General features: G+C 54.9%; 2 protein-coding genes across 2 annotated transcripts in view; both read left to right on the plus strand.

The window, feature by feature from the left end:
• Positions 1-7,134: 7,134 nt before the first annotated feature.
• LOC103665800 (TBC1 domain family member 16-like) lies at positions 7,135-47,536 on the plus strand. The gene is made up of 4 exons (XM_040640081.1): positions 7,135-7,194; positions 19,442-19,680; positions 22,267-22,855; positions 46,738-47,536. The coding sequence occupies exons 2-4, from the start codon at positions 19,503-19,505 to the stop codon at positions 46,871-46,873; spliced, it is 903 nt and encodes a 300-aa protein (XP_040496015.1). The 5' UTR covers positions 7,135-7,194; positions 19,442-19,502; the 3' UTR covers positions 46,874-47,536.
• An 18,947-nt stretch (positions 47,537-66,483) lies between these two features.
• Positions 66,484-69,767, plus strand: part of LOC103665799 (TBC1 domain family member 16) — a 14,559-nt gene continuing 11,275 nt past the window's right edge. The window contains exons 1-4 of the mRNA XM_040640082.1: positions 66,484-66,624; positions 67,609-67,756; positions 68,721-68,885; positions 69,335-69,483. Coding sequence (XP_040496016.1) covers positions 66,599-66,624; positions 67,609-67,756; positions 68,721-68,885; positions 69,335-69,483 — 488 coding nt within the window. The 5' untranslated portion in view covers positions 66,484-66,598. The remainder of the gene's footprint in view (positions 66,625-67,608; positions 67,757-68,720; positions 68,886-69,334; positions 69,484-69,767) is intronic.

Below are 69,767 nucleotides of genomic sequence, written 5' to 3' on the forward strand. Positions count from 1 at the left end.
TACTTCTCTTTTTCAACAGATTCCAATTCAGGGATGTTTTAGGCTTTTGTTGTTGCTGTTGTTCTGTTTTTAAGTAGACTCCACACCCGATTGTGGAGCAGCTTGGGGCCTGAACTCACGACTGAGAACAAGACCTGAGCCGAGATCAAGAGTCGACGCTTCCGAGCTGAGTCATCCAGGCGCCCCTACTTTAGGGACATTTTCATAAGGACATATCTTCTCTTGTTAAAAATGCTGGCTCTGTTTTAGCTTTAAAAGAGACTTTGCAATAGTTGCAGTGTATTACCCACAAGGCACTGTTGACAACAATCTGGCGCGTGTTGCTAACCAGGCCCTACGCAACACTCTGCGCAGGTGGTCTACCTCCGCCCTCTGAGGGCCTCCCGGAGGCTGAGGGCCTTGCCTGAGGTCAAGGGCAGGCTCAGGTCAGATGCCTCAGCCCCCAGCTCGTGCTCTTCCTAACCTTCCTCAGAGGATGCTGATTCTAGAAAGCATCTCCAGTGACCAAGAACCATAGTGAGGTAATGGCGGCCCAGAGTCCAAGCCCACCTCGGGGTGTCCGGAAAGAGCTTCTCCTAAGCAGTCATGAAGCACCCACAGCCGAGACAGAAAGCAGCTCCGTCTGCAGTTCCTGCTCGTTCTACAGACTGAGCACCGGCCGGGGAGGAGCAAGTAGGGCTCTCTCCCAGGTTTGTCTCTGCGGTCCTGGAGGATCACACTTACCGTTTTCCCGTGAGTTTTCTCGAAATGAGACCCCAGCACAGAAACTGGGTTTATAGCTGAATCCGTAGGCTCGCGAAGCTCCTGGACGTCTTACAAGGCGAGGACAGTCGTTTTTACGCTAGTTAGCAAGCGTCAAATCGTGTTACTCTCCAAAGTTATCAGCTCTTTAGAGGTCACCAGATGGGGGCGGGATCGTGGCTTTGTGGCTCAGAATGGTGGCTTTGGAGCAAGAGCAACCACCAGAGCGGCCTGACTCTGGGCGGGAAGTCCGCCTACTGTGTCCTCGTCTGCACAGTGGGGTAATAATGTTCCCACCCGAGGGGTTGTTGTCAGAGTCACTGAGATGGACCGTCAAGGCCTAGGCACGTCAGACCAGAGTGGAAGATGCAGGAATGTAACTCTGCTCCTCACTTCCTGGCAGGAACAACTCAAACCCGCAGCCAGCAGGGGGCGCTGGCCTAACGGGGGTGAGGGCACGAGCTTCAGAGGCTGTCCCGGGGGAGTCCTCACAGCACAGGTGACAGGCCTGGCCCTGGTGACAAGTCCCCACAGAGGACAGCCTGGCACAGAGTCGGAACCCAAATATTTGGGGGCTGGCGTGGGTGGGGTTGGCCCACAGTGACGAGTGACCAGGGCAGCCCGATGTGGGGCGTCCGGGTTCAGGTGGGGTGAGGAGAGTCCACTGGGGTGGAGAAATGCAGTGACGGTTACATCCGGGGGACTGATCAATAATAAACACGTTAGGAGAATCGGGACTAGCCTTCTCATTGCTGGAAGAAGGACTTGGGAATATGGAAGGGGAGGACACTGAGAGGAACCCACTCAGTGGTGAGCTGTGTTAGAGAGGGGTTGGTATGAGCTGTGTCTGTGTGTGTATGATACTGAGAGAGCCTGGGGACAGTGACATCCTAGTGGCGGTGAGATTACCTAGTGTCCAAATCATGACTTCTACATTTTATTTTCCATGAGGAAGAAACCAGGCTCCTGGAGAAATGTCGGATTCTAGGGCCGGGCAGTTTGTGCCAGAGAACAAGAATGTGCTCCAAGAAGAGGGATGGTAAAACACAGAATGACCCGGGGCGTCAGAAGGACACAAAGGCCAATTTGAATGGGCCCTCACTGGCCAAACTGGGGACAATGTCTGTTCACGTTGTACTGGAGTTCTAGCCAGTGTAAGAAGTCAAGGAAAGATATAAAGGAGCATCTGGATTGGAAAGGAAGAAGTTAACCACCTTTATTCACGGAGAACATGATCTTTTCTTTATGAAAATCCTATGATTCTAAAAAAAAAAAAAGAGCTACTAGAACAAGGGTGTTTAGCAGTGTTGCTGAATATAAGACCAATATACAAAAATCAGTTGTATTTCTGTATACAGTACGGCTCTGTATACAATAGAGCAGCAGACATTTGGAAGCCGTTTCCAATAGCATCAAGAAGGTAAAGTGGTTAGGGATAAATCTGACAAAAATTGGGCCTAAACACCCTGCTGAAGAAAGATGAACTCCTAACAATATGGTGGTAATCTGCTGTGATTTCTTTTCTTCATTTGAAATACTCACTTTTCCTATCGTAAACAAAAGAGCACCTTCCCACACCATTTTTCTTGAATGCAAAGGGGTGAAGGGTAACTTCCCAGTGGAGAAGCCTGGAGCGTTTTCATCAAGGGGCCAACACCACTGGTAATGGGACGAAGTACAATTAATGTGCCACCTCATAGGACATAAGAAGAACCAGCCTCGCTCTGTGACCCCTTTCCAAGGGATCATAACAGATCGCATCAAGAGGAAAACCAGGCATGCGTCTGCCTTCGGCTCAGGGCGTGATCCGGCGTTGTGGGATCGAGCCCCACATCAGGCTCCTCCGCTGTGGCTGCCGCTCCTCTCCCACTCCCCTGCTTGTGTTCCCTCTCTCGCTGGCTGTCTATCTCTGTGGAATAAATAAATAAAATCTTTTAAAAAAAAAAGGAAAACCAGGCAAATCCAATCTGAAGGCATTTTAAGGGTGGCTGGCTGGTGATTTTTAGCGTGCCAAGGTCTTAAAGTCAAGGAAGGATTAAGACCAGAGATGGGACAGCCAAAGGCAACATGTGATTTGGAACCGTACCTCCGCTATAAGGTGTCATTGAGACACTTGGTGAATGAGTCCTGAGGATTATTTGGTAATGTAGTGAAATTTCGGTTTTGATATTACGTTTCGGTTGTTTGTGGAAAACACGCACAGAAGCATTTGGAGGCAATGGCCCATCCGATCATTGACTTACTCTCCAAGGCTTAAAAAATAACAAGTTCTTCTAATCATACTCCAACTTTTCATAAGCCCATGCTTGTTTAAAAGTAAAAAAATAAAATTGTAAGATCATAACTATTGTCGTTATAATCATTATTATCTTGAATTGTGTTGTCCTGTATGGTAACCACTAGCAACAGGTGGTTACATTAATTTAATTTAATTTAATTTAATTTAATTTAATTTAATTTAATTAATATCTTCATTAAAAATTCAGTTCCTCCTCTCCCAGGCCACATTTCAAGTCTCTGTAGCCCCTTGTACTGATGGCTACCATGTTGGACATTTCCTTCACCAGGGAAGGTTCACTGGATGGTGCAGTTCCAGAGCCGGAAACCTGGATGCCCTTACATTGAATGTTCCCAACCTTGGGTTTGGGAACACCAAGAAGGATCCAGAAACTCTCGGCATTCAAAAGTGGGTCCTGAGTTTGCTAAGAAATTTCTAACAAGGATTGCAGTTTGTTTTTATAATGTGCCCTGGTTGCTCACATAGGGCGAGCAACCACATCAGCAGTCAAACACTTTCATCCGGTAGACACCCCAGGGCCACTTACCGTCCGCTAACCCTGGGTCCAGAAACATCCTGGCCTATTTGCCCCGAAGAGTCTACTACTTGCTGGGATGGCTGAGTGGAGATGTCCCCAAATCTCTGGATTCCGATGGACGGGGGGCTTCTCTGTCTTCGGGAACACCTTCCCTCCTCACATGCTCACGCGGGTCCGTGGGGCCCACTTCCTCTGGGTACCTCCCAGCACCGGCTTCTGAATAAGCCAGATCTATGGAACTGACATTCCCTTCAGGGGATGCAGCTTCCATTCTCATTCCAACTCCCCTTCAAATTCAAATTCGACTTCCTCCCCTTCAAATTCAAAATCCTCTTCTGTTTCCACTTCTTCCTCATTTCCACTTCTCCCTCGGTTTCCACATCTCCCTCAATTTCCACTTCTTCATCACTTTCCACTTCCCCATCATTTTCGACTTCCCCTCAATTTCGATTTCTCCTTCGGTTATGACTTCCCCAGACGCTGCAACTCCCTCTTCAGAAAACTCTGTAGCACCAACAGCCTCGTCAGTGTTTTGGTCACTGGTCTTCCCTGTGGGGGACACCTGCAGATTTGCGGCAGGAAAAAAAAATCAGGAACACAGTCAAAGCCCCGTGGAGTTCTGCTCTTACTTGTGTAATTACATTGATGGGAAAACTGCCTCCACGCACCCTACACGTCCCTGAGAGAGTATGCCCCAAGTTCTACCTGTTCTCTCCAGTGTTTATAAGTTTTGGGTCCTTTGTTACAGAACCTGTGTTCTGAAAACCTCAGGGTGATCTGAGGAGGACGCAGGGCATCCCAACTAGCCGCCAGCCGTAAGAATGGGGAGAAAGGAAAATGAGTTTCTCTGCGACGGGACTGAGTCTGTTCTAGTGCCAGGTGTGGATTGCCCAACAGTTCTCTTGAGCAGCTCCCAACTCTTCAATTCCTAGTAAAGACAAGCCGGGCACAGCCCACCCCACAGGGAGCTTTACCGTGTCGCCTTCATTACTCTGGGCCTCTTCTCCTTCAGAAGTTGATTCGCCTTCCAGCTGAGACCTTGTAGAAATACGGTTTAACAGTTTCAAAGAACAGCGTTCTTTTTCTTGGCGTTGTCACCTCCTGCGTCTGTTTATCTTCTTATTTACTTGTTGATTGCCTCCCAGGCTGTTGGCCATGACTTTGTCATGTGTGTCACCAACCAGCACGAGATCGCGCCTGTCACGAGGAGGGAGGGAAGCCACAGAAGAGTGTTCATGAATGAATGGAAATAATTATGGAAACATCCAGGGAACACCATAAATGCGTTACAACAGAAAAGTCACCTTAAATATACTTGTATCTGGGGCAAAACTGGGGAAAATACAGCGTAAGAAAGCTGCACAAAAGGGACAGGTACTCTAGATTTGTGGTTGGTTTCTCCAGGATTTAGATCGTCGAATGTCCGATTTACAGTCTTAAATTTTTCTAATTAAAAATACAGGCTCGGGCGCCTGGGTGGCACAGCGGTTAAGCATCTGCCTTTGGCTCAGGGCGTGATCCCAGCGTTCTGGGATCGAGCCTCACATCAGGCTCCTCTGCTATGAGCCTGCTTCTTCCTCTCCCACTCCCCCTGCTTGTGTTCCCTCTCTGGCTGGCTATCTCTATCTCTGTCAAATAAATAAATAAAATCTTTAAAAAAAAATACAGGCTCATTAAAAAAAAAAGTCAAACTAATACAGAAATGTGTGACACAGGCAATGAAAATCCTCTGTGACTTTCCCTCCCGTTCTCAAGATAACTACCAGTAATAAAAAGAGATTTAAGGGTATACTCTTGCAAATATTTTTCTATGCATTTAAACACACACACGATTAGAGTACACCTCTACACACTGTTTTCTGTTTAGTCTTTTCGTTTAATGTAACCTGGACTTCTTTCCATGTCATTATATATAACCCATCTTTAAAAAAAAAAAAGGAAACACTACTGAAGCGTCTAAGGTAAAGGTCCAATTCTTTAAATATAGTTTCTGTCCCAGCCCCGCCCCCTCCTGGAGGCCTGGGGGTGGCAGGGGAAGGGTCGGGGTCCCCGCGGTCAGGAAGCCCCTCGGTGGTACTCCGCACACAGAGATGGCAGCGGGTAAAATCCTGCCACCAGCCTCCGCTCTCCTGCTTTATTTACAAGGATGGTAACTAGCCGCTGCGCGCAAGGCCAAGCATAGTGGTTGCCGTGGTTACTGCGGGCAGAGCGAGCCCCGGGGTTTCGGGAGCCGAGCGGCCGGAGCGAGGGGAGAGAGGGAGGAGGCGGGAGCTGACAAAGGGACGGGAGAGGAGAAGGGGCGCGCAGGGCTGGGGGTGGCCGGGGAAGCGGGAAAGGCCAGGAGGACGGGGATGGACGGGGCAGAGGCTCGGGGCGGGGGGGGGAGGACGTGCGGGCAAGGGGGAGACGTGGGGACCGCTTCGAGACTCGCGACCCTCGCCCGGCTTACCCGCCGTCCTGGCCACCCTGCTCCGCCATCTCCCGTTGCTAGGCGACGCCGTCAACATCCGGCGGGCGGGGACCACGCGCGGGGCTGGCGCGGGCGGCGCGGCGGCGCGGCCTTTGTGCCACCGGTGTGCGCTGGAAACGCAGAGCACCTACATATGTAAATACATTAAACATAAACATAGTTTCTCCGTCTCGAAGTCCCAGCTCTGTCCCGCCCGGCTCAGGTTCTGTAAAGCGACAACCGTGTCCATGAGCGTCCAGCCGGGCAACTCCGATGCCCCAGGGACTGCACCGGGCACCCCGGGACGCGCGACCGCTCCGGGCCCCGAAGGCGGCAGGCGGAGGTGGGGGTGCGAGGGGCTCCGGAGCGCACTGCACCTTGGTGGGGCCGGGGGCCCCAGCCTGGTGCCCGCCCACCCATCTCCAGACCTGGGAGGGCTCGGCGGCCCCTCCGCGGGGGTGCCGCGAAGAATCCTTGGCGGAGAAGGTTGCTCAGTGGCTTTTTGGTGGATGAAGATCCCTTCTTACCCCCAAATAGGAAAAATAAAAATGGAGAGGGCAGGACAAATAGGGCGAGCGAGCGCTCACGTGGAGCGTGCGGGGTCCTGCCTTCCCTCGGGGAGGGAGGACAGGGCTGGCATCGGGGGCAGAGTCCTGGGACCCGGAATTAGGACGGCCCGGGGCAGGGGATTTGGGTCCCCAGGGCGAAAGGTGACTGGAGCAGTGTTGGGGCGAACCCAGGGGTGGGGGAGGTGGGTTCGGCGGGGAGCCGGGTTGGGCCCGGGACCGCGTTGGGGTCCGGGCTGGGCGGGGTTGGGGGGAAGGCGGGGTCTGGGTTGGGGTCTGGGTTGAGCCGGATTGGGCAGTGCCGGGTCCGGGTCCAGGACCGGGTCCAGGACCGGGTCCAGGTCCGGGTTGAGGTCCCGGTTGGACCAGAGGCCGGGTTAGGCCCGAGACCGGCTTGGGGTCCGGGCTGGGCCCGCGGCCGGGTTGGCCCGGGGACGGGGTTTGGGACCGGGGCTGGCCGGGGCGGGCCCGGTTGGGCCGGGGGCGGGCCGGGGGCCGGGCCTCGTCGCGCGTCCCCGCCCCGCCGCGCCTCAGTGGCGGCGGCGGCGGCTGCGGCGGCAGCGGCTGCGGCGGCGGAGGCTCCGGGAGCCGGCGCGAATCCGGCCCCGGCTGCGGGACCCGGGTGGGTATCGGGGCCCGGGCGGGGGCCGCGGGGGCGGGGTCCAAGGGGGCCGCTGGGGAGTGGGCGGCGCCCCCTCAGCGGGGACGGGGTGGCGGCGCGCGCGGGGCGCTGGGCCTGCAGCGGCGGGGCCCGGGAGGGGCCGGGGTCCGGCCGCAGCCCCAAGAGGCGCGGGGCCGGGGCAGGAGCGGGGCGGCGTGGGAGCACTCCGGACCACGCAGAAGCCCCCAGGGGACCCCCTCCGCGGCGGGTGCAGGCGCCCCGGGCCGGGAGTGGACCTAATTCGGGGAGACTCCGTCCCCGCCTGTGTGGAGCCATGGACCGGAGAACTTGCGGTCTTTGTCTGGCTGGATCGTCAGAGCACGCGAAGGAGAACTTGGAGGGGGCCGCCGTTTGCAGACACAGCCCCCCGAAGTGTGCTGCCCGGCCCAACCGCGCGCGCGCTCTCAGCGTTGCTGGGCCTTAGGGTCGGTGGTCTGGCTTTAAGAACCGCATGTCAGGAAACTCACTTCCTTTAGGCCCGGGCTCTTCCCCCTTGTTCTTTACTTAAAAAAAGAAAGAAAGGGAGGAAGAAAAAAGAGTAGAAAAAAGGAGAAAGAACAAAAAAATAGGCAATTTAAGATTGCTAAATATAACCTCAGGAACCCTGGCAGAAGCCGGTGAATCTTGAAATCCTGTTATTCCCACACTCGGAAGTTGGTGTCATATGTTGGCCACAATCTAGTTCAGATTCTATTCGGAGATGGAAAACGACATAATACGTTCTCGCTCCCCTACTCTGAAGTTTGTTTTCCTGCCCCACCAAGTTCCTAGGAGAAGCTGGGTATCTGGAAGGAAGCGAGAGGCACAGTTCTCCAAAACGGCCATGCGAGGAAGCCTGTTATCAAGGGGTGGGTGAAGAAAGGCCAGATCCCAGAAGTCTGTTCCCAGTCTGCCATCAATTGATTAGAGAACTTTTAAAAATCTGTGTTGTGAGGTTTAGAAATTCCCTGGTAGAAATATTAACATTAATTGATTAGTGACTACTGAAGGCTTTGAAGAACCGTGAGAACTTTTGCAAAGGAAGGATATTGAAGTAGGGTTGCCTTGCCGTGGTAACTGGGGAATTCGTGAACAGCTGCCCATTGTTGGGCCTGGGGGGCAAGTGTGTGCTGAACGCGGTTACGTTTTCTGTGGCACTTGTTGGCTTGCGGAGTGTTGATGGTGAGCAGAATCTCAGAATACGGCTGAAGAAAGTTCTTACCAGTGGAATTTTTAAGTTCTCCAGCGATGATGGTTGCTCTGTACCTACTTTCTGATTATTACGCATGAATTCACTTAACCCTAAAATCAAGCCCATGAAGTCAGGACCGAAGTTATCCCCATTTTACAGATGGGCACCCTGAGCCGTAGAGAAGTAAATTCCCCCAAGTTCATGCACCTAGGATGGAACCGGAGTTCTCGGGCTCCAGCCCCAGGAACGGCTGTGCCCCAGCCTCCTACCTTGTAAGGGGGCGCCTGCCATTCACAAATGCACCACTCTTCCTGACCCCTCTTCTTGCAGACAAGATAACAGGGTTCCGCCTGATGACTCTTAAAACAGTAAGGGAGTGGGGACTAATCCCATGTCACCACCGGCTGCTAATATCCGTTCTCTTTAGTCCAGAACGAGCCTCCCGGGCCTCGTATAAAGGCATTTGAGAAGGTAGCCACTGGGTTTCTGGAGCCTACCTGCTTGCACACGGCTCTCTGCCCTGGCTTGGGGTGGCTCCGTGCAGTGGTTAAAAACGAGGCCCCCAAAATAAACTGCCGGTTCAACTCCCAACCCTGGTACACAGCGCCGACCTCGTTCCTCCGTGCCTTAGCTCTCTGTCTGTGCAGTGAAGACCCGTCCCCCTCCCTCAAAGGCAGCGATCGTCCGAAGTGCCCGGTACCTGGCAGGGACCAAGCGGTTTCCTTTTTTAAAAATTTGTTAATGACCATCCATCATTTGGATTTTTCACATTTAGCAAATTGGTGAGAACATTTTGATTTTGCTCCTTAATTCCTTGTGAGTGGGGTCCTCTGGCGGGCCGCTGACCTGGGCGGCAGTGGAATTCGCCGCTAGGTAGTACTGACGCTCTTCGCTTTGTGAATTTTCAGGGCGCTGGGTCCCCGAGGCTGTTCCCGGGCCCGGGGCGACCAGGTTGTCTGGCAGCACAAATCTCAAGTAGAAATTTGTCCACCGCCCCCTCCTCCCCCCGTGAGGGACCCCGACTTTTTCACGGGCCTGAATCTTCTCTCATGTAAGATTAGCCACATAGTTTCATGCTGTGGGACAGCGTGGGGAGGACAGCGTGGGGAGGACAGCGTGGGGAGGACGGGCTTGCAGCTCTACAGTGAAGCAGCTGTAGCAGCTGGGGCCCAGGTGGGTGTTACTGATGTACATTGTGTTTGTACAATACTTATGAACTGAGCCCCGGGCACAGGCTGCAGTCTCCCCACCCCCCAAGTTCAGGGCAATAGTCTAGGAGATCTTTTTCCTCTCACTTCAGTGGCGGTGTGTGTGTGTTTTAAAGGTTTTTATGTATTTATTCATGAGAGACAGAGAGAGAGAGGCAGAGAGAGAAGCAGACTTCCCGCCAAGCAGGGAGCCCGACGCAGGACTCGATCCCAGCACCCTGGGATCGTGAACTGAGCCGAAGGCAGACGCTTCACTGACGGAGCCGCCCAGGCGCCTGGTGGTGGGTTTTCTGCTGTGGACCCCCTGTGCGTCCTTCGGCACTGGGTCTTGCGTCTCTACTGAATCTATGGCGGTGAGCTGTCTGGTGATACTCAATCCAAAGCGTGTCTTTTACTGTGTCCTCTGAGCTAACACAGCCGTCCTCGGGGAGGGGCAAGGTCTGGCCGCTTGAAACGTAGGCATGACGTCCCCAAAGCGTCATCCCGCCGGGACGGCAAGGCCTTCTCTGGCCGAGCCTCGGGTGGCCCATCTGTCCAGGTGCTTAAAGTTGATGTATGTGACGAGTCACCCGTAGGGACCCCTGTCTGCGGGTACACGGGTGTGACCGTGTCTTTTCCCTGCTCTTCCGGGATCGGCCACTGTAGAAACCCCTTAACAGGGTGCAGCCCGAGCCCGTGTCTACACCAGCCTGCACACTTTGTTTTATGTGCTGGTTTGCCACGAGGAGTGGCCCTCAATTCAACAGTCTGATTAATTGGTTATTATGTTCTCTGTCGGTCTGGAATCGGGGCAAAGGGCATACCTAACAGATGTCATTTTACATTCTTTCACTTTTCAATTTCTGTAACTAAAAACCTTCCCCTGAGCAAGATCAACGGTGTTGCTTTTCAGGGATACTGTCAGTATCCCCCCACCCCCGACCCCCCAGGTGATTTTGTTTTGTGGTGCGTTCGCTTCTCCTTTTCCACAGACAGAGAACCGCAGCTCTCTGTATTGAAGTTTACAGGGACGATACAGCAGTCAGGGGCACCGAACCCACTGTTGGGTCGGTTGGTGGCTTCCGGACTGGATTTGCACGTTTCCTTGCTTTTTGGGTCCAGTCCTTCCTTGTTCCTCAGTCCTGGCTCAGCTCTAAGATAGCCTCATCTCCCAGGCCCTACTTCCTCGGCTCTTTGGGGAGAAAATAGTGTTTTGCGTTTGCTGTCGGGGGCACAGACAGCAGATGGTGTCCCGCTTGAGGGGCAGAGGCCTTGGGGTTTTCCAGGGACTAGGTGATAATCGAAGTGACAGCTGGACAGCCGAAAGAGGGAAGTCACAGCGAAGCTGGCCACCAACTCACCCGCATGTTTCCGTGACCGTGTTGTCCTTACGGCCTCTCAAACGTCCTTTCCCGGTGGCCGTTGGTCCAAGCCTCTACACCCGGCTCGTGCCCTACACTTCGTTCCTGCATTTTAAATACAAGTTGATCGTCTTGTCCTCCCTTGTATGCAGAGGCCCTGCCTACAGCGACCCTATTTTTGAGTGACAGTCTTCTGAATGTGATGTATGTGCGGGAAGACCTTTTCCGTCTACAGTCATCCTGTAACGCCAAGGGAAGCCCCGCACAGGGGACGGGTCGTGTCAGTGCACAGCTGTCTTGTCTGCACGATGAGCCTTGGAGGACCAAACTCCCCCAAATCGTGTACCCCAAGGATCGGGTTCCTGAGCCAGTCTACCTGCAGGGCTTCGATCGCCCTTTGAACTGCAAGGCTGGGCCTTCCCGGAAGGACCGTGGCGCATGCGTGGTTCTGGGAAGGTAGAGAGAGCCGGGGTCTCCTCTGAGCAGCAGATGTTGTGTGGGAGGAAAATGATCCTTGTTTTCGTGTGTCTGGCTCCTGTTTAAATAGCGTCTCCTGTTCCGTGCTCTGTGTTGATCCGGCTTGGAGAGCAAAGCAGGGGAACCAGTTTCTGCCAGCCACATGGCAGGTGGCCGGAGCCCCGGGCTTTCTGCTCCTGAGCAGCCTGCCGGTGACGAGGCCAGGGGGACAATCACCTGTGGGCTTCGTCCCACCACACGTTCCCTAACGTGTCCAGTGACCCTCCGCTCCCTCCGCCTCCCCCCACTGCAGTGAGCGGCTGTCAGGATGGCTGTGGGCTCCAGCCTCCGGTCCACGGGATCCGGCAGTCCTGGGACGCGCCAGGACCGCATTTGCCCTGCTGACAGCTGCGTCCCAGCACCCGAGGCAGGTGGGCCCAAGGCAGGTGCACAGCACAGAGCAGCGAGCAGGAAAAGTCAAGCTCCTGCCTCTTAGAGTGGCTCCAGGCTGCCCCATTTCTTTGCTCTTCCTAGGAAGATTCCGGAAGAGAACTTTGTACCTTTGCTCCTATTTGTTTTTCTGTTTGGCAGTTGATGGGGCCCTTTATACCAGGACAGGAAACCAAGGCTCTGGGCAGAGGAAGCCGCCAAGGGCCGGCCCTGGCGTGAGTGTGCACTTTCCTCTGACCCATCTTGCTTCTCCCACGGGGACACACGGGCGCGTGTCCTCCTCTCTCCTGGCTCTAGGCCCAGGTCCCAATCATATTGCCTAAAAGGTGGTCACTCTGCCTGGGAATTTGACAGTCAGTGGGTGAGTTAGAAATCTGTCCTTTCCAGGGTCTTTGCCATGGTGTGGTCAGCAGCAGAATGGTCCCCAAAGATGTCCATGTCTGAATCCTGGGATCCTGGGACTCGGTTAGGTTATGTGGCATTAAGGCTGCTCATCGGCCGCCCTCAAGACAGAGAGATTGTCCTGGATTATCCAGTGGGAGCAGTGTCATCCCAGGGTCCTTAAAAGCAGAAGAAGGGGGCAGAGAGTCAGCGTCAGGGCCACGTGATGGGGGGAGGACCTGAATGGCCAGCAGCGGCTTTGAAGGTGGAGGAAGGGCCACGAGCCAAGGGCTGCAGGTGGATTCTAGAGGCTGGAAAAGGCAGGAAAACAGATTCTCCCCGGAGGCGGCAGAGGGAACGCAGCCCGGCCGACACCTTGGTTTGGGCCCGGTGAGCCCCGGGTCAGACCCCTGGCATCCAGAGCTGTGAGCTGATTTATTTGTGTTGTTTCAGCTGCGGAATGTGTGGTGGTTTGTTACAGGAGCCACGGGAAACCAACACATGTGGACGGAAGTGCTTTCTGAAGGACAGGGGCGGCTTGTGTCTTTTCTAAAGGGAGTCATTTCTTAATCCGTGTTTTGTTCATTTCTGGCTTTTCAGTGACTTAGGCTCTGTCTCTGCCCAGGACCACTTTTCCTCAGGTATAAATCACCGGCGCCTGGGGAACGAATTTTGGGTAATGGATGTGTCCGCTTCACCCCCGTAAATATTAGAGGAGAGCCCCACACCAGCGTGCCTCACTGAGCTACGAGGCCGCCTCGGGCCCGGGCGGGGGCAGGTGCTCCCGTCAAAACAGGGCTGTGAAATAAACACCTGCCCCCTTCCCGGCTCCCCACCCTGCAGCCACCCCCAAACCCCTCTCCTGCGTCCTGTTTCCCTCCCCTGCAGGCCGCAGGTGGCTGAGAACTTGCAGTTCTCAAAGGTGCTGGAGGAGCCGCGGGGAGCAGGGAGGCCCTTCTGCAGAGGGAGCTCCGTGTTCTGAGCATGTGTGTGTTTGGAGGGGAGGCCAAGCTGTTCTGTCCTTTCGAATGACGCAATAGCCTATTTGCAAAAACCTGGCCCGACCTAGCGGTCGCGACAACACCAACCAGCCCGGAGCTGTTAGATGGCTACACGCCAGTACTGGTGTTTTCACTTTATACCTTTTAAAATCTTTAGTTTTTTTTTTATTTTTGCACCCAAACGGATGCTCATTCTAGATCTTGGCTTGACTCCATCTCTGGCTCCTTGTGCCGACTGCCAGGCTGGCACTGCTGTCCTTTCCGTCAGCAAAAGCAAAGCATGTGGAACTTTATCGAAGGTGGCAGTCTGGTAGCACGTCAGTCACGAGGGGCACTTTGCACAGGTGTCCTGGACACAGCTTATCACCTAAAATCCACAAGGCTGACGTGGGCATAACCGTTTTAAAGGAGGAATGTTAAAGGAACGCATCGGAGGAAAATGACGTTTTTATTGTCGTCAAGGATCTACCTTGACCGGCCTCTCTACCCACCTCCCTCTCTCGGGATCTGGGGAGAGGCTCTGGAATATTGGTACAATGTGCTCTGAGCATCTCGGCTGCTATTTTGATTCCAATTAACTCCGAGAACTTGCTAGGGGAAGTCGGAGCTGTTCCTGGCTGCAGGCTCCTCTCGGCTCCCTTTCGAGCGCTAGCTGATTCTGTGTGTCTTAGGGTCTCTGCTGACGGCATTTGAAGGTTGTGCTGGTTGTGCCCCTCCCCCCAACCCTGTCCGAGGTATGAGAATAAGTCATCCGCCCTGAGAAAGACCCCAGACCCACCGAATGGGACCTGGTGTTGTCCTCGCTCAGAGTTCTGTACCCAGGAAGGCTTTCTGGAACACAGCTTTCTGGTCTACCATGAGGGGTGGTTCTCATGGCTCCTCTTGCCCCCATGTGACACCAGGTCCCTAAGGTCATGGCCCTAAACTGCTTTGCAGGTTGTGAGCGAGAAGCATTCAAGGTCGTGCATCTTGCAGACTCAAGGACACTAGGAAGGTGTGTGTCAGGGTGTGCAGTCCTCGCCAGGCCCTGGCATCGCTGTTGGCAGTGGCCCTCGGCCTGGACACCAGAGCTCCCTTTGTCACCCTGCTGTCCCTCGTCCTGCCTCTGGCTCCCTGCCTGTCCCCTGCCTCCATCTGCCTGAGTCCATTCCGCCTGGATTCTTTGGGTGCATGCACTCTGGTCTCCACCCTCTTTTTTTAAATTAATTTCTATTTTGTAGAGGGTTTTAGGTTTACATTAAAAAGAGCAGAAAGTACAGAATGTGTATGCACCCCTCTCCAGGTCCGCTGCTGTTACTGTTTTTCATCACTGTAAAGTATACACAGTGCGGTTCCCGCTCAGGCCATTTTGAAGTGTGCGGTTCCGTGGCATTGGCAGCGTTCACATCCTTGTGCTGCAGGTCCCTGTCCAGCCTGGGGCTTCTGCAACCTCTTTACCCTGCTCTGCTCCTCCCACCCAGCTTCCCTGTGTGCCGCCTGCCCGGCCCCTTCCCTGCGGCCCCTTCCCCTCCTGCCAGCTGCCACCAGCCCTGCAGGTGACAGCCTCCCTCCGTCCCCCTCTCCCTGTTTCACCTCGGCACTGCTCCGTGCCACGATGTTGCCTCTCCCTGGACCTGTGCCCCATTCTGGACACCCTGTCTATCTCCAAATTTCCTCTTTTTTTTTTTTTAAAGATTTTATTTATTTATTTGATAGAGAGAGAGAGAGAGAAAGTAGGCAGAGTAGCGGAGGCAGAGGGAGAAACAGACTCTCTGCTGAGCAGGGAGCCCGATGTGGGGCTCGATCCCAGGACCCTGGGATCATGACCTGAGCCGAAGGCAGACACTTCACCGACTGAGCCATGCAGACGCCTCCAAATTTCCTCTTTTTAAAGGACACCAGCCACATTGGATTCGGGCCGCCCTAATGGCCTAATTCCAATTTAATCACCTCTGTAGCGACCCGTCTCTGAATACAGCCACATTCTGAGGTGCTGGGGGTTTGAGCTTCAACATGGGATTTGGGGGATGTGGGGAAGACGTACACTTTGACTCATTAACACGTGGAAAAATACAGTTATGATACGACTGAAAGCAAGACCCGAGGTCATCCCAGCGGGGAGTCTTGGCTTTTTTTTAAGATAGGCACAGGAGATAGGAGAAAACACAAATGGTTTTGGATCCTGTGATTTAAGGAGCTTGTGTTTTTCTTTGTACTTCTCTGAGCTTGTTGCCTCATTTACACACACACACACACACACACACACACACAAAAGCATTCAAAAATAGGTCAAGGACTGTCTCCGGTGTAGCATGATAGAGAGCAGAGGTCGGGAACCAGGTTTCATTTCAATGAAGTCGGCTCACACTTAGAGTAAGTGGGAAGTGTCCGAAGAGTGAATATTTGGGGGGGTGTTTGATGGACACCCCCAGAGCATGGCCTTCTGCAAGACACTCTGGGCCAGGGCTGGGGGGACTGTCCCCCGCCCGCCCAGGTGGCAGGGGTGGGGTGGGAGCCAAACTCTGAGCACAGAGGGCAAAGGTCTAAGGAGCCAAGTGTTTCTGTTCACTGAGTGACCTGGATGCTCGGAACCCGTCTTCTCATTTGCAAAACCTCGCTTTTAAAAGGACGCATCCGCCAGAGCCCCCGTGACACGGAGCATCCGATCCGCGTCTGGCGTGTGCAAAAATGCTGGATTGTGAGCGCTTGTGTTCTGGGGTCCCCTTCAAATCTTCCAGCACATTCTTTTGATTATCCTCCACGGTGGCAAACGTCTTCAGGGAAAGACGGTTTGGTTTTTAGAATCAGCTGAGAGTTGTTTGCAGCCAGGCCTGGCGGTTGGAAGGATTAACTACGGGACAGCATGAGAGGCCCCGCAGGAGGTGAGGCTCCAGCTCGCCCACGCGGAGGCCCCGAGCCCCTGCCATGTGGCTGGTCCCAGCTGAGGGGCACTCAATGCAAAACAGACACCGACTCCAGAGGCGGGGGGAGCGGAAAGCAGCTCGTCAGTAATTGTTCTCATGTTGATGACATGCCGAAATGATGCTGTCTGGGAAAGAACGAGTGAACTCAAAGTATGTTACCAAAATGAATCTTCCTCATTTTGGTTTACTTTTTTTAAAATGTGGCTAGTGGGAGGTTTGGGATTGCGTCTGTGGTCGAATTACATTTCTACTGGGCAGCGCTGGTCTAGGAAGAAGAGACTCGTTTTCTTGTACGGCTCATTAAGGGACCTTGTCATTCTGGAATGATTCCTGAATCCTAGAAATATTCTGGACAACAGAATCATCATTAGAATAGCAATATCGTTTTTCTAGACCATTAGTTGGACAGAACATGATATGTAGGGGCCGTGTGATTTTTTTAAAGGATTTCGTACCGAGGTTGTCAGGTGCTCCGGCGTGCCTTGAAATTCAACCAGTGGGGGAGACAAGGGGTGGACACCCTCTCAACCTGGAGAGGCCAGGAAGGCTTCCCAGAGAGGCTGGCCTGGAGGGAGGTTGGGTAGAGAGGGGTCAAGTATCCAGAACGTGGTCGGAGCCAGGGGTCACCTCTTTGCAGCCCAAGAGCCAAATCGAGCTTTCTGCTTGTTTTCTAGTCTTCGAGCTCAGGATGGATTTTATATTTTTAAATGGTTGAAAAAAAATTGAAAGGAGAATTTTTTGTGACACATGGAGACTTGTGAGATTCAGGTGAGAGTGTCTGTTAATCACTGGGTCACAGACAGTCCTACTGGTGACAGTCGGCGGTGGCTTACTCACTGCGGGACCGGGTGCCGTGGAGCCGGACTATTACTCTCTGGTCCTCGGAACCAGCTTGCCACCCCCTCCCCGGGCCGAGGGATCATTGAAAGTGTTGACATGGGAGAAGCCTGCGAGCGGTGGGTTGGGAAGAGCTGGTGGTTTCAGGACCCTGGACGCAGCCAAGAGCAGAGGGACGCCCTTGGCTTGTGGCTAAGGAGGTGAGGGTCCCAGAACCGTGGTCTTCAAGGTGATGCCAATACCGGGAATCCCAGTGAATCGGGAGCAGGGAGCGATGGGTCTTTCTAGGTAAAGCTGCAGAAAAGGGAAGGGTGATTTCAGGCTGGCAGGAAGCGTTTAGAAGAATCTTGTGCTTGGGAGAGGTAGTGCCCTTTTCGGGGAGACCCGAGGACAGAGCTGGGGGCACAGGAGGGGCCCTCAGAGAGCCAGGGGGACTGGGGATCCCGCATGGAGCCCCCTGGCCTCGAGACAGTGAAGGACACACTGAGCCCCGGCCCTCCGTCCCATAAGCCCGTGCAAACCCTCAAGCAGGAAGAGCCCCACTCGGGGAACATCCCCAGCCAGCTCTCGATTTGGGGAAAGCGTACAAAACGCAGAAAGTTCAAAGAACAATGTAATATACCCGGTTGATGGTTCAAAAAATTTATTTATTGGGGCGCCTGGGTGGCTCAGTCGTTGGGCGCCTGCCTTCGGCTCAGGGTGTGATCCCGGGGTCCTGGGATCGAGTCCCACATCGGGCTCCTTGGCTGGGAGCCTGCTTCTCCCTCTCCCTCTCCCCTGCTGTGTTCCCTCTCTCGCTGGCTGTCTCTCTGTCACATAAATAAAAAATCTTTAAAAGAAAAGAAAATGTACCCTCTTACTAAATGCAAGGTCAGTGGCATGAAATATATTCACACTGTTGTCGGACCATCACCACCATCCGTGTCCAGAACGTTGTCATTGTCCCAAACTGAAACTCTGGCCCCCAAAACAGTAACGCCCCATCCCCTCCCCCAGCCCCTGGCACCCCCCCCATCCTACCTTCTCTATGAATCTGACGACTCCAGGGGCCTCGTGTATGTGGAATCCTATACTATTCGTCCTTTTGTGACAGCTGACTCCCCTGAGCAGTGTCCTCAAGGTCCACCCACGTGGCCCGCGTCGGGATGTCCTTCCTTCTTAAGGCTGAATAATATTCCGTTGTGTGGCTGGACCACATTTAGTTCATCCATCCGTCCGTCGATGACTTTATCACATTGGCTTCCTGCCTTTTTTCTTCTTTCAAAGAGAGGAAGGTGAAGCCCTCTGTAGACGCCCCCGGCCCCTGAGGCCGGCCGGCACCCTGCCCAGCGAGGTCTGAGTCTCAGGCATGAACTGTCTCCGGCCGGGGGCAGCGAGGCTCTGAGCGCACGTCTTCACCTACGCGGGCTAGCTCACACCGGTGGCTCATTCCACATATGGCTCCGTTTGGTGGTCTGCGTTCGGGGGCTCGACCGATGGGAAGCATCTGGTTGGTTCACAGAGCACGTGATGTTGATTTTGGGCTTTTGGCTCAAATAAAAATTGCTTTCGGCCCGTCTGCTGGGTGTTGGGCTTTCATTTAGACTGAGAATTCGTCCTTTTTATCAGCTCTTCCGTTCACTCGTCTGTGAATCGCCATTCTGCTCCTTTTGGTGAACCTCTAGGAGTCCTGTAGGTATACTGCATTGAATCCTTTTGTTTCTTGTTTATTTTTTAATTTTTACTTATTTATTTTTTAAGTTTTTGTTTATTTCCGTAATCTCAGCACCCCACACGGGGCTCAAACTCACGACCCCGAGATTGGAAGTGACACGCTCCTCCCACTGAGCCGGCCAAGCGCCCCTATCGTTTATTTTTTTAAAGAATGAGTTGTGGGTGAACTTGGGTCGTTCAAATACTGCTTGTGACACTCTTCCCAGCTGAGATGATCCGTCGTGGGTCGGGACATGAGGCCGGGCCTGGGGCTGCCAGGGTGCGGGGGACGGAGGAGGCCGGGAAGGACAGGATGGAGGAAGGAGCACGCGCCCTGGGAAGCCCGGCGGAGGGGTGAGAAATTCAGGAAGGGAGGCCTTGTTGGCACAGACACAGGGTAAAAACTGAGCGAAGAGAAGTCTGGAAGTTTTATGAGATCGCCGTGGGAGAGCAGAGCCCCTGTGACGGGTGGTTTGGCCCCCGGGGGACATTCGCCATGCCCGGAGACATTTCTAGTTGTCGTAGTGGGAAGGGCGCTGCTGGTGGCATGCAGTGGGTGGAGACCAGGGTCGCCTCCAGCACTGGGAACGACCCGGCCCCAGACGTCCATGATGCCACGTGGCCTTGTGCTAGCAGGACCCGTCGCTACAGTTCCTGAACCACCATCCGTCTCAAGCTTACTGCTGTGAGGCAGGACGCAGCACCAAGGACACCTGCCCCAAGCCCATGACCTTGGCCTGACGCCCTCCTCCGTGTCTTTCTCCCCCAGCCACGTCTGGACGAGCCCCGCCTGGGCGAAGCGTGCGGAGGATGGAAACACTCCCCCGGCAATGTCTCTGGGCCGTCTCCTTCGCCGGGCCTCCTCCAAAGCCTCGGACCTCCTGACCCTCACCCCGGGCAGCGGTGGCGGGCCCCCCTCCATCCTGGATGGGGAAATCATCTACTCCAAGAACAATGTCTGCGTGCACCCCCCAGAGGGGCTGCAGGGGCTGGGGGAGCACCATCCAGGTGAGCCAGGAGCTGGGCAGGCCTGGGCGGAGGGGCCCACTTCTCTTTCTAAAGTAACCAAGCCACAGCTTCGGAAAGCTTTTGTGTCTCTTCCCCATTTGTCCTAATTTCCCCATCCTCGAAGGGGCTGGTGACCTTTAACTTACACACGTGGGGTGGGACAGTTGAAGGGGAATCGGCCTCAGAGGAGGACGTTAGGTCACGCCAGGGCTGCTGGGAGCAGGGAGCCTGCAGGCAGGGAAGTGCACAGCCATCCTCTGGGGGTGCTGGCCAGTACCCCAGGCCCCCTCCAGTGGCAGGAGCACACCCCGCAGGCTAGGCCTGGCGGCTGCTTCCCTTCCCGCAGCCCAGAAGGCTGTGATGAGAACCAGGTGGACCGTGGGACAGGCGTGGGACTCTGGAGACGTGGAAGTCACCAGTCCTGTCTCCTGCCATCCTCTAACCCCACTGGGGCAGGAAACTCTCCGCAGGGGTCTGCAGGGACCAGGACACCCCAGCACCAGGGCCTGCCTGCGCCTGGGGTGGGATACTTCCCTGTGGTGACAGCGGCTTTGCTCTCTTGTGCCGAGTCACAAAGACACGGTGGCCAGCTGCCCTGTGCAGGGCGGGGCTGAGGGTCACAGCACCGAGCAAAACATGCGCTTCTCTTCTGGGACGGGTACCTGACCGTGGCTGTGCTCGGCCGGCCGCAGATCCGAGACTGTTAGATCTGGTCGTAGCCCCCGGGCTCTGACTTCCCTCAGCCCTGCTGCCCCCCACCATGGAAGGGACAAAATGATGGGTTAGTGATACCCAAGCCTGTGTGGTCGTTTGTCGTTTGTGCAAACGACTTGCAACAAATACATAGATTGCTTATTTTATCTGCATGTGAACGTCGTGAGAGTGCCCAGAGCCCTGGGCAGGCCTCGTTTTTGGATGAGGAGGCTGGTGGTCAGAGAGACTGGGCCACTCCCAGCGTTAGCCCAGGGTGGAGGTGGGGCAAGGGCAGGCTCTGGGCCCTTCTCATTCTTCCTGCAGCTTCCCCAGGCTGCTGGAGGACGCTCAGGGCCCCCAGGGCACCTGCAGCTGGCTGCCGCCTGTGGACTTGCCCACCCAGCGCACACGGAGGCCCCACACCACATGTCAGAACATCTGAAAGCTATAAATTACAATCAGGCCTGAGCACTTTGCGGTATGCAAATTATGTGTCAACAAAATACTGAATAAATTAATTAAAATACAAAAAGTTTAAATTATGTTCATGAACTATTCCCACCTCGATAAGTCTATCCTCACAGTCACCCAGATGGTCAGGTGCAGATCTGGAGTCATGGGCCCTGCAGGTTCCAAAGCGGGAGATTTCCTACGCTATGAGGGACCTCAGGCGTGCACGTGTGGACACCCCAGCCCGTCCACAGCCCCCACAGACAGCTCAGGAGCAGGCCCTGGACGCCCGTCTGGGCTGTGTAGACAGGGAATCCAGGGTCCTGCGTCCCCCAGGAGTGCTCTAGAAGGGGGTGCAGGCTCTGGGCGGCCCACGGCCGTGGACGCCTGACCACGGGGCCAGCTCTGAGGATTCGAGGAGTCAGAGTTTCTGGGGCCGGGTCTGAGAGTGTTAGCTCTTCTGCTCTAAATTGGAAAGAACAGCACAGCCTTCGGGGAGCGTCCTGGTGATGCTGTTGTGATGGAAGGCCGGGTGGGGGGTGGGGGCGGAGGCCTGGGGCTCCCTTCCCAGTCCCCCGAGGCCCAGGAGCTGAGGGTGTGGAAACGCGAGGCCTCCCCTGCACCTTGCCGATGTCACTGAGTGTCCCCACCTCTTCTGGAAATGGGAGCTCAGCTCAGGAGACGCTGGCGCGGGTTCTCAGAGCCCCGAGGTGTGTGAGGGCCCAGCTCCGGCCCCGGGGGCTTTCCAAAGCAGAGACCAGGAGGCCTGGGCACCTGGCATGATCGGCCCAGAAACCAGGACATCCTGATGTGGCAGGAAATACCGCCTTCCCCCCAGACTGAGTGTCCAGGGGCCCAGAGAGCCCACCCGCTGGCTGCCGCCTCAGAGGGGGACCGCTCTTCTCGGCCCACGTCCGCACCTGGTGCCTGACATCGGGGACGGCCCCTTCTTCCGGAGAGCTGCATTAAAGAAGACACACTGAGATCCGGCTGACCGGAAAATGCCCAAACACCCCTCTTTGGATTTATTTTGTCTGAAATAGAAATAGAGCCCGCAGCTTCCGTTGCTCCCAGCCGCGGTGAAGCAGGGCTCCTGGGCCCCCGGGCTCGCCCAGACCCGGAGGCTGGCTGCGGAGTGAAAGCTCCGGGGCCCCAGACTGTGGCCGGGTGGGGTTCTGAGCTGGAGGAGGGCTCCCCGTGCGTGGAAAAGCAACGACAGACCACTGCCCGGGAGCCCAGTGCCCCCGAATCTGCTAAGTGCCCCCAGCTTTCACTCACCGCAAGCCTGACCGCGCCCCCGGCCGTGCTGTGCTTGGGGCCGGGCTGTGTGTGAAGCCGGCGCCTGCCCAGCCCCACGACCTGACTGACCAGGGCGTGGCCTCTACCAGATTCCAGACAGAGGCACCAGGGTCCCTAACCTGCCTGTCCTCCTGACCCCCCCAGGCTACCTGTGCTTGTACATGGAGAAGGATGAGCTGCTGGGGAGCACCCTTGTCCTCGCATGGGTCCCCAACTCTCGGATCCAGAGGCAGGACGAGGAGGCGCTGCGGTACATCACCCCCGAGAGCTCCCCCGTGCGCAAGGTGCCCCGCCCGCGGGGCCGGCGCGCCCAGAGCTTGGGGACCCCCCACCAGCCCTCCCCTACGGAGCCCAGGCCCGCCCTGATCCCCAGAGACGAGGACACCCTGGTGGTGGCACAGAGCGTCCAGGACGCCGTGCGCGTCAGCCCTTCCCCCCCTTCCGAGGACGGGGAGAAGCCGGCCCAGGGCTTGGGGATGGCCCCTCCACCAGCCCACAGCGACTCCGGGATCCTGTCGGCGGTCAGCTCGCAGGACGGGACCGAGGAGGGGCGGGAGCCGCGGCCCGAGGCCAGCGAGGAGGAGGGCTCCCTGGAGCTGTCGGCGGACGGTGTGAGCAGGGACAGCTCCTTCGACTCGGATTCCGACGCCTTCTCTTCGCCTTTCTGCCTCTCACCCATCAGCGCGGCCCTTGTGGACAGCGGCAGCTCTGTGTTCCTGGACAGCGAGAGCGGGTGAGTCCTGAGTCTGACCCCCGAGGCCTGCCCCGGGGGCCTCGTGGGGGGCAAGTCGTGTGTCGGGCTCTGCTCCCTGAGTGCTGAGGACGGCCTGTGTCTCACCCTGCTGGGATCCAGCTCTCCCCGTGCCGGGACCTTGGAACCCGTGTCCCGTCATTGATGCTGCCCGAGGCGATGGTGAAGGACACGCAGTGCAGGGTTCCATCTTCTCTCCCCCTCCGTTCCCCTCGGCGGCCTCACTTAGGACAAGCCGTCCCTGCCAGCCCTGGGAATCCTGGTGTCCCCATTCTTATCACTGGGGGGACACTAGATTGTCGGCCATCCCACAGACCCCAGGCATGCTTGGAGACTCCTGGCTGGTAGCTTAAGTCTTATGGTGTTGCAGCCAAGCCAGGCACGTGACCCCAGCCCCCTGGCCCCAGGGGGAACCTTAGCCTTTCTGCCCAGACCCTCGAGCTATAAAAGGCTGGAGCACAGTCCTGGGGGGAATGTCAGTGGCTTTCCCTCTATAGCCTGAGAGCCCAGGGGAACCAGATGCCTGGGCACAGCGGCAGCCTCGCTGGCTCCAGCCGCACAGGCAGGGGCCAGGTGGGGCAGGACGTGCCTCGCCCTGGGGTGCACCTGATGGGGGAGGGTGTCGCACCGTGTAGTGGACACCACGCAGCATCATTAGGGGTCCGTGGGGCCTCACAGCGGTGGGCGTGCGCAAGGCTCGTGAACAGTGAGGCTTGCACTAACACGGAGCGGCCAGGGCCTGCACAGGATGGGCCGCCCCGACTTTGGCAGCCCCTTCCTGTGCTCTGGCCGTGGTCCTCACTCTCGTTAGATTTCTGGGTAGACAGTGGAGATCATGCTCCTAGCCGTGGAGGTATTCAGCTGGCACGCGAACGTTGAACTCGAGCCGTGAGCCAGGCGCGGGCCGGGGTGGATGGTCCACGTGTTGCGTGGGCACCGGGTGTATGCCACGGATTGCTTAAGCTCACGCTCACAACCACCCCAAGCCCTGTGAGGCAAGTCCTAACATCACCCCGTACGCGGAAAGGGAAGGCGAGGCTCAGAGAGGTTATTGAACTTGGCGGAGGTCACAAAGCCAGTCAGCTAGCGGAGCTGGATTTGACCCCAGCTGGCTCTGCCCCACCCCTGGAGCACATGAGGTCACACAGGACAGACGTAAGCCCGGGAGCAAAGGAGAAGGAATTTAAGATGGATTTGTCCCTGATTTTATTCCCCCAGTAAGATGTGGTCCGTTAGAGCCTGAGGGTGGACTGACTCCCTCTGTCTCAAGTATTGGAGACGCAAGTGAAGGGGGCGGTCGGCGGTACCCGAGGAGGCTCCCTGAACTGGGTGGTGTTTCCCACCAGGGAACCAGGCTGGGAATGGAACCCAAGCCTGGCTTCCCACCACAGGGCTTGTTCAGAGCTCCCCCTGGTGGTGCCACTGGCCAGCGCGGCGAGACCTGCAGGTGCCCAGCACCCCCAGGGCCCAGGTGGAGGGAGAGGAAGGTGCCCAGCACCCCCAGGGCCCAGGTGGAGGGACAGATTCCGAGCTCCCATCCTTACTGTGACTCAGGTGTGCTGGGCCTGGTCTATGGTCTCATGGCTAAGATCTTAGTGGCAGAACCAGAACTAGGGCCTGGTGTAAGGGGCCCTGCAGGGCCCCCAATCACGTAAGGAGCTTGGATTTGGGAATTCAGGAGACCTGGTTGGCATGAGCCTGGGAAAGTGCTGTGTCTTCTTAGAACTTCCGTCTCCTCATTCATGAGATGAGGACAGTAACATCCGTTGTACGGGGTTAGCCAGTGAATGCATGTTGGCCTCCTCTTCCCCTCCGTCTGCCTTGCTGGTTCTCTACCCCGGCTGCTTGTGAGAATCTCCCAGGCAATTCCAGATGCTTCTAGAGCACTGATTCTCACCTGGGGCCGATTCTGCCCTAGGGGACATGTGGCAGTCTCAGGACAACTGAGGATGGGGATGTGATTGGCCTCTGGTGGGTGGAGGCCAGGGATGCTGCTGAACGCCCCACACTCGCCAGGACAGCCCCCCATGACGGAGTGAGTCTGTCCACGTGTCTCGGCGCCGAGGCTGAGAACCCTTCCCAGACAGACAGGGGCGCCCCAGAGTAGGGAAATTGTTTTTCTAATTGTGGTAACATACACGTAACATTAAGATTTGCCGCCGTAGCCACTTAAAATCGTACAATTCCGTGGCGTGTAGCGCATTCAGTGTTGTACAACAGTGACCGCTGTCTAGTCCCCGAACTTTGTCCTCACCCCAAAAGGAAGCCCCATACCCACTAGGCCACCACTCCCCATGTGCCCTCCCCCAGCCCCGGCAACCACTCACCTACCTTCTGTCTCTGTGGGTTTGCCCGCTGTGGGGGTCTCCTGTAAGTGGAATCGTGCCACACGTGGCTGTTTGTGTCTGGCTTTGACTGAGCACGGTGTCCCCGACGAAGCACGTGTCAGGGCCTCCTGTCCGTGGCTGACTAATATTCCAGGCGGTTCTGACTGCAGCTGGATGCGAGAGCCCCAATCGGCACCGCGTGCAGACTCCCGAGTGAAAGCCGGGGGGCGTCTCTCGGGTGCGGGGGTTCGGCGGTGGTGTTGGGAGGCCTTCGGTGGTAACGATTCCGGAACCTTGTTTGCTTTCCAGACCCCGGCCCCACCCAGTTTCGTGTGGGGTCATGTTTGCTCAGAGCTGCGTCACAGACCACGGGCTGATCTCTGAGTGGGTGCAGAAGACCGTGGTATGGTCGGGGAGGGGCCTCATCCACACAGTCCCGGCAATTCCGGAACACCTGCTCTTCTGGCCCGAGCAGTCCGGTTAGGCTGAGGCTTTGTGCTGCGACAGGACAGAGACGGCCGGGAGCCCTCCCTGCCTCCTGGCGGGAGCCTGTTCTCAGCCGGGGGGGTAGGGTTGATGTACGTCCCAGAGAGGACCCAATGGGTGTTACGTGGAGGCACACTGGTTCCGGGCCCAGCCGCGCATTGACAGGTTGCTGGGGCTTTAAAAAGCAGATGTGGGAAGGCGCTGGGGCGGACCCTGGAATCTGCATTTTTCACAGGCCATTGCAATGAGAGCCAGATTTGGGCGCTGGGCCAGTCCCTGCAGTGCATGTTCGCTCGCTCCTTTACTCTCCGAGCCACCACACCGGAGACCGTGGAAGCAAGGGTGGTGCCCCTCCGCCCCTCCCACCCCCAGAGCCCACCCAGTGATGGGGCTGGAAATCCTGCACTAAAGGGTCAGCCGTACTGGACCCTATAGACAGGCACTCCCCACCCGGCTGCAGGTGAGGTGCCTCGGGCAGCCTTGGAAACGCCTAATGCCCAGGTGGCAGCCAGACCAACTAAGCCAGAGCTGCTGGGAGCGGGGCCCAGGGGCTCCCAAAGTGCCGCCTGGTTGACAGCCGTGGCTCTGAAGGGGACCTCAGGGAGAGAGGCGTGGTCCTGGTGCCTTGGACAGAGGGAGTCTGGGCGAGGTCCAGAGCGCCGGCATTGGCTGGAGCAGACACCCCGCAGCCCGGCTTGGCTTTGAGGACTGGCATGTGCCCATAGCTGCTCCTGGAGCCAAGGCTCCTAAGGTAACTGGGAACTGGGTCCCCGGGAGGGGTGCAGGCAGGCTGGCTCACGGGATCCCTCTAGTGGCAGAACCGAAGAACTACACGTGGAGGCCGACTGCGGGCTGGAGATGGGCGAGGAGGAGTAGCCCCCCACCCCGCCCTGCATCTGAGACTCCTTCCAACGTTTCGTTACGTGATGGCTGGTTCACAGAAGGGCAGTGACCATTCGTGTGCTACCTGTGGGGCATAGCCAGGCAGGACCCGGTTCCTAGATGGCCAAGGCACCTGCTCTAGCCCCCCCCCGCCCCCCTCCCACTGCCCTGCTCCCAGCACAGTGATGGCCGGAAATCCTCTGCCGAATGACTGGTCAAGGCCCACTGGGGAATGGGTGGCCGAGGAGAGCTGCTGCTCTGGCCAAGGTCTGAGTCCCGGAGCAGGGCTGGGTTCCGTGGCTCCCCGAGTGCTGTGCATTGCACAGCATCAGGAATTAGGGCTTGGGATTGGCATGCAGGTGAGCACGACCATCGGGCAAGGTCAGCAGCAAGGTCAGTAGCCAGCCCGTCATTCATCTGTCCTGGAAGCTGTCCGGTCTGGTCTGAAGGGCCGGGGGGTGAGGGTGTGATATAGTAAGACCCCCCTGTGGACCCCCCGGGTGGCCTGCCGATCGCCCCCACCCCAGGAAGTGCATCAGCCATGTGTGTGAAGGGCTGAACACAGCTCCTGTCTCCTATATCGAATGTCTTCTGAACGCATTCTAAGAAATAATGTGAATTACAGAATAAAACACTTGCATGAAGATGTTCATTACAGTACTTTTTATAACGGAGAAAAGGGGGAAAGAGTTTCAGTGTCCAGCAGCCGAGAAGGAGCTAGCTCAGCTCTGGTTCACCCCACCGGACAAGGGAGTTTTATCTGGGGTCAGTGAGCCCCTGAAATCGTAGGCCACTTTTTGTCTGTGTGCTCACGGGCGCGGATTTTTCTGAGGAGCGGGCACCCCCTGATTTCTGCAAGTGTCTGCGACTCCCGAATGTTTAGGTCCTCAGTGCCACCAGAAGGAAGGACACGCAGTGCTCACAAAGGCTGAGCTGTCCCGTGGAGATTCACAGCGTCTCAGCAGCAAATCCCACGCACATTTTGGCTAAAGTCTATGAAAAGGCCCCTGAGCGCGGGTGAGGCCATCCAGAGCAGGGAGGCCCACGAGAACCTCGTGCCACGCCCGACAGACTCCAGCTCTGTGCCTCTGACATCGTAGCCACTGGCCTCCCACGTGCAGCTGGGGATCTCTGGAAATGTGGCCAGTGTGACGTCGGCACTGCATTTTAATTTTAGGTAACGTGGAGGGATCTAAATTTATTTATTTATTTTTAAAGATTTTATTTATTTATTTGACAGAGAGAGAGAGACAGCCAGCGAGAGAGGGAACACAAGCAGGGGGAGTGGGAGAGGAAGAAGCAGGCTCCCAGCGGAGGAGCCTGACGTGGGGCTCGATCCCAGGACCCTGAGATCACGCCCTGAGCCGAAGGCAGATGCTTAACGACTGAGCCACCCGGGCGCCCTGGGAATCTAAATTTAAATGGCGTGTGCAGCCACCTCACAGCACAGGTTGAGAGGACCCCGTGCCAAAACGTTAGGATAGTGTGATTTTGAGTAATGTTTTCCTTTTCTCGATTTTCAAAAATGTTATTCTGTGGTTGTATTCATTTTATGATAAAAACTGAGTTTTAAAACAAGATAGCCAGTTAAAGTGCTGCCCAACTCAGACCGGCTTACCCGGCCCGGCCTGCACACTTGTCTGTGAAAATGCTCCCTCGCGCTCGCCGGTCACTGAGGTCCGGCCGGCAACCCTGACGCCGGTGATCTGCCAGCTAGTCCCCAGAGCTGTGCCCCTGCCCCGGGGAGAGGCTGTTGTTTCCCGTCTCCCTGGGTCCTCTTGTCGTTCCTGGCGCCTGCTCTCAGGGTGGCGTCCCAAGTGAAGGGTGGCGTGCGGAGTTACAGAACTCGCTGGTGGCCTCTCACGGTGGCTTCCTGGGTGCCGTGGCCCAGCCCGCTCAGACACGGGTCTAGCGAGCAGGGCACAGGCCCCAGGGGGATGCGGGCTGGTGACCGCTGGGCCCACCTGCCCTCAGGGTCCTGCTCGGATGCCCACCTGCCTCCAGCCTTTGCTCTCGCGCTTCCCCCACGTGCACTGCCAGCCCTCCCGAGCCGGCCCACTGTTCCACCGTTCCCCAGCCTTGCTGCCTGCAGCTGGAATGTTCCCTGTGCCGAGGAAGCCCAGGCGAGCCCACCAGCCCGCGGGCGGGGAAGACCCTCTTCCAGGCAGCACTGCAGCTCTGCAGAGCCCCTGCTCCCTGGGCACCTTGTCCGAGCTGCGCTTGAAATCCACGGCCTCGCACTGTTGTTCTCTCACAAGCCTTACGGGTCTGTCTTAGCAGCACAGTCCTTCAGGACTTTCTGCAGCAGTGGACGCTGTCCAGGCGTGTGGCTGTCAAGCCCTGGAAATGGACCTGTTGCGACTGAGCAGCTGGGTTTTTAATTTTGTTGGTCCACAGCGAATTTAAATTTCGATAGCCCCACGAGGCCGGAAGGTTCCATGTCGGGCAGTGCTGGTCCCCACGAGACAGTCCCCGTGGGGAGGATGAAGGTGGCACAGGGAGCCCTCCGGATTCTGTTGAAGGAAAAGGGTCACAGAGCCAGTGGCCAGGTGCCCCTCCCCCGTGGCGGGTTTCCCAGGGGTGCCGGAGGGTTCGGGTGGCCTTGAAGCCACAGGCAGAAGCTGGAGAGGAGGGGCATCCCTGCCCGGCTCCAGGCCCCCCCGCCGGACACGAGGCGGAAATAAATGGTATCTTAAGTGCTTTTTGCCTTTAGGAGGAAAAGGCTGCATGACACCAGGCTATCAACCGTAAAGGCTGAATTATTGATATCTATCGTCCCCGTCGGTGTAACTGGCCTGCGTGCCAGGGGACAGAAATGAAGCGAGAACTCCAGCCTCTCAGAAGGATCTGGAAGCTGCGGGCTCGGTGGCCCAGGTCTAAATGCCCGGAGGTGTCGCTGCCAGGGAGCTGTCAAGAGGGATCTGGGGTTGCCATCCAGGGTCCCCCTAAGCCAGTCGAGGGCGGCAGGTGGTGTGAGACCACAGTTCTCAGTCGCTGCTGGCGGTTTTCACAGATAGCCTGGCCGTTCTTTCTCCGCACGGCCTCCTCCAGCCAGCAGGGTGCCCGTGCAGGGGAGGGGGCAAGAAGGAGGTGACCCAAGCAGACCAGGGGGTTGGAGGGACGGGGGAGCCTCCAGGCGCGGTGACAGCGTGTTTGCACTGGAGAATGTCCCAGGAGGCCCCTGCAGCAGCAGCAGGACCAGATGGGGGTGGGGGAGCCCTGGGGGGTGGCCTCCACTACCCAGGAGAGAGGATGCCCGTCTGCCAGACCAGCTGCGGGTCCCGGAGAGCCAGGAGGTGGGGCAGCCAGGAACTGGCGGGAGATGGGGTGGCGGAGAGGTAGGGGAGTGTCCCCTCCCTTGAGGTTTCGGGAAGCTGCCTCTGCGCCCTGCTGTGGGCCTGCCCGGGTGCCCCGATGCCCCGAGGATGCTCCAGAACACCCGCCCTCGCCCCTCCTGGGCCCTCAGCAGCAGCCTGGCAGCCGGGAAGCTGGCAGCTTCCAAAGATCTGTTGTTTGGGTTTGTTTGTGCTTCTGTAGCCGGGAGCTGAGATTTATTTCTTTAAAACATCCCATCTCCCGACACCCAGCAATCTGTTCTGTGCTTCGTTAGGACTAATCTTGTCTTATGTTTCTGTAGCACTCGGCAGGCTGCGCGCCGGCTCCCCTCCCTCCCCTCCGCGGGCCCCCCCTCCAGTCAAGGTGGCAGTCACCAGCTGCTCCCCTCGCCCGGGGTGGCCGACCCCCGGGTCTGAAGGAAGCTGCTTCGGGAAGGGCAGCCGGCAGGTCTGAGGTCTGTGGCTGGCCCGCGGCCTCCGGGTGCTAGGAAGCCTGGCGGGTGTCCAGGGCCAAGGACGTGCCCTTCACCGTCTCCCTCCGTCGTGGGAGCCCCTTAGCAGGTGGTGCTGCCAGTGGCTCCGGGAGCTCAGAGAGGCTGCCCGGGAGCCCAGGCTGGGCCTCGACACTGCCCCGTCCTTCGATGTCCAACTCAGGGGAACCATCTGGGCAGGGAAGGGACAGGAGGGCTTGGTCGGGCGAGGCCCCATGGGTCCTGCAGGGCTCAGAGTCATGGCGAGCTCTGTGGTCAGACACAGCTGTGACCCTCAGCGCCACGACGACCCCTAGGGTGTGACAACATGTTTTATCTCCCCTCCCCGTGCCTTGGTTTCCTCATCTGTGAAATGGGGCCATTGTGGGGATAAAGTAAGGAGGTAAAGGACAGCAGGTGGGGAGAACTCAGCCCCCCATGGGTCAGCAGTAGACGTTACCAGCACGGCCAGCAGGACAGGGACGCCTGCCGGGCACCTGACAGCGGCCCGCCCGATGGGAAGTGCTTTGTGTTGGCGTCCTGGCGCTGCCGGGAGGAAGGAGCACAAACCAGCCGCTGAGAACAGCAGAAACGGATTCTCTCGGTCTGGAGGCTGGAGGCCTGAGATCGAGGTGTCTGGGGAGGATCCCTTCTCCCTCTGCCCACTTTGGGGGGCTCCAGGCGTTTCTTATGGCCGCGTCCCTCCATCCCTGCCTCTGTCCTCACGTGGCCTTCTCCTCCGGGTGTCCGGACGCCTCTTCTTGTTAGGACTCTGCTCGCTGTGTGTCGGGCCGACTCTAACTCTAGGGCCCCCTCATCGTGAGACGCTTGACCGACTACCTCTGTAAAGACCCCGTTTCCAAAGAAGGTCGTGTTGGGAGACTCCGGGTGGACACGAGTTTAGGGGACAGGATTCAACCCAGCATAGGCTTAGTGAGGGCTGGCGCACTGAATCCTTGAAACAAGGCCCAGGGCCGGTGCCGCTCTTACCCAGTTGAGAGAGAGCAGAGGCGCTGACAGCTCGTGTCGCTTGCCTGGGGTCACAGCGCACGAGTTCCTGGCTGAGAGAGACCGGCTTTGGAGAGAAAGCAGCCTCTAGCTGTATTTGCACGCGGTTGGGTGTGGCCGGGTTCCAATAAAACTTTATTTATGGACCCTGAAATTTGAAATTCATAGAGTGTTCATGTGTCATGAAATACTCTGTTCCTTTTGATTTGTTTCAATGCTGAAAAATGTTCAAAACCGATCTTTGCACAAAAACCTGCCCATAGATGCTTATGGCAACGCTGTCGTAACTGCCACCACTTGGGAGCAAACAAGATGTCCTCCGGCAGGGGAGCGGACAAGTAAACTGTGGTCCCTCCAGACCAGGGGACTCTGTCATTGCTGGAAACAAACAGTGAGCGGTCAAGTCCTAAGAAGACCTGGCACGACGGGGAATGCGCATCGCTAAGTGAGAGGAGTCCGTCTGAAGGCTGTGGGCCGTGGGACTCCAGCCGCACGACATTTTGGGGAAGGCAGAGTCTGGCACAGTGGGAGGATGGGGGGCCGGGGCTCCCTGCGGAGCGGGAGGCTGTAGACAGGGCACAGAGGACTCTCAGGGCAGTGAGGCTACTCTGGATATCATCGTAATGGCAGGCGTGTGGCATCGTACGTCCACCAAACCCACAGAGCGTACAAGCCCAAGATGAACCCGTGCGAACTGTGGACCTTTGGTTATTAATGGTAATGAATTGCCGTTGGTTCATCAATTATAATAAGCGTACCGTGCTAATGCAAGATGTTAATAACAGGGAAATCATGTGCGTGTGTGTGTTGGGGGGATGTCTAGGAATCTTCTACTCCGTTTTTCTGTAAACCCAAAACTGCCCTAGAAAATTAAATCTGCTTTTAAAAACAAGTTCTCAGCTCTTGGGCCGCGCAGGGACAGACCGCGGGGGCCATAATGTGCTGATTCTGGTCTCAACCAGCCCTGACCAGTAAAAATGTAATGTTGAGCCCCCATACATGGCTTAAAATTTTCTAATAGTCTCGTTTTTGAACACTTGATTTTGAAATAACTATAGAGTCACGGGAAGCTGCAGAAAACCATGAACAGGGAGATCTCATGAACCCCTTAGCCAGCCTCCCCCAATGGCAACATCCGCCTGAAACCACAGTACACCTTCCAAGCCAGCCAGTCGAGGCGGGTACTCCGGTGCCGCAGGTCTCTCCGGTTCTCCCAGCGCCCATCGGTGGCCCCGTGCGTGCAGAGCTCTGAGCAGTGGCATAGCTTTGTGTCACCACCAGCCCAGCTGAGACACCCCTCGGCTCCCATACGCCAGCTCGGCACCACCGAGAAGACCATCCCGCCATCGAATTGCTTTTGCGTCTTTGCCAAAAATCGGTTGGGCACATTTGTGTGGGTCTAACAGCTACCCTTTTTAAAAAGTGAAAAAGAGACATGTAAAATTAATTTTAACAGTTATTCAGCATGCCCCAAATATTACCATGGCAACATGTAATCAATGTCCCGTTATTGGTAAGAAGAGTTTACAGTCTGTCTCCGGACTGCGTCTTGGGAACCCCACGTGTACTTTACCCGTAGAACGCGTCTCAGTGTTAACCCGCCATCCTTCACGTGCTTGATGCCACGTGTGGCTAGGGGCCACTGCGTTGGCCGGCTCAGGTTGGCGTCCTGCTCTTTTTGTTTAGATTTTTCTGGCAGCCCTTTTCCCTGGACGTCCCTCTCTCTTTGTCCATAAAGGCTGGGCAGCTGTTGCCCCTGCTAGGGAGGTCCTGCAGACCTGACCCCCCCCCCCAGCAGGGACTCTGGAGGTCCCCAGCCAAGGGTGTCACCCAAGGAAGTGATTGCACCTGGTGGGTCCCCTTGAAATCATGCTGTTGCTGACTGCCCTGCAAAGGACCATCAGCCCCGCGGAAAGCCGGCCTCTTTCTGTTAAAGCTGTCGGGACAGCGGAGGAAAGAAGCGCATCAAGCCCTCCAGAACCAAGAAGGAAGCTCAGCCTCCAGGAGAGGGAGCACTCCCTGGGGACTTGGTGCCCCTGCTGCAGGAGGCCTGTTGTCCTTCCCTGCTCTGCTCACAAACCATGACAGCCCCTCTGGGGGTCCTTGACGCAACCGTGGATGATTTGTTGCACGGGGGCTGGAGGGATGCTCTCCAGGGAGCTCTTCTGCTCCGACTGCACGGAGCCGCCTTCAGGAGCAGGAAGCCTGGGTCCCTGGGGGTCCCTGGGTGTTGCATCAGCAGCCCCAGCAGGGGCTCCACAGGGCGCAAGGCCTGCAGCAGCTTCTGAGAGACCTAAACGTGAGGTCACAGAGGCAGTGACGTGGCAGCGCCTCCCAGGTGAGACGGGGAGCTCACGCTCTGTCTTTGGGGACCCATGTCTGGCTGTTGCAATGTAACCCAATACCGATGAAATTCTCCCTGAAAGCAAGAAGCAGTGGCGAATGAACTTGGTCTCTTTTTTTAAAGGTTTATTGATTTATTTTAAAGCAAGAAAGAGAGAGAGCAGGGGGAGGGGCTGAGGAGGAATCCCACGCAGGCTCCCCAGTGAGCATGGAGCCCGACACGGGGCTCGATCTCACAACCCTGAGATCACGACCCGATCTGAAATCAAGAGTGGGATGCTTCACGGACTGAGCCACCCAGGCGCCCCTGACCTTTATCTTTTGATTGAAATGTCCTCGTACCCACTCTGTTTGCCTTAGCATTCATTCCCAGCAGGGTAATCAGAAAGGACGTTTTCACTTGGGTTTTCTGTTCTCTTCAACCCGCGTTCCTCAAACACCCGTGATGCACAGGGGACGACGGGCTCCCGGTAGCCCCCCCCACCTCTATCCAGAACATGCTTCCTTGCTTCGGGGAACCTGAAGTATGGTTTCCCTGATGATCCTGCCCATTGAGAGCAGAGGCCTGGACCCCGGTGTGAGCCTGGAACGAGTCCCTGGCTTCCTTCTTGGCAGGCGGTGACACAGATGGTCCCCGCGTGTGGCTGCGCTGGAACCGAGCCGCGGGTCCCATCCCAGCGCTGCCCGGCCACGTGCCCTGGCAAGTCCCGACCCTCACTGCCCCCCTTTCTCCTCCATGCGGTGGGCACACTGACCGATGCGTCCATGAGGCCAGCATGGGGTGCGGCCCCTAAGGGCTCCTGAGAACCATGGCAGGGGCCTCACCCCCATCTCAGCCTTAGGTCCCCGGGAGAAAGGGGGGCATGGAGACCGGCCCAGGGTAGACGGCACACCCCTCCCCTCTGCTCTTAGGGTTTGTTTGATGATCTCCAAAATGGGGTGCAAACCCTTTCAAGAAGGGGGGACCTGTCCTGAGAGGCTTTGGAGCCTGAAAGGGCTGTAGGAAGGAGGTGCCTGCCAGGGTCGTGGAACATGGGAGTCAGAAGCTGGAAGTGGGAATGTTCTGGAAGGCGGAGGGTGGCTGTCTTGTGGGTCACTGGAAGGAGGCCCATAAACGTCAGGGAGGTGGGGGGTAAGTAAGACCCTGGACCCGGCAGAGGGGGCGGGTGGGCAGTGTGGCCTCTCCCAGGAGCCCCAGGGCTGGCGGTTAGGGCCGGACTCTCTAGATGGTAGAGGCACCAGGGTCTGTCTTGCTTCTGTAAATATTTAAACACTGGAAGGATTATTTTTGGTAGCTACGGTCTCTCTCCGAGCCTGGCAGGCTGCCGGGCTGCCTGGAAGGGTGTCGAGTGACAGCAGGCTCACTGCACGCTCTCCGTGCTCCCCATTCTGGTGATCCGGTGGCCACCGTTTAATTGGGGTCATGGGCCCCCCGTTTTGGGAGAGTGTGGACAGACAGAGGCTCCTAGGCTGTCCCCCATGGGTAGGGGCAACATGACAAATGTGGATGTCACGTCTGAGAAGCTTCCCTGACGGTAGTTGCAAGTGACAGTTCCTTGAGCTTCCAAACCGCGAGCAGTGAAGTGTAGGGCCAGGAGCCAGCCAGGCACCCCAGGGAGGTCGCCACGCTCCGCCAGAGCCACCTGGGGTGAAAGGGCGCATTGTGCGCCCCGCAGGGCCAGGGGAGCCTGCAGAGAGCCGTCTTTGTCGGCCCGGGGCAGACGTGCGAGGAGCTGCTTCCCGGGCAGCCCGGCGGGGCGGGGGACAGGAGTGCGCGTGAGTGCCCCGGGCCACCGGCCCAGATCTTCGCGGAGCAGCCCACCCGCGGTCCCCGGCTTGCCCGCGGTCCCCGGCCCACAGCAGGATCAGGTCTGCCCGGGCCTCAGGGCCGTGCGGCCTCCCCCAGGAAGGACAAGGCCGGCCGACACCGCCCCCTGAAACTCCATTTCCCTGGAGGTGGCACTTCGCGCGCCCAGCAGATGGCAGGCTTCCTCCAAATCAGCCGGGGGTGTCCCCTGCCCGCAGCGCCCGCCTGGCTTCCCGGTCCCTCCCCGGCACCCCGCCCTGCAGCCTCCGGCCGAGCGGAGCGACCCCCTCATGGGGGGACCTCCCCTCCCCTTTGTTGCGGCCCTTCCTCTCTACTTCCTCCTTCTCGGCTGGTTTGCTAAGATGGGAACCCGCCAGTGCCTGCAGGCAAGCGCGGCCAGTTACAGGGCTGGCTGTGTGCCCTCGGGGAGGGGACGCAAGCTCAGACCCAGGCCAGGCGCCCTCCGCTGTGGCACCACCGGATGCTCCCTCCCCGTGGCCTCTGTTTGCAGCCTCTCCTTGCTCCTCACTGACCTTGCCCCTCCTCTCTGGGTGGTTCGGGTAGAGAGTTGCCACATGACCTCCCCCCACCCCACATCATTGCCAGCCACAACCTCCCCAGAGACCAGACAGGTTCTGGACGGCCTTGGCCCTGGCACGAGAGCAGAGGCACCTGGCTGCTGGTAGAGCCGGGAGCGGTCAGCTGGATGCAGACACAGGGATCTGGTTCTTGTCCTTCCCACTGCCGCCAGACACGCTGGACACACGTGGACACTCTGTGCGGACACACTGACTTCAGGGCATGAATAAAGAGTAGAGAATAGAGAGGGGGCACCCCAAAGTGTTGAAAGTTGGGACTCAAATGGGTATGTGCGCACTCATGTTCACAGCAGCATTACTCACGATCGCGGAAAGGGGGGAGCCACCCACGTGTCCATCCATGGACGGATGGATGAACTAAATGTGGTCCAACCATATGGAACATTATTCAACCTTAAGAAAGAAGGACATTCGGCCACCTGCCACATGGATGGACCTGGGGGACACAGTGCTCAGTGAAGTCACACTCACAATAAGACAAACACGGGGGGGGGGTTCCACGTACACCCTGGAGCCATCATTCATAGAGACAGAGCGTTGAACCGAGGTTGCCAGGGGCTGGGGGAGGGGAAGGGGAAGTGAGTGCTTAATGGGGGCAGAGTTTCAGTTTGGGACGACGACAACATTCTGGCGGCGATGGTCGCACGACGAGGTGAATGTGCTTAGTGCTGCTGACTGTGCACTTAAAAATGGTGAAAATGGTAAATTCCATGTTATATTTTGCCACAATAGAAGAAGCGAGAGAGAAGGAAGAAGTTGAGGTCAGCAGGGTCACTGGGACTGCGAGAAGCCACCTGGGTGCCCATCCTTCCAGCCTTTTGAGAACCAGTGTTGGCGATGAGATACAGTGAGCTCATGTGGACTGTGTGCTTGGGCTTCAGGCATCGGGAGGTCCGGGCTGCTGGCTGTGGGCTCTGGTGCGGCTCGGCCTGGAAGGAGAGTCCGGCTCAGCTATCATGTGCCCCAGCCAGAGGGCTGACGGCGGCCTGGGCTCCCCCCACCCCCAGGGTCTCCTCTGGCTGCTGGGGGCCGCCCTGTGGGATGGCGCCCACCTGCCTGCAGGGCACACCTGCCTTCTTGCTGGGCTCCAGGTGCGCTGGCCCATGGTGGGTGTTTCCAAAGTCTGGGTCCAGAAACAGCCAGTACATGGCGTGACGTCTGGGTCTGGCAGGTGTTCAAGTCCAACCATAACATGGCCTGAAAAGGCCAGCGTCCCTGACCTCTCAGGCGCCCCTAGTGGGGACCTCAGGCCGTCCCTGGGGCCCACGCCTGGGGTTATTGCTCATGGGGTGGCCTGGCTGGGAGCCCGAACCCTCGGTGGCCCGGCACCTATCAGCCCTGCCGTACAGGGTCATCCTGTAGACAGAGCCTGTTCCGACGTGCCCACACAGGGATCACGGGGCCTTCAAAACAGTTCCGAACTCGGCGAAGGCCCTTAGCCATGGAGGGTTCTGGGGAGGGCAAAGATGTGGGCACTTATTAGGACTTCATGGCGGGCAAAAGAGCCCATGTCTTTTCACCCTTGAGATAATCTAGCTCTGTGCTTGACTGGGGGCCTCTCTGTCACTGAGGCTCAGAGCAGAAAGGTGGCTTGCTCAAGGCCACACTCTTGGAGGTGACGGAGCTGGCAGAGTCCCACCCCACTTGCTCCCTAGACCAGTAGGTAACCAGTTAAGGAGACTTGGGGCATTTTAACTGCCTGCTGGGTGATAGCCCGTGAGCTGTGGTGTGCCCCTGGCAGGGACTCAGCTCGGGGGACCCCACGCCGGTTATTTAATGGGCAGGGTTCGTTCCTGGCTTTTCCATCAGGGGAAAATGGTGCTACTTGTCAGGGTCTTAAGTGGCCCCCCGCGTCTGGGGTGCATTCAGGGCCCCCCTGGAATCCCGTCTGTGGGTGAGATTGCCAGGTCACTGTGTCTTGCCCTTTCACACCAAGTTCGAGTTTATATAATAGACGGTAGAAAAATGTCCCACTGACCCCTCTGCATTTTTTTTCCAATTTAAGAAACATCCTTTGAGGAAATCTTTTCCTCCTTTACTGATTGAAAGGCTTCTCCCTGGCAGGACTGAAGGGGTCTGGGTCCCCAGAAAGGGCCTGGCATGAGAGGGCAGCTGTGGGTCGGGCTGCGGTGGCACCGGCCTGGCTGGAACCAGGGAGTCATGACCGGGACAGGCTCTACTGTACTGAGCAGAATTCGGCCTTGATTTTTTTGGGCTTTAACCCACAAAACAAGCAGGGGGTCACTGAGTTCTGCTTTGTAGCACATTACTGATTAAAAGACTAATACCCCGTGCATAGAACCTTCCAGAAAAATGCTCTTCACCCCCAAAGTTAATGATTTGGGTTTTGTTCCCTCTGTGTTGGAATTGGTTTGTTGAGTAGCTGGTGTCATAGGAATTTAGATTGACCAGAAGCCCCGGCTGGTGGAGCGGGGTCAGCTGAGCCATGTCTGACCTTTCACCGCCATTTGACGATCGGGCAGATCCGTGGCCAGGAGCCCCATCCTGGTTGTGCCCACGATGCCCCTCGGGAACATGCCTGTTGGAGCTGACTGTGGGTTTGGATTTAATGCATAGCTCTCCACAGTTGACAAGGGGAGACTATACCCAATTTGGGCAAATTGGCCACAACCATTGCTGGAGCCCGGGAGAGAGGCCCATCAGCTGGTGTGACTTCTTCGGGGAGTGTTGCTTTGTTTTGCGACTTTGGAAAGAATGTGCAAGACGGGGCAAATGCCCACTTGCCGAGGAGCCCAGGACTGGTGGCCAGGCCAGCATCTCTCTGGCAGATGTCAGGGAAAACGTTCAAAGTAAATAAACATGGTGATTTCTGGGTGGGCGTGATACCTTCGCCTCTTTCCTAATCTTTGCACCTGGGGTGGGATCCCCAAGAGCAAGTTCTGGTCCTTTTGTTCCTGAAGGTCGGCCTGTGCCTGGACGGGAACAGGGGATCCTGGCTTAAAACCCACAGCTATGCACATGTACGCATGCACCGCACACGCACACACATGCACACTACACATGTGTGCACGTGCACACGACAGACACACACGCACGTGCACGCACACACACGCACACCACACGGGCGTGCACATGCACACGACAGACACACACGCACGCACACGTGCACGCACACACACGCACACCACACGGGCATACACGTGCACGTGCACACGACAGGCATACGTGCACATGTGTGCACACATGCACGTGTTCATAGGCACACGTACACATGTGCACGTGTGCACACACATGACATGGCGTGTATATGTACACATGCCCGCGTGCACACACATGACATACATCAGCTCTCACTCACATACGTGCAAACACAAAGTTTCAGGGAGAGAAGCTTGAACATCTTTTGTCTGAGTCTGAAGAAAATATTCAATAGCCTCTCATTCTCTCCAGTTTAGTTTTTTCTGTTTTTTTTTTTTTAAATCACTTTCAGAATTGCTTTTTCCAAGTTCAGATATTCCCCTTCAGATCTCATACTGGCATAGCATCCGGGACCTCAGAGGGCTCCCAGAGGGCTGGGGCCATGGCCCCAAAGCTGGAAGGGAAGCATACTTCCCAGGGACGCCCTCCAGGGGGCGGAGGGACAGTGCCGGGCACATTCCCGCACCTGTCTATTCTGTTTCAGAAATAACCTCCTTGAAGAAGTGCTTGTCCTCACCGGCACCCACACGGATAATCTGGAGCAATTCACTGTGTCGGCCGGGGCTGGGGTCATGACCTGGAAAGATGCTCCTGGCTGGAGGCCCAGTTCTGCCTTGGGCAATGACACTGGCCACATTCCATGGCAGGTCCTGGCCCTGCCCTTCTGTTGTCTGCGGTGGAGATGTCTGGGCCCCACCTCACATCCAGGACCCTCTGCGGAAACAAAACATACCACGGGGGCTTTGTTCCAAGGCCTCTGAGGGAAGGGAGCTGGGGAAACACAGCAAGAGGACCATAGGGTGCAGGTGACCACAAATCCTGATCGTCCCAGAGGTCATGACAAGGGCAGCCTTGGCACCCCAGCCCCCACCGCTGCCCGCCTGCCCAGGGAAGATCTGGCTGCAGGCTTCTCACTCAACCAAGGCTTCCCATTGACCCAACAGGGGTGACACGTCCCACGGAAGACACAGGACGCAGGGCTCAACCACACCCACCCTGCAGAGTCATGTTTGCTGCACCTTTGCTAGTGTGAATGGAAACCCCAGCTGGGGTTTTGGTTTCCAAGATTAAATCCATCCTGTTGCGGGGGTGGCCCTGCCCTTCAATAAGAGGCAAGGAATGGGGTGTCTCGGGCCCCTGGGGTGACACCCCTGGCCGTTTATCCTTCCAAGCTCTGCCTTCTGAGATGGAAAACCCCTTGGTCAGGGCAAACGTCTGTCCCCTTCTGTTCTGTCTTTGCCAGTAGAGGTCTTGGGGTAGGGCGACGTCACCAGGAGGCTGTGCAGGCAGGGGCTCTCCAAAGCTGTGCCGGGGGCTACGTCACCACCAGGGTGATGGGGAGGATGCAAGACCAAGACGTCTGCTCTTAAGCTCTGATGTGAAACCACATTGGTGCCCATGAAAGCATCCTCGTGGGTTGGACTTCTCTTCTGGAGGGTGACCAGAGGTCTCCTTGCATTGAGGAACTGAGCGTAGACGGGGAATGGGGAGCCTGTGCCCAGCGTGTCCTAGAAAGAGCAGGTCTGAGGCCAGGGAATAAACCTGGCGACGGCTTTTGACCCAAAGTGGGCGGATGCAGGGGAACCAAACATACACCTTTGCTCCGCCCGCCTCCCACGCATGGGGGGCCGAGCGGTAACTGGCGTTGCAATGATTTATTCAAGTGTTAATCAAACACTTATTTTCTGATTATCTCTCCGTTTGATGGATGGCAGATGCCAGTGCAGTCAAAATAAAAACACTCCAGTCAGAACATTTCAAGGAAGAAATCAGCCGTTCCAGAGAGCAGAGGACGGCACCCCGTCTGCCGCCTGGCAAAGAGTTTCAGTGGGAAAAATTATTTTCCATAACCTTTTTGGTTTCTATTTAAATTAAGCTTCGCCAAGCAAGTTTGGCAGTAACAGAGGGCTCCTAATTTGGTCCCCCTTGACCTCTGCCGCCTTGATTGGCAGTCCGTTGTCAGGCTGGAAGTTGTGCCTGGGAGGTGAGAGTGAGCAGAGCAAATGCCCAGGACAGATCTCCGTCCCCCGAGGACCCGGGAGGCGGGGGGAGTGTGCAATTAGAGAGGTCTTCACACAGAAAGTTAATTAGCTACTAAACAGCATTTAGCACAGTTTACGATGGGAAATGTGTGTCTGAAAGCAAATGGAGGAGATCTCACCGGAGAGCGGCTGCCGCAGGGTGAGGGCAGTCCCGGCCTGCTGGCATCTCCCGGGGCCCACTCTGCGCCAGGGCCGCGGGGCTGGGGCTGGCGCTCCCGGGGCGGGCGGAGTGGGGAAGTGAGCACAGCCCAGGAGAAGGACCAGCCATGTCCCCAGGCACAGGCCCCTCCGAGATGGGACGGGCAGGGGCTGTCCCCCGAGCAGCCTGCCTGGCCTCGGCATGGCTCTCCCACCCCTCGCACACAGCCCGGCCTCCCCGTCGCGAACAGGGCTTAAACGTGTCTTTGTTTACTGGTCGCTGCGCCTGTAGTGGGTTGAATAGCGTTTCCCGAAAATTCATGTCCACCCAAAACCTCAGATGCGACCTTCCTCGGAGGGTCTTAGCAGATGTAACTGAGGACCAAGGCGAGTTGGCACGGGATGGGGGTGGGGCCCAGGGTGAGTGTCCTTGTAAGAGACAGGCGAGGCCACAGGCAGACCCAGGGAAGAGTCTTGTGGCGAGAGAGGCAGGGGTCGGCGGGATGCCTCGACAAGCTAAGGACACCGAGGATGCTTGCAGCCCCTCGACGTGGATGAGGCGAGGCGGGATTATCCCCTCGAGCCTTCGGAGGGAGCGCGGGCCTCGGGACACCTCAATTTCAGAGTGCCAGCCTGCCGGGTTGTGAAAGTACATTTCCGTCGTTTAAAGGCACCCCGTTGGTGGTGGTCTGTTCCGGCAGCCGCAGGAAACGGACAGTGTCTCCAGCCCCAGTACACCCCCGACCTCGTCCACGGGGCCAGGAGGCCAGCATGGGCGCAGGTGTCTGCAGCCAGAGAATGGCTTAGTGGGCGGGGGCAGGGGAGAGCCGGGGCCCCAGAAAGGCGAGGAGGCGGCGTCAGGACTGCCTCTGTTTTCTGTAAGATCTAAGGACTGACTTAGGTGTTGATCATTTGGCCTTTATGTTTTATTTCCCTGTTGAAACTGCAGGTTGATGGCTCAGGTCATTTTTTTGTTTGCAGAGGGTAGGTGTTTGCTTTGCTTTGGTTTTTCATTTGTTTGTTTGGGTTTCTTTGTCCTTGATGTTTTTCATGATTTGGAGGGATTTCATTTTTCTTTCATGATTATAAAAGTCACACGTGCTTGCCAAAGTAATTTCAGAAGGGGGGGTGACATCTTGCCTATGACGCACCACCCGGCACGGCCCTTGGCAACATTTTGGTGTGTTTCCTCCTCCCTTGCCTCTATTTCTTGTGTGTGTTTCTGATGGCTGAGTTACTTTATAGAGCTGTAGACATGCGATTTGCAAAAATTGGTTTCTTGGCTTTAAAAAATAATAATTTAAAATTCTGTTACATGTGATTCATGCAAAAAGTGTTTGGGACACGTGTGAAAGTGCAGCGTCATACTTGCATGAGCCCCGGTCAGCCTTCACGCAGCCGCATGGACCGGAACCCAGTGTCGCCCCCGGTGTCGCCCCTGGCATCCGGAAGGAACCACCTTCTGGAGCTGGTGTGTGTTGTCTCCTCGCTCCTCTGCAGGGGGCTCTCTACACAGGTGCCCCTTGGCCCACAATATCGCCTGTCGTGTGTCTGATTTTCAGCATCATATAAAAAGTCGCCGTCCTCCGCAGTCCTGCGTGACCCAGCTCTGTGTCTCGGTCATGCCTGCGTTCACCTCTACGGACGGCACTGCCGGCGTCTAGGCTTTGCCTGTTTCTGGCCGTCCGCATGCCTGTCGATTCCCGTCAGGTTTGTCTTCGGGGTTTTTCTCCAGGAGCAACGCTGTTGTGGCAGTTCCTGTGCCCGCGTGTGGTGTGGGGAGCAAACCCCTGTGGGGGGCACACGTGGGCACGCCCCATATCATGAGACACCGGAATCGTCTTCCCCCCGCAGTGAGCCCAGGACTGCGGGAGCTCTGTCCTGCTATTTCCAATTTGTGTCCTGTCCGAAGTTCTTCCCTGCTTCACGTCTGCTTAACGGCAATAATTTTTAATGCCTGCGTCATACCCTTTTGGGTAGACGTGTGTGTCTCACTCGACCCCACGCCTCTCACAGACATTCCCGCGTCTCTGGTTCCCCACTGTCCTGGGAGAAGCGTGTCCGTGCTTGGTGCTCAAGCACAAACAGGATGATTCCGCCAGTGGGTCCCAGAAACAGAATCAAAGAGGGGAGCATTTCAGCTCTTGAGACCCGTTGCCAGTTGCTGCTGTAAAGGTCTGAGCGATGGTGGGGACGAGTTGACACGTGTGTGTGCCACGCCCATGGACACGGAGGTTCCGTGTACCCTTTCGTGTATGCACAAAGGCTGAATGCACCCACGCGTGTGCACACGGGCGTGCACACTGAAGTGCGATGTGATATTGCGTATCTTACCAAAAAAATGAAGACATCCCAAGTCTTTGTCTGTGGAGAATGTTTAAATCCATGTGCGGAGCCTAAAGCAGTCCTCAAGAAGAGGTGTGTCCAACCCCACATACTGACGGGACAAAGGCCACGAGTACGGTAACGGAACACATCCCGCTGGGACGTGGGCCGACAGCAGGAGCCGTTGGCGATCCGGCGTGTCTGTGCGCCGTGTGTGTGCGCACCAGAGTGCCCCCAGAGCCCTCCGTGGAGCAGCGGGACTGAACCTGGGCTGGGGCTGGTGCAGGAACGTCAGACTTCACAGTTTTGCTTTACCCGCGTCTGAGTGTCTGAATGTGTAACGAGCACATTCCTTTTCGCATTAAAGAATTCTCGGAGAGGGTTAGGGATCTGCCGGTTCCCGTGGCCTCGGGCGGGAGGAGGTCCCTGCTTGATTGTAGACCTCCCAACAACGCTTCCACCCGCTTGGAAAGAACTCATGGCTGGTACAGGTGCTAAAAACCGTGTTCATTTGCGTTTCTTTATGACTGACACCTTTGAACATGTTTCTGTGGGTTTATCCCGTTGTTTCTTCTTCTGTGAAGAAAAAGACACGGGCCCAGTTATCTCCCGGGGTCTCTGTGGTTTTTATGGAAGAGCACATCAAAGAGAAAATGCTATTAGCCCTCATGGGAAGGCCCCCCAAACCTCCTCGAGGATCGTTTTGGAATTGTTTTTGTGGTGACCAGGAGGCAGGGGGAGGCCGCCCGGGGTCTGGCACACGTCACGGTCTGGCGTCTTCACGCCTCCCACCCTGCGAGCCACTGTGGAGGGCTTCGGTGTGGGGCACTGGGTCCGGCTGACAGACGATGCCACGCCGCCCCCAGAAGCAGCCTTTCCAAGCTCCCCGGGCTCGTGAACACACATGTTGCTCTAAGAATACTCTGTCGGCCAATGTCCCAATCCCGGTTTGCCTTAAATACCCCGAGCCAAGCCAAGCAGTGGCTCGGTGCCAAAGAATGCTGTTGGCCAACCTGGAACCAGGCCCAGGGGACGAAGAAACGAGAGACGAGTAGGGGGCGTTGTAGGGAGGACGAGGAGGAATCGAAGACAAGTCTGGTGCTGACGTCACTCGTGGGTGAGGTGCTCTATGGGAAATTCGGGTCTGTGGCATCTACCATGTGGCTGGACTTTAAATGACTATACATGAGTAGCCCTATCAAAGGACAGGCAGGTGATTTTATTGTTTGTTCTCATGACTTGCTGGCTTGGGTGGGGCGCCGCTCTGAGTGCGCTGGACCACGTGGTTTGGACCCACCGCCAGGACTGACTGTCTCTGCTGTAGGGGCTCCCGGAGGTGGTTCGCACCAACCCTGGATGTGGGAAGGAGACGCCTGGAGTGGCACCAAGCCCAGAGCTCAGGATCCAGAATGTTCTGGCTTCGAGCTCCGCTCTTCCTCCCCCCGCTGTGTTTCTTGGGCGTCCTGTCACTCCCTGCGCCTCGGTGTCCGTGTAGGAGAACGAGTTGATTGGCCTCCTGGTCTTTAAGGCACTTCTCTGACCACGTGCTCCTTCTCTGGACAAACCGCACTGCAGACTCCCCCTGCCCGTCCCCCATAAACCTCCCCCTCCCATGGCCTTGCCGCTCTGGGAAGGGGGGTTCCAGCCCGCCAGGTGGAGCTCACTGAGCCAAATGATGGTCAAGGCGTCCCTGCGGTGAAGCCCAGAGAGAAGATGAATTTGGGCTGAAAGCCTGGAAAGGAGTTCATGAAATTTAATCAGATGCCTAAGGGGAACACCTAAATTTAGTCAAATTATTATTAGTATTCATTCCATTTTTAAATTGCCTAGGGGAACGTCACCGAAAACGTCGGGAAACCACCAGCCTGGGTGGTGATGGTTCTGTTTCTGCAGAGCATGGGGGTGCGTCAGGGCACCACAGGGGTCCCTACAAACCGCACGCCCCAGCCAGGAGCCGGAGGGTCTGGGGTGGGGAGAGCAGGTGACCACAGGGGGTCAGGGACGCCTGAAGGTTTCCTATGTTTGGGGTAGTGGACCCACAATGAATCACTTGTTGACCTCGTCCGCCCCAGGCTCTGGTCACCGGAGCCCACCATGCCCGGCAAGGCCCCTGGTCAAGGACGACCCCCACCCAGGGTCTGCTCCTTGTTACTTTGCTACTTGGTCAGCCTGTTACTTTGTCCGGTCTCCACATCTGCTGGGTCTGAGTCTGGGGCAGGCTTCCTGGCACGTGGGAGAAGTTCCTAGAACAGGTGTACAAACGACAACAGGACCCCTTCCTTCCTGCTGCTGCTAAGATGTAAGACCTGTGTGATTGGGGGCCCGAGAAATTGGAGGGGAACTTTCCAGGGCTGATGACCCATTCCCAGCATTTTTTTAAAGATTTTAGTTCTTTCTTTGAGAGAAAGAGAGTGAGCAGGATGGAGAGGGAGAGAGAATCATGAGCAGACTCAGTGCTGAGCACAGAGCTGAGCACAGGGCTCAATCCCATGACCGTGAGATCATCACCTAAGCTGAAATCAAGAGTGGGACATGTAACTGACTGATCCCCCCAGGCACACCCCCCAATTCCAGGTGTTTTTGCAGAAAAACTACACAAGGCCAATGTGGTACCTTTTTTTTTGCACTAAATAACCTGCTGTGTGAGGAGCCTGTGCTTCTCCCGCCCCCACACAGGTGGTGCTCCTGGCTGCCCCCTCAGCATCACATTGTTGGTTTTGGCTTGGGGGTCCCAGCTTCGTCTTGAAGGAGTCACGAGGCTGGCAGGCGGGCTGGGCTGGGCCTGCCACCGTGGGGGCCCACCCTCTCCTTTGAGGCTGGGAGCTGGGACCCACCGTGGGCGTGAGTCCTCTGCCCAGGGGTCTTGCCAGCGTGGCCCCCAGGGCCTCGCCTCTGCCGGGGTCGGGCTCTTGCCAGAACCGTGTCGCTCCTTCTTTTTCTCAGGCGTTCACCACTTCCCAAGTGTGACCGTGAGTGGGCGGAGGACGTGCAGCTGGCCAGCGCACTTCACTCTAGAACGCTCTCACCATCTCTCCTTTGCGAAATTCCCGTAAAATCTGGGCGGAAAAAAAATGTGTAACTCTGCTTTTCATTCTTTTGGAGTTCAGAGAGATCTCCTTCCTCTTGTTTTCTCCGTCAAGTCTATTTCCAGGATGAAGTCAGCCGGGAACGAAGCCGAACACTTGGTCCTCAAAAGCTTGGTTCAGGAACAGCCAGGAGTGGTCTCCAGACTCCTTGGGCTATTAATTATTCTGCTTTATTTATTAGATGTACCCAGCGTCCCTTAGCCTCCAAGCATATTTGCAAATGCCTTAAGGGAAAGAGAAAAACAAATGATTGCTGCCATTGGCGTCTCCAGCCCATCGTGAATAAGACTGGATAACGACGTTGAGCGGCGAAGGCCCCGCGCAGCCTCCCGCGGACATCCTGAGTCTACCTGTGTGGCGGTTGAATGCATCTGATGTGGGGAAGCTCAGAAGCTTGAGAAAGCAACTGGGTTGTTTAAATGAAATTTTCCTTGATTTTACTTAGAAATCAGATGGCGTCATTCTATTTGACTCAGAAAAAAAAAAAAAAAGGCAAACAAAAACAGCATCCCAAGGATAGGTGCCTTCTCTCCCGCCTGCCGTGCGCCCCGGCCAGCCCAGCACCGCTCCCCCTGGGCCGGCGGAGGAAAAGAAGCAAGGCCTGGCCTGGTTATCTTTTCCTAAATTGTGTTGGTAATAAACCTGAATAATGTGCCTGTTCCCTTCCTCCCCATGATTTACGCCTTTCATAATTAGCCCTGGACACTCACGTGATGTCAGGGACAGAGAGACAGAGGGAGTCTCGAGGCTGAGACACTGCCCTCCCGGCTCGAAGCAGCGTGCAGAGCTGTGATTTATGTCCCGCTCAGCCTGTCTTTCCTCGGCCCGTGGCTCCCGTGTCCCTCTGGGTGGAAGAGCCAGATTGGCCTCGGGTGTGGACTGATGACACCCGAGCTCAGCCACAGCAGGTCCTAGGGACTGGAACAGCAGACCCTGCCCAGCCTCCACTCTGAAAATTTGCAGTCAAGTCAGAAACGAGACTCTAAGCCTGGGAGGACCGGTCCCGGGGGTGCTCTGGGCACCAAGGTCTCGGGGAAGCTTGTCAAGCTCACACTGGCTGCATGAGGGGCCGCAGTCACCCAGGTTTAGTGCCCTGGCTGGCCGTTCGGAAAGTGACATTGACTGTCCTCCCTGTGCCCCGCCTGGCTGGGCTCTGCCAGCAAACCCCAGCATGGGCCCCACAGCTGCCGTGGTCAGCGGAAACCAGACAGAGTCCAGCGCGGCGGCTGGATTGATCCAACGCTGTGTGCGTGTGTGTGTGTGTGTGTGCACGTGTGTGTGGTGTCAATTACAGAGGACGTGCTTTCGGTTTTGCTTGGAATCGTCAGCTTAGTATGTATTTTAGAAACTGCCAGAACTCGAGAACTTACTGGGGTCTCGAATCTCAGAGTCCAGCCACCATCTGCTCTGTCGTTCCATTTTACAGATGGAGAGAAGGATGCAGACGGTGAGGCCTCCTTTACCACCTGCCCACATCTTCCTCCGTGCTGGGCCCTGCTGGGCACAGACACCATCCCTGCTGGGGACCATGACATGTCCCAGGGAGGCGCACGTGCCGGGAAGGGGCTCGGGGAAGGCAGGTCCCTGTCAGTGGAGTCAGAGACCAAGGTGGAGGGCTGCCCCTCGGCCCTGGCCTCTCCTCCTTTAGACGCAGCCCTGCCGAGGCCCCCTCCCTGTCAGGGTACAGGTCTCTACCTGAAGTCCCCTTTCCTCCTTGATCCTTCACTCACGGAGGGTTCGGCTGGGCTCCAGAGGATTGGGAGAACAGAGAGGTTCAGAGAGGGGCACACATGCAGGGGTCAAGGGCTGGGGGCGGCTGGGACCGGGCACGGCAAGCACTCTGGAGCCCAGACTTGGACGGAGATGGTATGGGGTTGCGGGGCCTGTGGAGGGCGGAGGGCGTCCTGCCTGGACTGACTGTCGCATAACCACGGAGGGTGGGCTGGGCAGCAAGCCGCACCTGACGACCAGACAGGAGAGCGGCGTCCACCCAGCCCTGTCCCGTGGGCTCCCCCCAACACACTTCACAGATGAGGAGACTGAGGCCCAGCCGAGGTGGGTAACAGGCCCAAGACCGCACAAGCTGGTTAAAGGGCCAAGCCAGGATTGGTCCCAGGTCCTCCGGACACTATACCTGGCAGAGGGGGAGTCCCCCTCCTCTTGTCTTTGGCTGGAAGAATGTAGGCACGCCCCATCCCTGCCTGGTGCAGTCGCCCATGTTCCGGTAGACACACGCGTGTGCACGCTGCTGTGTGTGCCAGACTTTAGGTCGGCTGCTTGTCGGTCCGCCCCCGTTTGAAAGCCTGTGTGAGAAACGCCTGATGCCTGGCACATGATGGAGGGTACGCTTCTCCTGCTGCAAATGGCAGGGGCGTGGAGCAGTGGCCCGGACTCCCTGGCCTCAGTTTCCACAGCGGAGAAGTAGGCGTGCCCACGATGCAGCAGGGGGTCCTGCATAAACCTTTAGACCCGAGACTGCTCTGTTCGTGTTGGTGATTTTGTCCCGTCCTCTTGGCTGCAACTGGGCAAGGACCACTGGGAGGAGTGAGATCACTGGTTGTCCTGTGTGTGGACTAGTGAGTCTCTCGGGAACAAGGCAGAATGCGGAAATGCCCAGCATCGCGCGGTCGACAGCCAGTGCCCGCCAGCCAGCGGCTCTGTCACTGCGCGGTGTTCCCGCGCCCGCACTGGCTGCCTCAGCCGTGAGTGGCGGAAGCTGAGAGCACCGGGATGACCCTGGAACCCAGTGGCTTTGCCAGGCTCCACACAGACCCCATGACAGCCCCGCCCCGTGGTCCCTTCCCAGGTGGCACTCACGCTCCACCCACGTGGGCAGATGCAGGCAGCACCAGAAATCGCGTGTGCTCCAGGCTGCGGGGACGCGGTCCCTGGGCCGCCCACGGCAGGGTTGGGACAGTTGGCTGCAGCCCTGGGGCTGGCTGCGGGCTTGACCTGCCGGGGCTGGGCGAGCAGGAACCCGAGGGAGGCCGGGTTCCCAGCGCACCTCGCTGTCAGCTGGCACCCAGGGTGGGGCGGGCTTGGCCGGCGTTGCCACGGGGCAGATGGCACAGCATCAGATCCGGTTTGTTTCGTTCTCCCTCGAACCACGAAGGCAGGCTTTCTTCACATTGACTTTACCAAATTGGAAGAGAGAATAAAACAAAACAAAAATTTGCTTTCCCCAAACCCAGAGCCCTGGGGGGCAGGGGGGAGGGGATGCCGCACAGACCGTGGGGGCTTCTGGGTCTTTGTGGGCCCTGCCAGGGACGGGCCACTGCTTTCTCTCGGTGCCACTGCCTGCGCAGCAGATGGGCCGTCCTGAAGTGGCGGTCTTCTCTCAGGGTCTTCCCTAAATGTAGAGGACAAGGCCTCCCACCCCCACCCCCGCTCAGATGGGGGACCCGGGCCAGGTAAGGGAGGGGACGCAGGGAGACAGCCACAGAGTCACTTCGAAAGCAGGATGGCCAGCCTTCTACCTACTTTCGGAATGTTCCTGAGCTCTTCACTGTCCTCAGGATGAAGCAAGGCGGTTGCGTGGACTGCACCGGCGAGCAGAGCTTCCTATCAGCCCCGCCCATCCGACTGCAGGGCTCCGCAGGGCTCCCCGGCCGCCCAGTCCCACAGCTGCTCCGCACGGGCGGGCGACATGCCTGACTCGAGCCAGGGAAAGACACGCAAGACCAGAAAATACACTTCAGGGTTCGGGAAATGGAGAAGTTAGAAAGTAGTAACCTGTTTCCCTCTTCCCCTCCTTCTCCTCCCTCCTCCCCTCCCATCCCATCCCCTCCTGCTCCTCCTCTTCCCCTTCCCCTCCCCCTCCCCCTCTTCCCCCTCCTCCTCCTCTCCCTCTTCCTCCTCGTCCACCTTCTAAAATACACATAACAGGGGCGCCTGGGTGGCTCAGTCGGTTTTGCCTCTGACTCTTGGTTTCTGCTCAGGTCATGATCTCAGGGTCGTGGGATTGAGCCCCACATCGGGCTCTGTGCTTAGTGCGTGGTCTGCTTGGGGTTCTCCCTCTCCCTCGGCCCCTACCACTTGTGCTCGCGCTCTTTCTCTTAAATAAGTAAATAAATCTTTAAGAATTACACATAACGTAACTGTAACCACTTTAACCATGTTTCGGGGTGCAGCTCAGTGGCATTGAGCACATTCACGGCCATCCAGCCACCACCACCACCACCACCCCCAGAACGTCTTCATCTTCCCAAACCAAAGCTCTGTCCCCATTAAACACGGACTTCCAATTCCCCCTCCCCAGCCCCCGACACCCACCATTCCTTCTGTTTCTAGGAATTTGACTGCTCTAGGGACCTCACAGGAATGGAATCCTACACGATTTGTCCTTTTGTGACTGGCTGACTCCACTGCGCGTGCCCTCAAGGTCCATCCATGTTGTAACAAGTGCCAGAATGTCCTTCCTTTTTAAGACCGGATAATAGTCCACAGCATGGATGGACCACATTTAGTTTATCCATTCATCCATTTGCCTTCACATCTTTGGGGCACCCCATTCCCAAAATCAGTGCCAGGGCCCTTCTCAGAATGACTCCGACCGGCCCTTCAGGCCTTCTTCTCTTTTTGCACGTGTCCTGCATCAGCTCAGGCTATTCCCTTCACCCAGAGACCACCCAAGACCAGCCTGCATGCCCCCACACCCCTACCCTGGGGGATGCTCCTGGCACTTTCTGCTTCTCCCGGAGCCGCACACGGTCGTAGCTCTCCTACAAGCTCCCCCTCTCCCAGGGGCAGGGGACCAGCTTCCTCAAGTCCTCCTTGAGTGGGGGTATCACAGAGAAGAGCCATCAATTTGACTTTAACGAGTCCAGTTGAATGAAAGATCAAAGGCTATTCTTTTTTAATTGTGCCTGAGCCCTTGTCCCAAAATGATGTGTACCGGCGCCCTTCAACTGTATGTAAGCATGTACACAGGGCTTAGAAGAAGGCCTGCCAAACTGCCGACAAGGACGGCTTCTGGGGGATGTGTGGGGCAGGGTGGGGAGGTCAAGGACGGCTTCTGGGAGGGTGCGTGGGGCGGGGTGGGGAGGACAAGGACGGCTTCTGGGGGGGTGCATGGGGCGGGGTAGGGGGTATGTCGGGAAGGGCACTTCCACTGCTGACTCTGCACTATTTTTTAAAATTTTGAACCACAAAAGTGAATTTATTTATTACTTGCAAATTTTAAGCAATAAAAGAATTACAGGGAGTGTCTTTTCATGTAAAATTATTTGCAATATGAGATCATTTCCGTGCCCGCACTAGGAGGAAAGTTAAACTCAACAAAGTGAGGGCAAATGAATTTCTGTTTCCAGGGCAGTGTGGTTTTCGCAGTAGGACAGGTCCAAGAGCAGCTGCCTTTTCCAACATCTTCTGCTTATTCCGTGTACTAATTCCCCCTGGGCTCTTTGCTTTGCTGGCTCTTCCCCCCACTCCGGGGCCCCACCTCACCACTGCTCTGGAGTGGCCACCCCCAGCCCCTCTGCCTCCCGCCACTGGGCTTATGGCCCCGGAGCAGCCCGTGACACAGCCAGCTCCTTGCAGTGTTTGTCCCCTCGTTCTCCACCAGCTCGAAGCTCCACACAGCGGGGACCACACCGAGCCGTCCCCAGCACAGGGGGGGCACCCAGAACTTTGTGTTGAATAAACGAGTATTTTCTGAGGTCGTGCTTGGTGCAAGAGCCTTTGCGAGGAGACGTACAAGATGAACCAGGCAGGGGAGAACGGGGACCGGTGGCTTCTTCTTATCACGCTATCGTTCACACAACACAGAAGTCCCCCTTTAACGTGCACAACCCGCTGGCATTCCGTACATTCACAAAGTCGTACCGCCATCGCCACTAATTCCCGAATATTTTCATCACCCCAGCAAAGAGACCCCATCCCCACTGCAGTTAAAACCCTCCTCTCCCTCCCTCAGCCTCTGACAGCCACAAATCTGCTTTCTGTCTGTAGAGATTAACAGGCTCTGGGCATTTGGTACAGACGGGGTCGTGCAAGCTGTGGCCTTTTGTGACCGGCTTCTCTCCGTATGTTTTCAAGGTTCACCAGCGTTGTGGCGTGTAACAGCACCTCATTACTTTCTGTGGCGAAAGCCGTCCCTTGTACGGATGGACCCATTCAGGTGATGCATCTGTACCTTTCCCCTCCGGGGCTGCCATGGGTGATGCTGCTGTGAACATCTGTCCACGTTGTGCTGTGGACATGTGTTTTCGGTTTTCTGGAATATGTACCTAGGCGTGGGACTGCTGGGCGGTAACTCTGTGCTTAAATTCTGAGGAACTGCAAACCGTTTCCCCCAGGGGCTCCAGTGTCTCCAGATCGTCACCAACACTTACTGTCATCCATCTTTTTGGGTCTGGCCATCCTAGTGGGTGTGAGATGGTGTCTCGCGATGGTCTTGATTTGCATTTCCCTGATGCCTCGTGACAGCAGGCACGTCTTCACGTGCATGTTGGCCATGTGTGTCTTCACTGGACAGACGTCTGCTCGGACAGACCCACGTTTGAGCTGGCTCACCTGTCTCTTCATCGTGGAATTCTGAGGGGTTTTATATGTTCTGGGTTCCAATCCCCTATCAGATATGTGATTCGTAAATACTTTCTCCTATCCCATCAAAAGTCTTTTCACTTTCTTGATAATTTCCTTTGAAGCGTAAAAGCTTTTAAACTTTATGAAATCCGAAGTACCTATTTTTTCTTTGGTTGCTTGTGCTTTCGATGTCATATTGAAGAAATCATGATCTGATCCAAGGTCATGAGGACCTATGTGCCTGTTTTCTTCTAAGAGTTTTATAGTCGTAGCTCTTACATTTAGGTCTTGGGTCCATTTTGAGTTAACTTTTATAAATGGTGTGAGGTAGGGGTCCAATTTAATTCTTTTGCACATCGATGTCCAGTTGCCCCAACATCATTTGTTAAAAAGCAAACAAAGAAACAACAAGCTCTTCTTTCCTCCACTGAATTGTTTTGACCCTTGTTGAAAACCAGCTGATCCTAAATGTATGGGTTTCCTTTCTGGACTCTGCATTTGACCTGTCGATCGATACATCTGTCCTTGCAGCAGAACCACACAGTCTTCATTACTGAAGTTTGTAGTAAGTTTTTTTGTTTTTGTTTTTGAGAGAGAGAGAGTGTGTGTGAGGTGGGGGAAGGGGAGGGGCAGAGAAGGAGGGAGAGAGAAACTCAAGCAGGCTCCACACCCAGCACAGAGTCTGACATGGGGCTCAGTCTCACGACCCTGAGATCATGACCTGAGCCAAAATCAAGAGTCGGAATTGAGCCACCCAGGCGTTTCTGTAGGAAGTTTTTAAATTGGGAAGCATGAGTGCCCCCCCCAACTTTGTTCCTCTTCCTCGATATTGTTTGGCTGTTCTGGGTCCCTTGCATTTCCATATGTGTGTTAGGATCAGCTTGTCCTCATCCACAAAAAGGCAAGTAGGATTTTGATCGGTATTGGGTTGAATCTGCAGATCAGCGTGGGGACTATTGCCATCTTAACAATACGAGGTCTTCCGGTCCATGAGTGCGGGATGACTTTCCATTTATTTAGGTCTTCTCTAATTTTTTTCAACAATGTTTTTGTAGTTTTTAGAGTACAAGTCTTGTACTTCGTGTGTGTGTGTGTCTGTGTGTTTGTAAATGAAATTGTTTTCTTAATTTCCCCTTAGACTGTTTATTGCTGTGCAGAGAAATGCAATTAATTTGTTTTAATTGATCTTGCACCCTGCAACTTGGCCGAATTCATGTTTTAGTTCTACTAGGTTTTGTGTGTGGGCGTTCGAATTCCTAAGAATGGTCTCGGTGCAAGATCATGTCATCTGTGAATAAAGATAGGTTTACTTCTTTCCTTCTAATCTGGATGCCTTTTATCTCTTTTCTTGCCTAATTGCCCTGAGTCGGACCTCCAGTGCACGGTGAATAGAAGTGGAGAGAGTGGATATCCTGTCTTGCTCCTGATCGTAGGGGAAAGCTTTCAATCTTTCATCATTGAGTATAATGTTGGCTGTGGGTTTTTCACAGTTGCCCTTTATCAGTTTGAGGAAGTTCCCTTCTATTTTTAGTCTGCTAAGTGTTTTCTTCATGAAAAGGTGTTGGATTTTTGTCAGATGTTTTCTCTGCTGCTATTGAGATCATGTGGGTTTTGTACTTTATTCTGTTAATCTGGTGTGTTACATTGATTGCTCTTCATATGTTCAAACACCTTTGCATTCCTGGCATAAGTCCCACTTGGTCATGGTGTATAATCCTTTTTAGATGTTGTTGAATTTGGTTTGCTAGTATTTTGTGTCTGTATTCATGAGGAGTGTTTAGAAGGGCCTAGAATGTTAGGTTCTTGGGATGTTTTTGTCTGGTTTGAGCATCAGCAAGTGACTCTATCCAAAGTCAAAGACAAAACACACAAAAGAGAATGATAAACTTCTAAGGATTTCCCAAGAAATAAGGAAAGGCAGCATATAGTGCCTACCTGGTCCATGGCAGGCACTCTGCTTAGCGGCTTCTCCAAGGATTCAGAGAAAGCAGCACAGATAAAACGGTATCGGGCCTTGGAGAGTGAAAAGAATAGTCAGACAGAGCAGGCAGCCCCCAGGCGGGGACCCAGTAAGCAAATGTCCGGAGAGAGGACCTCACGGGGTGGAAAGGCAGCGAGTTGCCCAGTTCACCTAGGATATGCTGGGTTGAATAATGTCCCCCAAATTCAGACCCACCTGGAACCTCGGAATATGATCTTATTTGGAAATCAGGTCTTTGCAGATGTAATTAGTCAAGACGAGGTCGTTCTGGATTAGGGCGGGCCCTGATCCAATGGCTGGTGTCCTTATAAGAAGAGAAAACAGAGCCCCCCACACATGGATGGGGGGAGCCACATGATGATGGAGACAGAGATCGGGGTGATGTATCTTTCCGGTCGAGGAAAGGCAAGGAAGGATTGCCGGCTGCCACCAGCAGCTGAAAGGCAAGGAAGAGTCTTCCGCTGGATGCTGAGAGGGATCGTGGCCTTGCTGACACCTTGATTTCAGATTCTGGCCTCCAGAGCTGTGAGGGAGGCCCTTCTGCGGTTTTAAGCCTTGCAGCTGGTGACTTGTTACCGCAGCTGTAGGAGACCGATGCATCCTGACATGACCCTACGTGCTAAGGACTGGGGCTTCGCTGGTGGACAGAATGTGAGGGCTGACAGTTTCCGAGCCAGGAGCCTGGGGCAGAGGGGAGGAGTAGACCTAGGAGTAGGTTTTTAGGGGCATCCTTTAAGAGACGGCTTTGCTTTCCTTTGTATCTTCCTTTTTGTTCTTTTTTTTTAATTATTTTTTCTTTTTTTTTTAAGATTTTATTTATTTATTCGACAGAGAGAGAGACAGCCAGCGAGAGAGGGAACACAAGCAGGGGGAGTGGGAGAGAAAGAAGCAGGCTCCCAGAGAAGGAGCCTGATGCGGGGCTCCATCCCAGAACGCCAGGATCATGCCCTGAGCCGAAGGCAGACGCTCAACCGCTGTGCCACCCAGGCGCCCCTACCTTTTTGTTCTTTTACATTGTTCCAACTCGTGTTGGGAGTCCTATGCCATAGGAGTCAGGAGCTTCCGGTCAGCCACACCCAGCTATCCATCCCTGCTCAGCCATTTACCATCTGTGATATGTCAGGACATCATTCCTGGCCTCAGTCTCCTTAGCTGTAAAATGGGGTTAATAATATCTCCCTCGATTAGCAGAACTCCTGGCACACAGGAAGCCACTGATGATGATGTTCAGTTATTTACACCTGACCTTCTCCTTTCATTTTTTTCTTCATGAAATTATCCTTATTGATTTTTCAGTGTAAAAACCATTATAGGCTTCTTGTTAAAAAAAAAAGATATAAGTATACAAGATTAGCTTATTATTTCCAGTTATCAAAGTGATTCCTTATTACTTTTAGAAAATTTATAAATAAAAAACAAGATGAAAAAAACTATAATCATGCCATCTGGACATGATCATTATTGTAATTTGGGGGCCATTTTCTACTTCAATAATATATTTATATAGATACAAAGTATCTATAAATATATCTTATATATAAAACCATATTGTTATAGTTCACATAATTCTACATCCTACGTTCTTCATTTCAGATAACAGTGTGAGCATTGTCTTTGTTCTTTAAAAACTTCTATAAAATGTTTTATAATGTTTAATGGCATTGTATCATATTAATGGGCCACAATGTATTAAAATATTCTCCTATTGGGGTACTTGGGTAGCTCAGTCAGTTGAGCATCTGCCCCTTGGTTTTAGCTCAGGTCATGATCTCAGGGTCCTGGGATCGAGACCTGCATTGGGCTCTGTGCTCAGGAGGGAGTCTGCGTCGCCTTCTCCCTCCTCCCCTCCCCCTGCACATGCACTCTCTCTCTCTCTAATAAATGAATAAAATCTTTAAAATATTCTCCTGTTGTTAGAAATTCAGTAGTAGCCCTGAGTTGAATATTGGTGTTTTTTTTTAACTTTATTGAAGTATAATTTATGTATATTAAATTGTATATATTTGAAGTGTACAATTGCTGAGTTTTCACACACACACACACACACACACACACACGGTAAAGCCAACACCGCAATCAAGTTAACAAGCATCTCCATCACCCCCAAATTTTCCTTGTGTCCCTCTGTAATCTATCCCTTCCTCCAGCCCCCACCCCCAAAATGAGTCTTCTGCTTTCTGTCGCTATAGATTAGTTTGCATTTCCTAGAATTGTGTATAAATGGAATCATGCAGTATATACTCTTTTTTTTGTCTGCGTGATGATTTAGTGATGTGTCCACATTGTTGTGGAATGAATCGGTAGTCCATTCATTTCCATTGCTGAGTCCTATCCCTTTGTAGGTATAAACCACAATTTGTTTATTCATTCACCTGCTTCTCCACTCACCTTCTGGGTTGTTCTCTGTTCTTAGCTACTACAAGTCAAGCTGCTATGAACACTTACACGGAAGTCTTGCATGTGGACGTAGGTTTTACATCTCTTGGTAAATACCTGGGAACGGAATGGCCAGGTCATCTGGTGGGTGGTGTTTAACTTTAAGAAACTGCCAGACAGTTTTCCAAAGTGGTTGTTCCGTGTTGCTCTCCCACCAGCCACGTGTGTGGGAGTTCCGGGTGCTTCAAGTCCTCATCAGCACTTGGTATGGTCGTGGTCAGTCTTTTTAATTCTAACAGATGTGTGGGAGTAGCTCACTGTGGTTTTAATTTCCATCTCCCTGATTACTAATGATGCTGAATATCTTTCATAGACCCTTTTGAGTCTAGCCTTTTTCCACTCAATACATTTGAGGTTCATCCATGCTGTTACGTGTATCATGGTTTGTTTCTTTTTCTTGCTGGGCAGTATCCGTTGTGGGGATGTACCACTGCTTGTGTATCCAGTAACCCATACAAAGACCGATCTGCTGATTCTTGGCTTTGCCATTATGAGTAAAACTGCTGTAAGCATGCACACACACTCTTCGATGAGCATTGTTCATTTCCCTTGGCTAAGTACCCAGCAGTGGGATTGCTGAGTCATGTGGTAAGTGTATGTTTCCAAGGTGGCTTTTGCGTGTGCAATCCTGCCAGCCATGTCCATCCTGCCGGCCGTCTATACTTTTGGTTCTCATTTGTGTTTCAGTCTTTCTCGTGGGTATGTGGTGGGTCACATTGCTTCCTTATATCTTGTTATGCTTTCTATTTACATTTCTCCAATGACCAACCATGTCACGGGGAACCTGGCTGGCTCAGCTGGGAAAGCATGGACCTCTTGATCTTCGAGTCACGAGTCTCAGCCCCGCGTTGGGTATACAGATGACTTAAATAAATAAAACTTTAAAAAAATGACCAAAGATGTCCAGCACCTTTTCATTTGTTTTTTTGCGCCCCCCCCCTTTTTGGTGAAGTGTCTTTTCAAATCTTTTGCCTATTTTTAAATTGTGTATGTTTTCTCATTACTGACTTCAAATCTCTTTATACATTCTGGATACGGATCCTTTATCAGAGATGTGTTTTGCAAGTATCTTTTCTCAGTCTATGATGTATCTTTTTATTTTCTTAGCAGTGTCTTTCAAAGAACAGAAATTTTTCATTTTAATAAAGGCTTATTTATTAGTTTTTTTTCTTTTATGGATCATGACTTGGTATCATATCTAAACAATCTATGTCTAACTCTACCATTGAGTTTTAGGAGCTCCTCATACATTTTCTGGGTACATCTTTTATTGGGCATATGTGTTCTTAATATTTTCTCCCAGGCTGTGGCTTGCATTTCTATTTTCTTTAATGGTGAATTCTTGAAGAAAAGAGTTTTTAATTTTCCAGTTTGTTAGTATTTCTTTAATGGCTTATGCTTTTTGTGTTCTAAGAAGCCTTGGCCTAATCCGAGGTAGCTAAGTCTTCTTTTATGGACTCTTCCGGAAGTTTTATAATTTTAGGTATCACATCTGGGGCTGGGACCTGTTTTGAGTTAATTTTTGTATCTGACATGAAGAAAGGGGGGATGTTAATAGTTTTTCATACAGATATCCAGTTGATCTAACACCGTTTGTGGCAGAGCTGTCCTTTCTCCATGGAATTGCATCTTTGTCAAGAATCAATTGATCCTATTTGTCAATTTCTGGACTCTCTGTTCTGTACCATTGCTCTAAAAGTCTGTGCTTTCACCAGTGCCAGACTGCCTTGATTACTGTAGATTTATGATCAGCCTCAAAATCAGATAAGTACTTCAACTTTCTTCTATTTTTGTCATTACTTTGGTTATTCTAAGTCTTTTGCATTTCCATATGAATTTTAGAGTCAGCTTCTCAATTTCTACCCCTCCCCCATGATCCTATTGGAATATTGATTGGGATTGTGTTGAATCGATAGATTGTTTGGTAAGATTACCATCTTAACAATATTGACAGTCTCAATCCATGGACATGGTATATCTTTCCATTTATTTACATTTCCTTGAATTTCCCTCAGCAAGGTTTTGTGTTTTTCAGTAGAGAGGTATCAAATGTCATTGGTTAGACTTATTCCTAAGTATTTTATGTAGGGTTTTTTTGGAGGGGGTGCTACAAATTGTATTTTTTGTTCACTATATTTGCCCATTGTCTGTTGCTCATTTTTAAGAATACAATTAATTTGTCTACATTAACCTTTTATCCTGCAATCTTGCTAAATTCCCTTCTTAGTTCTGTTAGTTGTTTTGTAAATTTCATGGGATTTTTCATAAAGAACTGTATTGTCTGCACACAGGAACAATTCTACTTCCACTTTTCCGATCATTATACGTTTAGTTTCTTTTCTTGCCTTACGCAGAGGCTAGAGCCTCCAGTGTGGTACTGAATAGAAATGATGAAAACAGCCATGCTAACTTTATCCTGATCATGGGGGAAACAATTCAGTCTCTAGTCATCGAGTATGACATTAACTGTAGAATGTTTCCAGGGGACTTTTATCAGCTTGAGGAGGTTCCCTTGTGTGCCTACATGGCTGATGATTTTCATCATGAATAAGTGTTAGATTTTTGTCAAATGATTTTTCTGTATTTATTCATATATGTATTTTTTGTGGGCATCTCTGGTTGTTTTCTTAGGATCAATAGCTACAAATAAAGGTAAAGGGTCAAAATGTATAAATATTTTCAAGCCTTCTGTATCTTATTTGTAAATTGCCAGAAAGAGAAATTGACCCGAATGCAGGGCCTCCCCACCCCTGGCTGTGCAAGAGTGTCTGTTTTCCCAAACCCTTACCTACACTACATTCTGTCGTTTTTGGTTGTTGCCAATTTCATGGACCTCGACCTCCCCCCAAATAGTATCTTCTTTTATTTGCATTTATCTCATTACTCTGGACATGAAATTTTTTTTTAAAGATTTTTTATTTATTTGACAGAGATAGAGACAGCCAGCGAGAGAGGGAACACAAGCAGGGGGAGTGGGAGAGGGAGAAGAAGGCTCATAGCGGAGGAGCCTGATGTGGGGCTTGATCCCATAACGCCAGGATCACGCCCTGAACCGAAGGCAGACGCTCAACCGCTGTGCCACCCAGGCGCCCCTGGACATGAAATTTTTATTAGTTATTTGTATTTATGCTTTAGTGAATTGTTTTTTCTTGTCCTTTTGCCACTTTTCTGTTGGACATTCTTTTGTTTTGGTTTGGTTTATGTACATTTTTACCTATTAAAGCAATTACTCCTTGCACGCGTGTGTGCGCGCGCTCGCCCTCCCTCCCTCTCTCTCTCTCTCTCTCTCTCTATATATATATATATATATCTCCTTTGGTTTCTCATTTTGTTTTGTTTTGTTTGGCTTGTTCTGTTTTAACAGATGTTATTTTTTAGAGCAGTTTTAGGTTCATACAAAAATTGAAAGGAAGGTAGGGAGAGCTCCCATATACCCCTCGCTCTGACACATATGTATCCTCCCTCGTTATCAGCATCCCCACCCCAGAGGGTACATTTGTTACAGCTGATGAGCCTACATCAACAAATTATTATCACCCCAAGTCCACAGTTTACATTAGAGCTCACTCTTGGTGTACATCCAGCGGGTTTTAACAAATGTCGAGTGACCTATATCTAACATTACAGCATCATACAGAGTTCAGTTGACCCCTGAACAACGTGGGGGTTAGCGGTGCCAAGCCCCACACACTCAAATATCCATATACAACTTTTAACTCTCCAAAAACTTAACTACTAACAGCCACCTGCTGATCGGAAGCCTTACCCATATCACAAAAAGTCAGTTAACACATATTTTGTATGTTATATGTATTATATACTGTAAGCTAGAGAAAAGAAAATGTTATTAAGAAAATCATAAGGAAGAGGGGCGCCTGGGTGGCTCAGTCGTTAAGCGTCTGCCTTTGGCTCGGGGCGTGATCCCGGCGTTCTGGGATCGAGCCCCACGTCAGGCTCCTCTGCTGGGAGCCTGCTTCTTCCTCTCCCACTCCCCCTGCTTGTGTTCCCTCTCTTTCTGGCTGTCTCTCTCTGTCAAATAAATAAATAAAATCTTTAAAAAAAAAAAAAAAGAAAATCATAAGGAAGAGAAAATATAGTACTGGACTGAATTTATGAGGAAAAAAATCTGCATGAAGTAGACCCATGCAATTCAAACCTGTGTTGTTCAAGGGTTATCTGTAGTTTCACTGCCCTAAAAATCCTCTGTGCTTTGCCTGTTCATCCTTCTCCTGCCCCCAACCCCTGACAACCACGGAGCCTTTAACTGTGTCCGTAGTGCTGCCTTTTCATAAATGTCGTGTAGTTGGAATCACAGTCTGTAGCATTTCCAGACTGGCTTCTTTCACTTAGCCATGTGCATTCAAGGTTCCTCCTTGTCTTTTCATAGCTTGATAGCTCTTTTTTTTTTTTCAGTGCTGAATAATAGTCCCCTGTCTGGATGTCCTGAAGTTTGTTTATTCATTCACCTACCGAAGGACATCGTGCTTGCTTCCAAGTTTTAGAAATTACGAGGGGCCCTCGAAGGGTGGCATTATTTCCAGCCCCCTCCCCCAGCCTCCCCACCACCACGTCACACGCACACAGCACCACCCTCCCAAACCTGCACGCCCTTGCCAACACGCTGCTGTGGCCTGCTCACCCCGTGGGGTGGGCCCGGCTTGCCAGAAAACAGAGCCAGGACGGAGGGTCTCACGACTCCCCCCTCCACTGCTGTGGCCGGGAACGCAGGTTCCCTGAGGGGAAGGAGCCAGTTTCAAACCAGGGAGGAGCCCCAGAGACAGGGTCTGCCACACACCTTCCAGGGGCAGCTTGCCTCCAGGCAGAAGGCTGCTGACACCCGTTCACAACTCCCGAGAGGGAAATTATTTGCATTAATTCATTGATTGATCAATTAATTCAAGACACTATGCTGGGGACCTACCATGGGGGTTCCATCGACTTACGGTTTCAGCCGACTCAAAAGGCTCAGGATGAAGAAAAATAAGGGCAAACTTAGAAGCTTGGATATTTTAAAAATGTTAAAATCTGGCCCAAGTGTCTCTTCGACCTCGAGAACCACAACAATTTTGGAGGTTTTCTCCTCCCCGCTCAAGCTTTCTCTGAAAAGAGATCCTTCCTCTATAGGCCAGGTATCTGGGGTCGTGGAACAAATGACTCCAAAACTTAGCAACTTAGAAACAAGCCCTCATCTGCTCCCAGTTCTGGTGTGGTGGGGCTGAGTCAGGCGCCCTAGTGGGCGCTCGGCGGCTGTAGCAGGTGCAGGAGGTGGGGGAGGGGCTGGAATGGCCTCTGTCCACCAGATCTGGGGGCTGCGCTGCCCGTTGGCGGTGTTTCTCTTCTCTCGCGCGGTGCCTCTTCACCCGTGCCTGGGCTTCCTTACTTGGCCGGAGAACGGCCCAGCAGCGCGCGGAGAGGCACCTGCTGCCAGGCGTCCTGAGGCCAGGTCTGGACCCGCCTACGTCACTCACGCCACATCCCATTGGCCGAAGCCACTGGTGGGCGGGCCGGACTCGGGAGGCGCGGGGGGGGGGGAGGGGCGGGGAGACGTGGGGGGACACGCACACCGCCCTCAGTGGGAGCTGCTGCGGAGAATCCGCGGCCCCGTTTTATCTCCAAGCACCTGACGCGCACAGGTTTCTAGGTGGAGAAGGAACTCGCCGTGTTCCGCCGTGACCGTGCTGGCTTTGCTCTTTTTCCTTTCTCTTTCGGCATTTTGGTGAGATCCTCAGAAAACAACAAAAACTAGGAGATGCTACATTCCTTGGAGTTTAGCGACTTTCTGGCTCTATGACACATTTTTAACTTGCAGTATTTCGGGAAAGACTGCCTAAATAAACCATCAGTTTCATTTTCATGCACCACACATAATAATTTTATGAACAACCCAAATCACACACGGCACATTTGAATACTCTTAAAACCAAACTGTTCTCCGTGTGTAAACAGATAAAAAATAAAAACTGTGCTGATTTCAATTTTCCCCAGATCTTGTTTCCTTACTGTTCTTTTTCCCCCGGCTTCAAAGTTCACAGACATTTTTCACCTTCATCCCAGGCTCAAGGATTAAATGATGGTGTGTCCTTTGCCAGGCCGGTGCTGGGAGCTGGCACTGAAGAAAGGCACCCAGACACGATCGTTCCCTCGTGGCAACGGATCTTGATGGGGAAACAGATGTCACGCTAGGTGACCAAGGTGGCCATACGGTCATGTGCTATCACAGGCCCTACGCCATGGAGACTCAAGGCTTCCATCAACCTTGTTCTAGTTAGAACCCGTGGAACCCCCGTGGTAGGTCCCCAGCATAGTGTCTTGAATTAATTGATCAATCAATGAATTAATGCAAATAATTTCCCTCTCAGGAGTTGTGAACGGGTGTCAGCAGCCTTCTGCCTGGAGGCAAGCTGCCCCTGGAAGGTGTGTGGCAGACCCTGTCTCTGGGGCTCCTCCCTGGTTTGAAACTGGCTCCTTCCCCTCAGGGAACCTGCGTTCCCGGCCACAGCAGTGGAGGGGGGAGTCGTGAGACCCTCCGTCCTGGCTCTGTTTTCTGGCAAGCCGGGCCCACCCCACGGGGTGAGCAGGCCACAGCAGTGTGTTGGCAAGGTCGTGCAGGTTTGGGAGGGTGGTGCTGTGTGTGTGTGATGTGGTGGTGGGGAGGCTGGGGGAGGGGGCTGGAAATAATGCCACCCCTGGAGGGCTCCCCCTCCAGCTGGGTTTGGAGGGGAGCCCGGGATGGGCCGGCTGGCCTGGGAAGCATGCGGAGCCCAGGATCTCCCAGCCGCTGGGGCCTCATTGTTCAATAAGGAGATTATGAGACGCTGCACAAGTGGCGTGGTGGGGGGCTGTCTTCAGGCCACGACTCGCCTTGTTTTGCACACAATGACTGTGCAGTGCGGCCCGGTCAGGGTCCACTCTGGAAGGCGGCGACTGCCTCAGCCTTTTTGGGTCTGCGTTTGCAGCATAGCCACAGTGGACCTGCTCATGGGCCTCCCTTCCCATCCAGCTACCTGTTTTCACCTGAGTCTGTCCCGTTGGAAAGCCCAGGGGCCCCCACGGAAACGGCAGGACCAGGCTCAGCCCACTTCCTGAGACAGGGAGGGAAGAAAAGCATGCTACACACCAGGACCGTGGTTCTAGAAGCAGCAAAGGTTCTAAAGAGCCAGTCTTTCTCTTTGAGGAAGTTCCAAGTGACGAGGGATTGTGCTCGAACCACCCAGAGTGGCTTTGTGGAGAGACCTGGTGCCTTTTGCAGGAAAAGCTGCCTTGGGATTAACCGCCTCCGACACTTCCATGCTCTGGGCTCAAACAGGGAGACGGGACAAGGCGATCGCTGTGGCATCTCTGTCGGATGCTGGGGCGGGGGCCTGGAACTGATGCGTGCCTTTACTCTGGTGGCATTTCAGTGGCCATTTGCTAGATCTTGCTGTTAAATCTCTAGAGATGGCACTTAACCATGGGGGTTAACCTGTGGTGTGGCCGAACCCACGTAAGAAAACATTTTGCAACTGGGGTTTTAAACAAATTTGTGAACTTTGAAAAAAAAAAAAAAGCCAGAATAGGGCACCTGGGAGGCTCCATCGGTGAAGCATCTGCCTTCGGCTCAGGTCATGATCTTGGGGTCCTGGGATCGAGTCCCACATCAGGCTCCCTGCTCAGTGGGGAGTCTGCTTCTTCCTCTGCCTCTGCGCCTGCCCACACGCGTCTCTCTCTCTCTCTCTCTCTCTCAAACAAATAAAATCTTTTAAAAAATAAATAAATAAGTAAAACAGAATGAGTGGGGCTGTGTTGCTGGACTTGGAACTTAGAGACAATAAAATATGCTGGTGAGGACCTGGGCCGCAGAGCTCGGGTTCACCTCCCAGCTGCACCACCTGCTAGCTGTGTGACCTTGGGCAAGCTACTTAACCTCTCTGGGCCTCAGTTCCTTTTCTGTACAAGGGGGGTAATGACACAACTCATTTTGAAGGATTATTGTGAGGATTCTATGCCATAAATGCTCGTGAGGAGTGGTTCATACGGGGCCAGGCCTCCACTGAGTGTTTAATAGATGTTCGTTATTCGTATTTTGAGTATCAATAGCCCTCATGCTTTCTTACTAAACCGTAAACAGAACCAGTGTTTTTTCAGGAAAATAGGAACTTAACGGGGCTTAACTGGAAGCCCCACACTGGCTAAAGAGGTCACGAAACAGCTTCTCGTAGAGCGCTCTGAGGACCGGGGTCCCAGCGCCCATTGATCCTGTGCAAGGCCCGGGCATTATCCTCCCTTTGCACCTGAGGACACAAACGCTCAAAGGGGCTTGGTGACCTGCCCAGGGGCACACGGTGAGGGCTTGCCAGGGTGACCTCGTCTGTCATTAGGGCAGCTTACTGCCTCGGTTGACATGGGACGCCCTTTGACTGTGAACATGCTTTCCCTTCCACACGAAAACGGGGTTGAGCATGACTGTGATGGGACTCATTCACGCTTTCGTTCATGGGTGTCTGTGGAGAGCCCGCCACCCGCACGGCGTCGCCAGCCCCGTCTGTGTGTGTGTTCGCGCCTGGGCCCATGTGGAAATGTCTCCCCCACACCCTCCCTGCTCTGCCCCCATGGCCGCACGGACAGGGAACCGTGTGGCCATCACACCACCTGCCCCACCAGCTCCCCCTCCAGCGCCGACGCCCACCTGCGCTTCCCCGACGGCACCGGCCTCCTGCAGACCCCACGCTGGGACGAGCCGCAGAGGGCCTGTGCCCTGGAGCAGATCTGCGGCGTCTTCCGCGTGGACCTGGGGCAGATGCGCTCCCTCCGCCTCTTCTTCAGGTGAGAGCCTCTCCGGGGCGCTTCCCGGAAGGTGGCTGGTGGTGCCGCTGTGCCGGTGGGCGGGGCTTCGTGTCCAGGGCCACTGCAGGCTGTCCCAAATGTTTGCTCCCTGACATCACTAAGCTGGGGGGCAGTGGTACCCCCCACGATGGCTGCCCCCAGGAAGCGGGTCGGGGCAGCTACCAGACTCTTCTGTCTGCCCTCAGGGCGATGGTGGCCTGCTGTGGCTTGAAACTCTGGCTTGGAGAGACAGCCAGACGGGGGCGGCACAGAGACCCCCAGAGAGGCCTGTGTGTGCGGGATGGAGCCCTGGCTTTCCGGAGGGAGGCTCCCCTTTCTCTTCACCATCCCTATTAGTGTCCTGTCTCGTGGCTGCCTCAGATCTCTCCTGAAAAGCACAGAAGCCCAGCCACAGAACAGCCCCAGCCGGAGACCTGTGCTCGAAGCAGGCGTGTCCCTATAGGGTCCCAGACCCAAGCCACATTCTAGCCATTTATGGAAGGCCGGGTGGGGTTGGGCTGATGGTCCTGTTGGATGTGCAGTGAGTTTCCGTGGAGGAGTCTCCCGGAGTGAGAGGAGGAATCCATCCGAGAGACCGATGGAGGAAGCTCTCTCAGTGCCCGCCCCCCGCCCCCTGGGGTCAAAATCGGATTCCCCCAACGCCATCCACCCCTGGACCTCCCAGAGAGGAGGGAGCATACGGGGTGGGGACACAAGGCCTCTCAGGCAGCCCTGCAGGGAGCCAGGACAGTCCTCCTTCCCGGCCTCTCCACGAGAGGGCTATTTTGCCTTCTTCAGCCAAGGGGGTAGTGGGTTCTGTGTGGGTGTAATGCTGTCCCCCTGCGGCCAGCAGCCAAACTCCAGGGGCCTTCCTGTTTCCTGCCTCTGAGGTCAGCGATAGGGGCCTCTGATTATACTTGGAAATAAAAGCTGGTGTTTCCATATTCATCGCTCCGTTCCCTTCCCCCTGCCGCGGCTGCCCAGCGACGAGGCCTGCACCAGCGGCCAGCTGGTCATCGCCAGCCGGGAGAGCCAGTACAAGGTTTTCCACTTCCATCACGGTGGCCTGGACAAGCTGTCCGACGTGTTTCAGCGGTGGAAATACTGCGCTGAGACGCACCTCAAGGACCAGGTAGCAGGGCAGGGGGGGTGGGGGGCGAGCGGTGTCGAGAGACCCCACCCCAGGAGTCCCCCAGCTGCCAGACCCGCCCCCTGCCCTTCCCGCCCACAGGGGGTCAAGGGCTCCCCCCCACCCAGCCGCACAAAGGCCTCAGGGGTGTGACCCTCAGTGGCCCCTGGCGGTCGTGGTCGCTGGGTGGCTGGTAGAGCAGCAAATTTGGATCTGAAGCCTGCCCAGGTCTTCTTGTAAAGTCAGTGCTCTGCACTTGAAAAATCATGTTTTGACAAGGCTTCCTGCCATATTTTGCTCGATCTACATACAAATGTAATAAGAGCTCTTTAATTATCTGTTCAAGATACTGTATGTGCTTATTAGAAAGGGGCTGACTTTAAGATCCCCTTCCTTCCCACAGAGCCTCCTGCTGGCTCCCCTTATTACAGTAGTGTGGCTTGCTTTTCCCCCTACATTGAGCAACCTTTGATTTTTGAATTAAATGTCAGCTGCGGTTTTGCCCTGGATTCGTGACTGCCCGTGGAGACAACCTGACAGGCGGGCTCCCTGCTCGGGGAACAGCGGTCCCTTTGTTTGTGGCCAATCACATGTAATTTATTGCAGGCCCTCCCGGCAGAGGGAAGTTGGGCCGTATGAGGCATTAATTCTGTTTTTTGCGGCCGGCCGGGGGTCGTGGGGAGAGTGGGGGCAGCAGCGGGGGGGAGGGCGTCGGTTGGTCCTTGGGTCGGTGGGAGCGGGCCGGGGGAGCCCAGCGACCCGGGGAAACTGATGTGAAGATGAAGGTATTTTCATTTTAATTGCGTCTAGTTATATTTGCCATCTAGGGGTTTGTATGAGGGGAGATTGGGTCCCCCTCCTTTCGGGGGTGGGGAGGAGAGGAGCTTTTTTGTCCTGGGGAGAGCCGGCTGGCTTCGGTGGCCCGCCCGTGAGGTTCTTATCTCCCGGAGTTTCTCCGGGCCAGCAGGTCGCCGATGAGAAAACCTGCATGCAGTTCTCCATCCGACGCCCCAAACTGCCCTCCTCCGAGACGCACCCCGAGGAGAGCATGTACAAGAGGCTGGATGTGGCGGCCTGGCTGCGCCACCTGAACGAGCTGGGCCAGGTGGAGGAGGGGTACAAACTGCGCAAGGTAAGCCGGGGGCACCCAGGGCCACCTCCTGGGGGGCCGCACCCTTGTGCGGGAGGCTCTGTGTGGACAGGCAGATAAAGCAATCAAAGACTCTGCGTTGAAAAGGAAACCTCCTGAGCGGGTTTGGGGGACCCGGCATCGGCCTGCATACAAGAGCTCGTGGTGAAATGCAGCGCTTCCAAAACCGGGATTAGGCCATGACGTGAGAACGACACACCAGGGTGGGCATTGACATTGAAATGAGCCTGGCTGTGTCCTGTATGGGAATGGAGGGCCGCCACTTTCCCTCCAAACATGTGCAAATCACAGCGACCTGAATCAAGGCATCAGTTGTCACCGAGCCGCAGCAAAGCCCCCAAAACACAAATCTCCGGGGACTGGGGGGGGGATTGGGGGTGCTTTGAGCCGCCCTGTGTTGGCCCCTCCCCAACTTTTGCCGCTTCCTGCAGGCCATTTTCTTCGGAGGCATTGATGTGTCAATCCGGGGGGAGGTCTGGCCCTTCCTGCTGCGGTATTACAGCCTCGAGTCCACGTCGCAGGAGAGGGAGGCACTGCGGGCGCAGAAGCGCCGGGAATACGCCGAGATCCAGCAGAAGAGGTAAGGGCCGCCGAGGAGGTCGGCCAGAGAGGCAATTGCAGCGCAATCCCGCACTGATCATATGTTCCGTGACCCAGACTTTCTTTGGAAAATGGGTCCCAGGCTCGGAGCGATAGGCTTGGATAAGTGCCGTCATTATCCCCAGCGCTCGGCCTGGGGCGGCGGAGCTCCTTAGCTCCGTGTCAGGGTTTGAGAGCTCGTCCTCAACAGACTGCACTAGGCCCCGACCTCCCGCCGTGATGGCTGGGCTGGCGGGGGGGGGGGGGGGGGGGGGGGGGGGGGGG

The sequence above is a fragment of the Ursus maritimus genome, unplaced genomic scaffold (assembly GCF_017311325.1).
Source record: "Ursus maritimus isolate PB19 unplaced genomic scaffold, ASM1731132v1 scaffold_24, whole genome shotgun sequence".
NCBI lineage: Eukaryota > Metazoa > Chordata > Mammalia > Carnivora > Ursidae > Ursus > Ursus maritimus.

Coding starts and splice junctions, on each gene's coding strand:
- LOC103665800 (XM_040640081.1), top strand. CDS start 19,503: ATGTCTCTGGGCCGTCTCCTTCGCCGGGCCTCCTCCAAAGCCTCGGAC. Junction 19,681..22,266: donor GCTGGGGGAGCACCATCCAG/GTGAGCCAGGAG, acceptor TGACCCCCCCAG/GCTACCTGTGCTTGTACATG. Junction 22,856..46,737: donor TTCCTGGACAGCGAGAGCGG/GTGAGTCCTGAG, acceptor TCTTTTTCTCAG/GCGTTCACCACTTCCCAAGT.